Source organism: Perna viridis, chromosome 1, assembly GCF_037379345.1.
Source record: "Perna viridis isolate PV_CMFRI_1.1 ecotype Kerala chromosome 1, ASM3737934v1, whole genome shotgun sequence".
NCBI classification, from domain to species: domain Eukaryota; kingdom Metazoa; phylum Mollusca; class Bivalvia; order Mytilida; family Mytilidae; genus Perna; species Perna viridis.
The window spans coordinates 64895751-64960769 of NC_142445.1; the positions used below are offsets into that span (position 1 = coordinate 64895751).

Consider the following 65019-nt stretch of genomic DNA (forward strand, 5'->3'; position numbering starts at 1 on the left):
CAATCAAACACATTACTGGCCATGACAGTCATGTTAAATTTCTGATCGAATAAAAATCACAAACTCTGATGTGGATCACTTGAGAAACATTCCTGCAGTTTGGTTCAGAAAAGCTCTGTAGTTTCAGTGTAGAAGATGAAAATGTGAAAAAGTTTACATATGGCAGGTCAGGTGAACTCAAAAACATGTATAGGCAACTTTCAAAAATGAATGTCTGATCCAGTTCACAAAGTACTCACTGTATTGAATTCCAAGTTTCAATGCAATCTCTTGTTCCACTATGCTGTTCAATTTTTTCCCAAGTTTCCTGCCGTAAAACCTCTTCACATGAATTTACTTTTTTTATATCACAAAACCTAAACGGCCATCTAGCAGCTGATATTTCTGAAGGAGAAACATTGGACCTACAAAGAAAATTTGGAACATTTACTCTGTATTTACATGATTTATAAATATGAACATGTTTATAATGCTAATTCACATTCTAGTAATATTTTATTGTAAAAATACTTTCATTTGTGGATACCAATTTTCGTGGATGTGGGAAGACACAAAATCTCATGGATTCTTAAATTCAAAGTTTTGATGTTTTCAGTATACACATCAAATCTCCTTTTTGTTGGAAACAAAATTTCATGGTCAGGCCTACCCGCAAAAACTACAAAATATGGTACGAACATTAGTACTTTCACAGTATGCTCATTGAATACTTCCTGCTTTTTCATCATAACTTTTGAAGGTCATGAATACCATTGTCATTTAGATGTATGTACATCTACTACATATACTCTTCTTTCAATTTTGGTTGTGTAAATCTTTTAATTCGATATCAAATGTTTTTCAAGTTGATGAAATGGTATGAAAGAAAAATTAATATCATCACAGTCTGGGCAACTATGCAGAACAATTAAGAAATGTACACTCCAACTGAGACAATGAGTTTTTCTTGATTGATAAAAATGACAGTTTTAGTAATATATATCACTTTGGTCACTTTTATCACAGAAATTGTGTTGGGGTTATAAAATAAAAGCACCACAATACCAGATTTTTCAAAATTATACCACTGCAGTACAGTGGTACTTTAAAGGCCTGGGGAGAATGCTGTACATAATGAAAACAAGAAATTGTAGATTTTTTTCCCTTTTCTTTCCTACCATCTTCAATTAGCTATAAAATGCAGCTGTAAAAAGATGCTAATATTGTCAAAAAATGAATAATTCAAAATACTTTGCATGCATAAACAATGTAGGGTAGCATTCATTACATTGTAATCAAAGTGCTGTCATCACTCGAGGTTTGATTCTCGTGAAAATTATAGCATGGACATTAAAACATTAAAGCAGTCAAATAAAAAATACAGTAACAGATTATTTATTATACAATGTACGCAAATCAAACTAATTTCTGCTTAAGAAAATAATTTCCTTGATAAACTTAAGATTTCCTAAATCTTGGCACTTTCATCTATTTGAATTTTACTTGGTTAAAATCACTGCTCTTCAGTTCCTGTCTATTAATGGTAAACTATTAATTTTGGAGAATTTGACTGATAAGTGTGTTAAATGGAACATGCTAAACACAGTTTATGCTTCTTGACACATTACTTCAAAAACTAATTTTTCTAAATGCAAGTTTATTATTTACTATCTTTCAAGTCCCTGAAATCTTCAGTTAATATGAAGACTACATCTCAATTCTATTTGCAGAAATAATAGAATACTATTGAGCTGAATAATTGCAAGAAACATATTTACTGGTTATAAAAGAGGTACTGAATGATCTTAAAGGAATTACATTTTGACTATATTTTTGTGTAGTGTTCAGAAATAGTAAGGAAGTTCCAGTAATCGACTGGCAACATAAGGTATTTTGATAAATATCCAAACTGATCTTTTAAATGTTCATGAAAATTAAATTGAAACAAAATAATTTCCTTTTCTTAACTAAATAATCGCAATTTATAATCAGGGAATTTGAATTTCCCACGCCTATGGGTGCCACCATGATTGGTTGAGCTGTGATGTCACGAAGTTGGTTTGTAAAGTGAAAGTAAATAGGTAATTGTAAAGGAAGTCCGAAGAAATCGCAAAATTGGGACTTTTCCCCTATAATTTCAACCCCAAAAGAACACAAGGAGAGACTGAGGCACAACATGTAATCAAATGTCAGACAACAATGACGAACAACAGGATTTGCAGCCAGAAGACTAGTATATCAGAGGAAAATCTAATGGCTACTTCCAAAGATTGTTGGTGTTGCCGGTCCAAAAACTTTTATATCATTTATGCAATCGAAAACTTGACAAGGCAACATGTAAAACAGGATCGTAGATATATTTACAGAATATTCTTTGTTTACAAATCATTTGAAGTACTTGTATCAATACCAAACTGACTTAGTGACGACACAAAGCAATCGGAAGCTATCAGTAAAAATCAATATAGTCTGCTTATGATCTTTCTTTAGATACATGTAGGAGAATTCTGCAAGATGCCTATCTACATATATTTTAAAAATTTCAAACTTTGCATAGCCTTGAGCATTTTATAAAAGCGCATTTTGCCTTCAAGATTATTTATTTTTGTTTACATGGGTATGATTTATCATGAGAGCCTCACTCAATAATGCAAAGGTGGTCTTTCCCTTTCATTTGGAGCACAGACCACAAAATATATACCGGTAAATGCAAATTGGAGTTAATGGATAAGTTAAGTTGAGTTTTGAAAAGTTTTAATTTGTTTAGACAGTCTTTGTTATTGATTGATTGTTGGGAGTTTTATGCTGTATTTCATTCTTCGTTAAATCCAGCTATTGGATTATTTTCTAGTTTTACTCTATGCATCATCGTAATATTGACTTAAAATGTATTACAGGCTAAAACTACTTAGAAAACCCAGGCATCATGGTCATTTTGTTTTTTTCATATCTACTTGAAAAAAAGTTGTGACAAGGCTGTTGTAGCATACTTGTATGTCTGTGTGTCTGGTCATCTGTAACCATCTAGAAGGCAGCACAGCAGCCCCAGTCTTCTTCAAATCAATGTCAGACTTGGAACATTACTTCCCTTTGAGAAGAGGATGAACCCAATTGAATTTCAATGTCAGGGGTCAAAGGTCAAGGTGACTTAGTCTAAGTAAGATCAGTAATAGATATGAAAATATAAATCAGAGACTCCAAGGAGCCTGAATCAGTCATCTGGATATAAGCATAATTTGCCAATATTGCTAACAGGTTTGCTATTCAATTACAATGTAATGAGGTACTTTTGTAAAGGGTCTGCCATATATCATTCCTATAAAGTTGAAAAGATTTGGCTTTGTGGTTTCAGAGAATAAATGTTTAATCTTGACCACAGTACAGATGAAAATAAGTGAAACATCATGGAGCAAAAAGAAAACAGCATGGCTGGTCAAGAAGAATAAAGTCTGATTGACCCATATTTTGATTTACCACTGATTCTAAAACATTTTATCTCAAGGAAAGAGCAGATGCTGACATTGTTATTGGCAGTTTGATTCAAAACATTTCAAGCAAGCTTCAAATTAACTCTCTTTCTTTCAATTTTATTTGAGTTATATTCACTTTTTATGATAAAAATCAATTAAAATTATACATTTTGTAGTCGCATTATAATTGTTATTTTTGCTAAAATAACAATAAACTTGCGAATCTCTGTATGTCTAGTTGAAAATGTAATTTTTACATATCAGAGCTGTCAAGGGTCTTTATGCCTTTGGAGTGAGATGAGAGTTTGGGTGGACTGTCAAGGGTTTTTATGCCTTTGCAGTGAGATTAGAGTTTGGGTGGACTGTCAAGGGTCTTTATGCCTTTGGAGTGAGATGAGAGTTTGAGTGGACTGTCAAGGGTCTTTATGCCTTTGGAGTGAGATGAGAGTTTGAGTGGACTGTCAAGGGTCTTTATGCCTTTGGAGTGAGATGAGAGTTTGGGTGGACTGTCAATGGTCTTTATGCCTTTGGTGTGAGATGAGAGTTTGGGTGAACTGTCAATGGTCTTATGCCTTTGGAGTGAGATGAGAGTTTGGGTGGACTGTCAAGAGCTATAGATTTTTTCTTTTTCAAAATATTTTAATGCATTTTCTGTGACCTTCACTTAAATTGTCCCTCTCCATGATACTTTTGGAGCTGGTTTTGATATAAAATAACAAGTAACAGTTGTGAAATAATATTCAAAGCAAGTTGTTACGGGCTCCAATTCTGGTTTCAAACAAGGAAGATAACTTTTTTTCAAATTAAAAAAAAAGTAAATGAAAAAACTTTTATTTACATTCAAATTCATTTCTACTATTTGATCACATGTTTCATTCTTTCCATTTATATCAGTTGAAGGGGAGTAAGTATTCATGAACATGAAATTTTACAGTTCAGCAAGTAATTTAGGGCCTAAATAAGTCAAAAGTAGAATATGCCATATAGTTTTGTGAGTACAGAACGAAGGAAACTTGGGCAACTCTTGCTTTTCATTAAATGCATACCATGAGGTGCAGTATATGAGGAAATGTAACAAATTATTTGAAATATTCAAGAATGTTGATACTGAATTTCCATATTGTCACTATTTGAAAGCAATAGTATTTCTTTTAACTATTGCAAACAAAACTTTGGGGAAAATACTGAATTGTTAAAATAACAGGAAATGTGAAGAGTGCAGGGGAGGTTACTCATTTTGTAGAAACAATGTAATCTTAAAATTTGTTTACACACGTGGTTCTACAAATTTAAGACATGTTAAAATGACAGTATTGTCAAATTGATTGTGTAGTAGAAATTAATTTTGAGAAAATGATTTGATGTTCATAAAATAGTGGTATATCCAATCTGGATTCATTTTCCAATTGTCAAATCCTGATCAGCTGATTGCTCCGTGTTTAGACAGCAATTAACACCTTTTTTCCCGATTAATGACTCTTTTAATTGAAGAAATGAGATTGAAATACCAAATAGTGATTTGAGTTTTTTTTATTTTAGGTAATTTTAACAAAATTGGGTTTTGTGTCAAATTTGACCTAAAAATCGTGTTAAGTAAACGACAAAAATGGTGACGTAGTTTCGTGGTTTTGAGCTTGAGACTGTTAAAATTCTAACTGGGGTACATTTTTACGACCGAAAAGGCTATTTGGCGTGTTGGAAAAGGGGCATGGCATCCTGAAAAAAGGCATGGGGTTCTGAGAGTTTTACTTTGTGCAGTGACGAATCCAGTAGGGGAGCAGGAGGTTGGCACGGTGCCGCACCCCTTTTTTATTTAAAAAAATTGTCATTTTATGTGAAAAAAATTGACAAAAATGGCAAATAATGGCATAACATTCCCTTTTTCTGAGGAACCTCGCCCAGCACCCCTATTTTTCAAAGTTCTAGATCCGATCATGAAAAGCCCCAGTCAATTACCATTTATATATTCTGAAAGACAAATTTATTAATTTCTATCAGATGATGAAAAATTTATTTTACAGAATTGTCACAAGAACACAACCTTGACCGGTGTCATATAATATAAATTCTAGCCCGTAAACGGTTCCGGTGGGAACTTGTACTCAAGAATAGAGGTTCTACTTCACTATAATTCTGGTCCCCCCGTATACGTCAGGTTCCATACCAAGAAAGGTTCCCCCCCCCCCATACGCGAAGTTTGAAAAATGGAAGACTTCTGTAACCGGTGGTATTTTAGGCAAAACCACAAACACCAGTCGTCTAGGGTTCTAAATAATATGTTTTATTAAGTTGACATAAGCAATAGTAAAAATACCCTCGCATGAAGTGCAAAGGTTATTGCCTGGTCCAATGAATGGTTTCTTCAGATCATTTTCTTCGTCAACATCAAAATGTGGATACAGTACATAGGTATAAATCTTAGATATAAAGTAAATCAGTTCAGGAATTGACCAAAGGTAACAATAGATTCTAGATGTCAAAGGTTCATTCGGGTGGACAAAGTAAATAAGGTGTCCATTATGTCTGACCAATTTTCCAGTTTTGCCTTATAACAAAAAGATTTCCCTCCAAAATCCAAGCAGCCAATCAGAAGTAAGAAAATCAGATTGCAATAGAAGGTAATGGTAATAGATGGCTGTAATTAGTAAACATAGGTATATTAAAAACAGTGGTCACTGACCCGTGACTATAGGTATATTAAACCTGTAGTCACTGAACCATGACTTTATTGACAAACTGCAGTGTAAACAAAATCATCTTTATAAAAAAACTCAATCAATAAATAACCATTGCAATCAATATCATTCATGAACAAAATAACTGTTGCACTCTGAAAATATAAATAAAATTATGTAATTAATTATATACCTAAAAATACACTCTACCACATACTCCCCCCACCCGGAAAATGACGTCTTATCATTTGCTATCAGGTGAGTTAGAGTTGGGAATTTTTAGAATCTCCAGTATGGCTCTTCCTGCTTCCTGCTGCAGCCCTGAAAATAAATCAGATTTAGCTAAATCAGTTATACATTTCACCTTCTTCATCCAATCAGTTCTGGTGTCACTGTGCACTGTGCATCGTACTCTTCAGATGTAAACCAAGCTGGTGGTCTGCGCTGTCTGTTTCATCGACGAACAGGAACAGGGGTTTCTTCTTCAGACTCGTCATCAGATGGCTCTTCATGGTGACTCTGATCTTCATTTCCTAGCGTGCTTTCCTGTGAACCATCTTCATCTTGTCTTAAAGTAAGACAATCCTTGATTAATCACAGATTTGTTTCTATTTGGTAAGATTGAACATTGTTTGTCCCTTTTTGCAGATTTTGTTTCACTTTGAGACAATTCTGCAATTTGTGGTTATAATTTGTATACAGGTATTTGACCTTTAGTTTATTACTGGATTTGATCATCTTCATTAAACATCACCATGGCAACAGGACTAAAAAAAGATACCACCGACCTACCAACAGTTCCAGAAGAAACACCTGAAGAATTTGAGACCTTGTTAAAGACCATGAAGATTAATCCAAAGGCAGACAACCCACAGGAGTTAAAGAAGTGGATGAAAGATTATTTGGCATTAGAAGGAAAACTTGAAGTTAAACCTGAGTCTCAATTACCAGAACCAATTTTTAAACCGAAGTTGAACCCGCTGACCTTACCTACTGGATATAACATCAAGCCATCCACACCGCCGTCTACGAGTTACCCCCAGCCACCAAAGTTATCCGTATTTTATGGATCTGAGAAGAAGGGTGAAGTCTCGTATGAACTTTGGAGACCCCACGTACGATGCCTGTTGAAGAACAAGATTTACAACCAAGATATGGTCCACAACAACATTACAGAGTCGTTAAGAGGAGAAGCGGGAAGAGTTGTAATGAGACGTGGTGTAAATGCTACCATTCCACAGATACTAGCCAAACTTGACAGCATTTACAGAGATGTGGACAAGAAAGAACAACTGCTGTATGAATTTCACAGTGCCCGCCAAAGAGATGGAGAAGATATTACAAGTTGGAGTTGTCGTTTAGAAGACATAATAGGGAAAGCACAAGAACTCGGACTGGTTGAGCCACATGAGGTTGAACGAATGCTCCACTCGATGCTATGGACAGGACTACGTCAAGATTTAAGAGACATAAGTGGCCATAAGTACGACACAATCAAAGAATTTGACAGACTTAGAGTAACCTTACGACAAATAGAGAAAGACCACATGCCACCAAAAGATACAGGTAAGTCGAAGCCCAACACAGCCAAGGCTGCTGCAACACCATCCGAGAGATCAGAAATAGAAGAACTGAAAGGGATAGTCCAACAGCTAGTGCAGAAAGTTGAGCACTGCCAACAAGGTCCAGACATGAGGAATTATAGAGGCTACTATAGAGGAAATAGACGAGGAGGTTCAAGATGGGAATCTCGCCTGCCAAGACAGAACTGGCAACAGCGACAACAACCGAATACCCAAACTCAACAGCAACCATCGACAACCCAAGATAACCAACAACAATCACCATCTGACCAACAGCAGGAAACATACGAACTTCAGTGTTACAGATGTGGACAGTATTGCCATCTACAAATAAGATGTTGAGTAAGAAGTGACCATCTGAGGAAGAATTTAAACTTGAGGAAGCCTACTACAATGGGCCGGTTTTAGGCTTAAGCAAAAGAACATGACATGGTCCCAGTATCAAGAAATGCTTAGTACGTACCACACCAACAGGATTATTTGGACAACCAACAGAGACAACAGTATTGTTAGAAGATAAAGAAGTTCCATCACTCCTTGATACTGGTTCCATAGTTTCAACCTTATGCGAGTCGTACTACAAGAAACATCTCTCAGAGTCAACACCGCTTAGAAAGATTGAATCGATATTGGATATATGTTGTATATTAATTGATCAAATAGTTTTCAAAGATATATCTATATCAATCATTGATTAGGCACTCTCCTTAAAATGAATTATATAATAAGAATTTCGACACTCCTCTCGCTTAACTACTGTGAACATATCTTAAGACCGACCACTTTTTTCACTAAAAAAATATAAATACATTTGTTATAAAATTTATAGCATTTACTTTTATATCTGCTTTCCAAATAATTCAAGACATTTGGTAAAAATAGTAATTGAAAGGTAAAATGTAAGCATACATAGTTACCGGAACCGCTAACAGGCCGCAATGTTCTCTATATGAGTACGGTGTCGGCAAAATTTTTACTTTGATCTGAAGTTGTACAAATTTCAAAAAGCTCGGTCAAAAACAATTTATATATTCGAAAAAAAAAACATTCAAATTTTCTATTAGCATTGGTGAGAAGTCATTATCCTGACGGGAAGGGTACAATTTTTACTCTGATTATTCACTATTCAAAAACTCAAACCTGTAGTCAGAAATTTCGGTTTATTAAATACAAAAAAAATTCTTTGGCATCTACTGATATAAGTCAGATTTTATATAAATTTCGGTGAACCTAAAAACGATAGATAATAGATAATCTGTCCATGTATGAGATACGCAAAATGAATTAATGAATTGAATTTCTTATTATGTAAGTAAATCCTTGTTCGAGACAAATAGAATAACCCTCAATTCAACCGGGCTTGGGACCGGCATAAGGCGTTTTATTGTTTTATTTTTGTATCTCTTTTTAAACGAAATTGTTATTGACCGGGACTTTTATAAATTTGTGAAAATTGAGATCGAAGTCAATATTTTGGCGACGCAATACTCTGAATTGGCGCCCTTCATTGTGGTTTTCACAAATGAATCTGTAAGATAAACTTTTGCCACCCGAGACGAGTGAATAAAATGTACATTTCCAGTTGTTTGCATACTATTTGACCAAGAGACACAACTATCAATGGGAATACCAAATATTCCTTAAAATCCTAAAAAAATAACTAAGGATTGCGTTATTTTTTGGTATCATTAAATAACACTATAACAATTAAGTTGAAAAAGATGTCACTTTCCATATATATCGCAACCTTCATTTCGTTCATTATAAAGCTACGACAACGTAGCTTCGAGGATATAATTTTACCTTCTTTGTGGATAAAAACCGAATATATCCCCAAAAATCTTTCGTAACGCGGTGTTAACCAATCAAACGCTCGATATGAATGACCTTCAGTACCTTAGTCGAGAGCGTTTTCATGTCTGGATACTTTTAAAAGTAAGTGAAACCTTATATGATGATCACGGTAGCAATTTAAAACAATGGAATGGAATGTATATACTCCCGCAGAACCCTTGCTCTGTGTTGTAAAGCAATATTCAGAAGAGAGCTCAAGTAAGTTAAAGGGGTATAAAAAGCTGACTTTTATATTTTTTTATAATTGCGTTTAAATAACTTAGCTGAATGTGATTTTAGTGTAAATAATTTACCTTTAAGAGTAGTTGACTAGTTTTCAATGTTATACATCTGTGTACTATTTACATGTTAGTCAACATTTTCCTATAAAATGAAATAATGGGACCCCACGATATACCTGCCCATCTCATTGGAAGCGGATAAAACAATTCTGCGGAGGGCTTTTTAAGTTTTCACTCTGTGTAAATATCTTTTAAAAAATTGAGTATTTATATTAATATTTATTGTATATATTTTATAATATTATATCTTCTAATATTTCGTGTGATATACGATTTAAAGAGAGATACTAGATTTATTAAATATAAATCTAACTATAGTCCCTCGGACACCTGCATATTAGAACATCTTATTATTCCAAATTTACACGTTCAGTTGTTAAGGGTAGTTTCTCAGTCCGCATCAAGACAGATGAGTCTTAAGCAATTTTAAAAAGAGTGTTTATCATTTCTTACAATCAAATTGGTGGTTATGTGTGTTTCATTTCTTTTTATTTCATCAATTTAAAAAAATAATTTGAATATTAAATTAACAATAAAGTGTTCAACAAACAGCGCAAATGCTGTTTAGATTGTTAATCATTGTAAGTCATCGATCACCTGTATGTTAGACTAACCCAAAATTGCTGTCACGTAATGATTTGAGGCTGTTCTCTGTTGTAAATACATGTCCATAGACACTTATTTCGTGTGTTAACTACGTGTAATATAAGTATTAGTTGGTTGCTCAAGTTTTCAGATCCAAAAGGAGCAAGTTTTGTATTGATTTTTTGCGATATCATCTCAACCATTAGGGCCAAAAGCAAGTATTTCATAGAATTTAACTATATACAATTAACTCAAGTAAAAGCAAATGAATGTCTCCGATATTGTTCTCCGTTTTTCTTCACCACTAAAGTTTTGAATCTTTAAGGAATGATGGGTGAAAGACGGCCAGAAACCAACATTTCCTGAAGTTCCAGCTACAAGTACATGTAAATTTTTCTTTTTTTTTATATTGCACTGCAAGGTGCATTTTGGGGTTTGTGATTCGATCTGATTAAAAACTAGGGGTCAAAAAACAAACATTTTTCTGATGTCTGGATAATAATTTGATTAAAACAGAACTGATGTCTTTAAAATTGTACCACAATGTACCTTTTATCAATAGGAAAGTTCAGACTGATTTGAACCCAATGAGGGCCAAAAAGGGTCATATTGATTCTTGTGAAATTCTTTTTCTCCGAAGAAAAGTTCAAATTGTTTTGAACCAAATAAGGTCAAAAAAAGGCCACATTGATTCTGGTGAAATTCCCATCCTGTGTCAATTCAATCAAAATTCAAAGCTATGTCAACCTTGAATAGTATGTATATACTTGTCCCGCAGCAGCCCCCACTTTTTCAAGGTTCGACCCTGCAGTCATATGCAGCTGTGATAGAGGACTTATTTTACTGGGTTGTGGAATTTGACATTTTTAAGTCGCTAATATTGTTAGCGATTTCTTGCACTCGTAATTTTAGTACTTTATATTCGCATATGATTTGCATAATTATATAATACTACTCCACGTTATGCTGCAGATCTGTGTCGTGTTTACCGCCATAGTGTCATAGTTCCAGCTTCATACGAAATAAAAATGTACCTCTTAAATAGCATACACGTGTGTTCGTCGTGTGTGTCTTGCTTGTATGAGAACGGGAAGTTTACATAATATGATCAGTTAGCATTGAACATCACCCATTTTCCGATTCAGACACAGGTGCTCGTTACAAGACTATATAGGTCATATACATGTACATTAGCAGGGCCCGACATTGCCAGTTGTTTAATCTGGTTCCTTATCTGGTTTCCTGGTCAATATCATAAGCTACCCAAAGATCGCTAAACTGCACCTCTTTTAAAAAATATCATACACATGTCTATGCGTGTTTTTGCTTGTATGAGAACGGAAAGTTTACATTAAAAGATGAAATGATCAGTTAGCATTAAATTTATGTAATATTACCCGTTCAAATACAAGGGCTCGTTACAATTGACTTTATGTCATATGCATAACGGTTACGAAAGAGTATGCAATCATATCAAGGGAACCAATATTCCAGCGGAAGTCACCCGATTTTAAAGCATATCGCATTCGCATCAATTCGGATGTTGGAAGTAAGCCAAAATCAGTAGTAGAGAATATTTGATTATTAGCGACTTTGAGGACTTCATTGTTTGATTTATTTTTAGAGTACAAAGATTTATAACCGTATGACATATTATCAATAAATTAAATTGAAGTACATTTTGAACTAAATTTAACCATACAATCCCAATTATATTTTTAATTATATATCATGTATTACTTTCAAAATATTTGTAGTAATATTAAAACATGTAGTCCAATTGGCACCGAGTGTATGGGGAAATTATAACACTAAACTGTCCTACAATCTCAACAAAAAACTACAACATATATAAACTGACATTGATTTGTGGACCCATTGATAGTCCCAACGTTAAAACATTAATTTGTTATAAAACAATATACCATCTTACACTAATTGTATTATTTATTTTGCAATCTCGGAAGAGCCTATACTGACGCAATACACATGTAATTTGTTGCTTGAAATAAATCTAAATTGCTTGCTAGAAGTTTCTAACCATTCTTTCTCCTTAAGATACAAAATGTCAGGAAAATGGTACCAACTTCATTGCTTTGATTTTTGCACAATAATGTAAGTAACGTTCTAATACATGTAACTTAATGTAATATAACAACTATGCAGCTTCCTTTCAGAGTTGTTGGATTTAAAAACTTCAGTTCAGAAATATTCAATGCATCTGACAGATTTCCCTTTCCTATTTCGTCTACCCCAGTTTTCAGTGGAGTCCGAGTTGCTCATTTCCTTTTGTTATTTTGTATGTATTTATTTTAGTTACTTTATGTTCTTTGTGGTGTATGTCTGTTTTCCATGCCAGGTCTTTGTCCCTGCATGGATTACATTCAACTGATTACCGCTATAACCTTGATTACTCTTCCATTACGGAGAGGAGTTCCGATATCTTAATTTGACTCCTACACCACTAAATGGAATTTACTGAAACTTTCATAGAATCTTTTGTTTCTGAAATGGGATATTTTGCATTTGAATTTGGGTTACATAATCAGGGTGGTAACCCATTTAAAAGAAGTATTGGAGTGCCCCAGCCCCCAAAGCATCAATTGGCATTAAATATCATAGTATTGTGTTTTCTAGCAAATGCAACCACACTCAAGACAAAACGAATTTGCTCTTCGGCAATACCAGTCTATGTCCATACTTTTTCCTTGGATAATACCAGTCTACGTCCATACTTATTCCTTGGGTAATACCAGTCTGTGTTCACACTTATTCCTTGGGTAATACCAGTCTACGTCCATACTTATTCCTTGGGCAATACCAGTCTACGTCCATACTTATTCCTTGGGTAATACCAGTCTACGTCCATACTTATTCCTTGGGCAATACCAGTCTACGTCCATACTTATTCCTTGGGTAATACCAGTCTGTGTTCACACTTATTCCTTGGGCAATACCAGTCTACGTCCATACTTACTCCTTGGGTAATACCAGTCTGTGTTCATACTTATTCCTTGGGCAATACCAGTCTACGTCCATACTTATTCCTTGGGTAATACCAGTATGTGTTCACATTTATTCCTTGGGCAATACCAGTCTACGTCCATACTTACTCCTTGGGTAATACCAGTCTGTGTTCATACTTATTCTTTGGGCAATACCAGTCTACGTCCATACTTATTCCTTGGGCAATACCAGTCTACGTCCATACTTATTCCTTGGGCAATACCAGTCTGTGTTCATACTTATTCCTTGGGCAATACCAGTCTACGTCCATACTTATTCCTTGGGTAATACCAGTCTACGTCTATACTTATTCCTTAGGTAATACCAGTCTGTGTTCACACTTGTATTTAAAAAAAGAAACTGCAAAACAATAAAAAGATGGTTTTATGCATGTTAAAACTTACCATTTGCACAATTGCTAGGTTCCTCGTCTGCCTAAAAACACTCATTTCGATTATTGCAAAACCATACATCATAATTACACTGACAACTGTCTCAATATCTTTACATTCTTACAGGCATGTTCTATCTACATTTGATAAAAAAAATATACTAAACAAATTGAATTCTCAAGAAGTTCTAAAGTTCTTTAATTGGGTTAACTTCCCACTATACCCCTTTCCCAATGTTCAACATCCCACTGTCCATTTTCCTATATCCAATTGTCCCGTTCACCACTTCCCATTTCTAACAAAGGGTGGTAATAAAATTACTGAATGTTAAACTCAGATAATAGTCAAAAGGTGATGGGATGAGAACGTTAGCAGGATATATTGTGCACGAAAAAAGATTCAATCTCCACTGGCGGACAATATATAGAAAAAGTTTGTCAAAATTTACTCGTGTTATAAATTTGTGAGTTAATCACTGGTATATCTGTTCACTCAAGTATTTTATTATATTGTTTTCGTGGAATCCATAACATATGGGTTTACAATTTGTCCACCGTCACTAAAAACAGAACATAGGGGTCAAACAGTAGTTTTTCGCAGGTTTGTGAATTGAGGGAAGGGTCCGATTTTACAAATCCATTAGTTCTTGAAAAACAGTGTTTAATCCTTATAATTCTAAAGACAATACTAAGCCTAAACTATCGGAATTATATTAGTAGTGTTTGTCTTGTAGGCTTTCATTCAGTGGAAGTGACACCCGAAATTGACCTTGCAAATCAACCGGCTACGTGACATGGTTGACAATTTTAATGTTCAAAGTATTTACGGGCTACTGATAACTGTATTCTTTCAAAACGTGTTGTTTTGAATATACAATGATTTATAAAGTGAGATCTTGATAGTATTGCTAGAAATCTACACTTCTATGTTGACATGTACACGTCGTATATTGGTAGCAAGTGTTTGGTATTCCTCATATAACCAAGTTCGGTTAAAGTATAATCATTGAACATCAATCCAATAATCATTGCTTTAAAATATATATATCGTTTTTGCAATGACTGGAAACTTGAAATAAACTCTAATAAAACAAAAATTATTGTTTTCTCAGAGGGTGAAATAGACCCTAAAACAATGAGATTCTATTTTGGAAATGCAGAATTAGATATAGTAAAAGAATACAAATATCTTGGAATAATTATAAAAAGCAACGGATCTTTAGGATCAGCTTGATAACGCTTAGCAAACAGAGCACGCAAAGCTTTTTATGCTCTAAAATCTTAACTATCATTAAATAAAAAAATTTCACCTAAGATTTGGCTGAAACTTTATAACAGTATTATTTTACCAATAATCACACATGGGTCAGAAATATGGATAAGTGGTTTTCATACCAACCTAGAAAATCTAGACATCTTACCATTTGAAAAAGTTCATTGACAAACCATGATCCTGAAACATATTCTAGGTGTCCATAGTAAAGCTTCAAATATAGGTGTTCATACTGAATTGGGTATATATCCAGTCTCTTTTAAGGCATATTATCGTATGTTTAAATATTGCAACAAATTGTTAGACATTAAGAAAAAGGTGATGGTGGCAACTCCCTTCTGAGACCTGCTTTTTTAGAAAATAAAAGTGTAAAATCATCTATGTGCAAGACTGTTGAATTTCTGAAAAGAAAACTTGGATCAACATCCCAGAATACATCAGAAAAAGAAATAAAGACAAAACTTGATATAAATAAAATTAGAATACATTTTGAAAATATTGAAGATAAGAAACAAAGAAAACTTTACTTTCATAGCACCATCTATAATATAAGTAATTTTGATATACAAAATTACCTCAAATTTTCTTTTCCTAGAGTTTTAAGAGCAGAACTAGCAAAAATCAGAATAAGAGCTCAGTCTTCTGGACTGGTCGTTATAATAAGACACCAAATGACATACGTTTCTGCAAATATTGAAAAACAGAAGTTGAAAATAAAATTCATTTTATTTTGAAATGTCCTCAATATGATACACTTAAAGGAGGAAGTTTTTTAACATTTTTGAATCAGTTACTGCAGATCTAAAACTGACAAGGGAACTGTCTAATCTCACCAGGGAACTGTCTAATCCAAACAACCATACTACTAATAAATCAACTGGCAAATTTATAAAAGAAGCAAATGATATTAGAAAAAAATGTACAGGACAGTACAGGCATTTTAAATCTTTGTTTGAAACTTTCATGCAATGACTTTTGTATTCTTATGTTACCAATTGTGTTTACTTGAATGTGTTTTATATCTTCTATGTATTGTATGTTTGTTTTTTATGATATATGCCAAAATATGGCAACATCATCAATAAAGAAATTGAATTTGAATAAATTGCCTTGTACAGAATTTTTGGTAGATTTTGAAAATACACTTGCATCATTTTTGTTTGATGTTTTTTCATTGTGCAACACATGGCATCATTATGGACAGGTCAGAATTCGTTAGACCATTTTTTAAATGTAGGTTACATGGCTTTTAGAGTAGTGTGATTAAGTGTTGTGGAACTTTCTTTACGTGTACATTGGACAAAGGTCACAAACTCTTATCAGATGATTGCATACTACATGTATAACAGCTTTAAAATAATACAGAAAAAAAAATACTTTATTTTATTATTTCAATTGACTTTCGCCTTTGAATTGATTAACAATGGTTGTTTTTCATCACTGACTGATTCTTTGCTTGTGTTTGTATGTTCCTGTTCCTCATCAGTTTCTTGTTTAATTGTTTTGTCCATTGCAGGATGAATTCTTCTTTTGTTTAAAATACCTCCCTGAAATGATAATATATTTGTTATTAAATGCATTTAACATTTTGTTTCACCTAATTTCATACAGAATGTAACTTTTAAGTATATAAAAACGACTGTGCAAAAAGCCTGATATGAATAATACCGGTACCAAAGGCTACTTGGTATTGTCGTTTTGTTACAATATTTGTCATTTTTAAGTAAATCATTTCCATTATAGAAACAATATTATTGCAATAAAAATTTACAATATACATGCACTAAAAAATTCCACTCAATAGAAGAATTATATCTGACAGCAAATAAAATGCTTAATGCCATATGTCCCATCCCATAAATTTAACTACAAGTCAAATTTGAAATCAACTCAATAAGTAGTTGCAGAGATTAAGGAGATGGAATTCTGACGGACTGGTGGAGTGGACAGATACGGTGATTCCAATATACAAGTCACTTGTTGAATGAAGGGTGAGGAGGTAAATTATCCAGAGTTGCAGAAATGTTGTTGGCTCATAGGGTTTGGAATTCAATCTTTAATTTTTTCAGGGTGTGTTCAACCAACAAACCATACACCATTTATTTTGCCAGTTTCTGTCAAAAACATGTATTTACAATTTTCTGATTACAAAAAAAAATTAAATTAAATATAAATATAACAATACCTACAATACATAAGAGAAGCTCAGGTAGATAAAGAAATTAATCAATTTTGTTTTATCTTGATACATACTCTCTTAGAATCACTAATGTTAACAAAAATAGCCCCAGTAAAACAAGCTACTGATGTTGCCAAGAGAAATATCATCATGTATTTCCATCTATTCAACCTCTCCTCATCAGAAAGACTGAAAATAAAAATCACTGTGTAAAAAATAGTCCTGAGCTGTGAACTTTCAAGTAGTACATTTGTATTTAAGTAACATGCAATGGGTGGCACATCATTTTTCTCAATATGGTCTTTTTGCCTCAAATATATTCAATATATCTAGGAAGCAACTGAAAAGCTATCTAAACTCATCCTGAAGCATCTGTGATGTAGACATAATTATTTCAACTGCTTATATAAGGAAAAAGTGGACAAATTTTCCCGCCATTTTCCGTAGTGCATTTCAACTAAATATGAACTTGCAATGTTTTAAAAAGGCAAACTTTACATACACTTCGATGGTTATTTCTGGAGGTTATGAGGTATAAATACTTGAATAATGCAAAAAAATCTCTGCATTTTTTTTTATCTTCATGTGCCACACCTTATACAAATTTTGCCTTATTCTTAGACAAAGATGTACTGAAGTCTATTGTATATGAAGATTTTGAGGTGTATATTTATGTCAATTGTGGATTTGACACTTCCAATTTTTCAAATGGAACACAACTGTCTCCATTGCAATGCAACTGTCAAAAAATATATGAAGAGAACAATTAAAAACCCATAATTTTTTTCTTGAAACTCAATTTAATTTCACAATAACATCATAGATATATTGTAAATATAAATGAATTATACCTGTTATTTTTTCCAAGAATTTCTCCTACTGTTAAGTTAGCTAAGCCAACTCCAAGCATCTGGATTGAGTTATTAATACCCATGGCTGTCCCCAACACAGATAGCTCTACAACCACTGGTATAGCAGGCCATATAACTGCCTAGACAGAAAATGATAATGCTAGAGTAACACCTCACAAAAAGGAAGTGACAACCACTGGTACAGCAGGCCATATCTCTGCCTAGACAGAAAATGATAATGCTAGAGTAACACCTCACAAAAAGGAAGTGACAACCACTGGTACAGCAGGCCATATAACTGCCTAGACAGAAAATGATAATGCTAGAGTAACACCTCACAAAAAGGAAGTGACAACCACTGGTACAGCAGGCCATATAACTGCCTAGACAGAAAATGATAATGCTAGAGTAACACCTCACAAAAAGGAAGTGACAACCACTGGTACAGCAGGCCATATCTCTGTCTAGACAGAAAATGGTAATGCTAGAGTAACACCTCACAAAAAGGAAGTGACAACCACTGGTACAGCAGGCCATATAACTGCCTAGACAGAAAATGGTAATGCTAGAGTAACACCTCACAAAAAGGAAGTGACAACCACTGGTACAGCAGGCCATATCTCTGTCTAGACAGAAAATGGTAATGCTAGAGTAACACCTCACAAAAAGGAAGTGACAACCACTGGTACAGCAGGCCATATCTCTGCCTAGACAGAAAATGATAATGCTAGAGTAACACCTCACAAAAAGGAAGTGACAACCACTGGTACAGCAGGCCATATAACTGCCTAGACAGAAAATGATAATGCTAGAGTAACACCTCACAAAAAGGAAGTGACAACCACTGGTACAGCAGGCCATATAACTGCCTAGACAGAAAATGATAATGCTAGAGTAACACCTCACAAAAAGGAAGTGACAACCACTGGTACAGCAGGCCATATCTCTGCCTAGACAGAAAATGGTAATGCTAGAGTAACACCTCACAAAAAGGAAGTGACAACCACTGGTACAGCAGGCCATATCTCTGCCTAGACAGAAAATGATAATGCTAGAGTAACACCTCACAAAAAGGAAGTGACAACCACTGGTACAGCAGGCCATATCTCTGTCTAGACAGAAAATGGTAATGCTAGAGTAACACCTCACAAAAAGGAAGTGACAACCACTGGTACAGCAGGCCATATCTCTGTCTAGACAGAAAATGGTAATGCTAGAGTAACACCTCACAAAAAAAGGAAGTAACAAATACTGGTATAGCATGCCATAGCACTGCCTTATTAAACAATGTATATATAGGGGAATTTGGAAGTTGGTTCAAAACAAGTATTAACACACTAATTAGTTTGGAAACAAAAGTGTAAAATTTCTTAACTTTAAGACATTATTTTTGGTCATTTTCTTACACTAGCAATTGAATATGTGACTCCAAGCCAGACCATGGCAATCAATGGATAGATATCAGTAAATGCCAAGACTATGTAAACAGGTATCATCATAAAGGAACAAACAAGCATCATGATCCCTCTCTTTCCTATCTTGTCCTGAAAGGAAAAAAGAACAGTATTCACTAATTGTATGTCTTCACTACTTATATGCTAAAATAAATTAGAGTAGTAGACAAGGAATTTATGTCAACCACATCATTGATCATATAAGTAAATTTACTTAATTTAATTATTATACAGATAGCAGTGATTTACTAAATGTTCCCAGTGTAATAAATTTTAATAATTCACACTGTGAAATTAATTCGATAATTTCACTCTCGGATTTACTCCTGCCAAAACATCATAAACTTTGATATCAATCTGCCAATCACAGAATTTAAAATTCATGTTGAAAATATCGATAAATTATGAAGACAATGTATATAATAAATAGGATAATCAATTGGTTATCGTGAATAACTAAAATATGACCACTCGTGCCAATACCTTAAATTGTTAAGTAGCACTCCAGCTAAGAATCATGCAAAATGTGATACAAGGTTGGAAAGCCTACATATTTTTATTTTTGATATTTTGTTTAAAATACTTTAGTAAACAGAAATTAAAATTTGGTTTTTCATATAAAACATGCTCATAGCAGATAAATATTATATAGAATGCACTGTAGGTTTCAAAATTAAGGGAGATTACTCTGTAAATGACACTCAAATACAATAGAATCTACTGGATTTTCAATGTAATAATCCTCTGAGAGCAGACAGATTGAAATGAATAATTACGCAATTCACAATATACACCCATAAAACAACTTAATTACAAAAATAAAAATATATAGCCTTTTTTGGGGTGTATCACATTTTTCAGATTTTGCATGATTCTTACAAAGACAACTACTTAAGTACAGTATATGTGAACTGTCTAAAAGGAATCTCAAACAAGACATGGAGTGTTATATAAAGTCATTGAATAAATATGCTGCAAATGAGACAGGGGTGTTATATAAAGTCACTAAATGAGATAACTGATTTGTTTACACAGGTTTCAAGTGAATTGATATTGATATTGAAAATAAAGGATGTCTGACGATGTCTGAGGATGTCTTTTTTAGATTTGGTTACTTGTTAATTAGGGTTCAATTGAGGCAAGATTCATTCTACATGTTTTACTGTATCAATACTATGAATGACAATAAACTGGGCAGAAACAAGTAGATAAGGGGGCAATTTGATTTTTATGGGGGATAGGATCAAATTTTCTATTCTGCCTTTTTATTTTTCTATTATGGCCTGGCCTGGTTTTTTTATTTTATAGAAAATTGCAATCTTGCCTTTTTATTTCAAGTTTAATCCTCCCTCCCCATAAAAATCAGTTCAATGAAACATATGGCATTCATCAACAATATTGTCTTGGTCATTTTTTTTAAATGAAGCTTCATTGACATATATCTAAATGATTTTTGGTATAATCCACAGAATTGTTTTGCAGTTTTGTAAGCTTTTTTTAATGTTTTCGTTTCTCAAACAGCTGATCTCTTACAATAACAAGCCCAATAATAGGCACCAAGATGATTGACAGGTCATAAACCACACCCACAATAATAGAGGATATCCTGGGACTGTATCCGTACTTCTGGTGTATAAACAAGCTGAAAAACAGAAATATATACACATGAAATTAATAAGTGCTTACATGGTTTATTATAGTCTTAACAAATCAATTAAGGCCAGTCCCACATGTCTACTTTTACAGGGTTAGTAGTTACAGTATATAACCAACCATTGTTGGTTGTGAAACCCTAACCTTGGGATATCTGACTGAAAACATCCAACAGGATATTTCCTACTAGTGGCTGGGATGCTATGTTGATGCTATGGTCCAGACCCTACATTTGTCTGGGAGCACTTTTTAACTCTAACCTTCCAAAAGGTACATCAACTGAAATCAAAAGGCTGACTAAAAATTGAATGATGGACCAATCACAGATATATCACCCCAATATATCACCATCCTCAGGGTATTTCCAATGCATCTGGGATATACCCACCTCTGGATTAGAAAAAGTTTTTTTTTCAAATTCACATGCAAAAATGTATTCAGTATGTTATAACACACAGTACTTACCTAAAGTTGAGGTAGTGACACCAATAATACCCCCTGGTACAGGCACTATGTGTGCCTGTATGAAATTGAAGTCTTAATTAGCAGAGATAGGAGCATGATCAAATAAGAAAACTTTAATCATATTACATAGGAAAAAGATACTGTGAGCAAGCTCTCAAAGAGAATACTCCTGTTTCAAATGCTGTTGAATATAAAATCCTTAAGTTGGATTATCTCCCTTTTGAGTGATATTTCTTCATGCACATCTACATATAATGCCCAACCTTCCTATAAAATTTCAGCTCTTGAGCAGTTTAGGAGTAGTTGAATTTGAAAGAAATTAGGACAGACGGACAGCCAGACAGGGTGATTTCTATATATCCATCCAAACTTTGTTTGCATGGGGTATAATATTACATGTTAAATTCATGATAAGCTTTATCATAGGTATTTTAATATGTTGTCTTCATTGCATATGTAGATCATTCCTGTTTCCTGTTTACATGTTTTGGCCATGAACTTGATTTGGATGTCCCTGATTTGTGCTTGATGCTTCTGTATTTTTTAATTTTTTTTTGCTAATATTTTATAAACAATAGTTTGAATCTTATTAAGTTGCATCCAAATATTTTTCCTGTCCATACATAAAAAACAGAAAAAAGAACATTTCAACCTGTTCTGACATAAAATAAAGTTTTCACTTGCCTAAAGACAAAACCTTAGGTTTTTTTTACAAAAGAAAAATCATGTCAATGAAAGTAACACATTTTATGGGTGACATTATTTCACAAGAAGTGATTATTTCATTGGCTGTTATGTACTGGCAGTCTAACATTACAATGACTGGGGCAGGAATAAGTCATTCATGGCAGTTTTCAAAAAAAAAATTCCATGAGGAAAAAAATAGGTTTGTATTTTTGTGCACAATGATGATCTGGGAGATTTACCACAAGTGTGCTACATTCTACTCTACTGTGCTCCTCTATAGAAAAGACAGAAGCTTGAAAGGAAGTATACTTCTTTTGCAAAACTCATCTAGGTATTATTTAATTGTCAAGCTGGATGTAATGCAGATAGGGTATTCTTTTCCTAACCTGGCATCAGCCACAAATGGTAGTAAAGAAACATAATAGAACATGACTGTAACTACCAGGCACCAGTATGTTAGTGAGAAATGTCTCATGTCAGATAATTTCTATGAAGAAAAAATGCATTTTGATTTGTATCATGTTCAAAGTCAAATATGACTCCTAAATAGATCAAAGGTTGATTTTCTTGTAAAAAAAAACATTGTACAGTGTAATGTAAATTATATTAGTTTCACAGTTTTCTATTTTTGAAGGATTCAGTCAAAAGAATATATTTGCAGATTTCAACAATTACAGAAATGGTTGCATGACTATTTTTGTATGTAAAACTATTAGAAACTATTTTCATTTCATTTTTTTGGCTCATGAAGATGATTAGTACAAGGCAAAAAAAAGGAACATTTAATCTGTATATTGCCAAACTAAATTCTGTTAAAGTAGTATATATTTGTCAATCTAAACTATCTAATGGTTTAACTTTAGAAAGTTTTACTTCCTCGTTAATTAAATTTGTTTCACCACAACTTGTACCTCAAGTCCTAAAGAATAAACAGTTAACTTTATGAATGGAAAAAAAATAGAGTGAAAGTTGAAGACAAACTTACAAACTTCTTGGACACATTCTTTGTAGCCTTTTGTTCTCCCAGTTGTCTAACACCATAAAGGTCCATTATACAGACCACTATGGCTGACAGAAAGGCTACAGCACATAGAATACCACCTGAAATTGGAAATAGGATATTACTGTAGATATAATTAACAGCAAAACAGCTCTATCATAAAACATCATTGTTGCTTTGAGCTTTCCCTCTATTTTTCCATTTTGATTTTTATTCCACATAAAAAACATCAAAGTCAGTTATTATCTTAGACACAAAGTAATCTGTTTCAATCTTTTATCAGTTGTATGTTGTTGTTTTGTCTTCATTTTTCTTTTGTGCACTTTATGTACTTATTTCTCAATTATCAAATTTATAATCCTATCTGACTTAAGTGAGTATGTTTCTGCCGCAAAGATTTACCCACATTTTTTTTTTTGGACAGAGAGGATTTCCCTTTCTTCATGAAATATAAGTACATACCATTCCATAAAGCTACCATCAACCCATAATTATTGGCAAAACTCTCTGTGAGAAAAAAGTTGAGTACACTGGCAACTCTGGACATGGCTGTTTTGCAGGCAAAAGAAAATGCCAACTCTTTATCTTTGAACCAATATGCTGTGACAGTGCTCTGAACAACTATGAATTAAAATAAATACTTTCCTACAAAAATATATGCAAGAGAATATCTTTTATCTTTTCTAATAAGGGGAGGTATATAAACAATAACATGGATCTTGCATGTTTTGATGTTGTAAGAATGAACAGAAAAGCGGCCAGACATTTTTAACACTGAAAACAACTAAAATGCTTTAATTTCAATAAAACAAAGTTTGAATTGCAAGAAAAACGCATAAGATAGCTCTTGACGGGTTGATTTATGTTTTGTACAAAATTTTGAACATGCCCAGTGAATTTTGGTAGTGAATTACGTTACTTCTGAACACCCATGTTGAATAACAATAGTTTCATCATACAATTATTCAAAACTGTGCTTCAAATGATACCATTCGACAGATGAACAATAAATTCATAACATGCAACAAATATTTGTTCAAAAACTGTCATCTTTTTTAAGATACTCTATATTTTATAACATCTAATAAAAAAAAATAATGAAACAAAATGAAATTGAAAAAAAGTTATCTTTATTATTCTTTAGAAACATAATTAGCAAAAGATAAAGTCCAATTAAGCAATATATTTCCATTCATACATCTTTTAGGTGATACATAGAAAACAATTGTGCATTCAAATCCAATTGGAATGTTTAAACAGGAATAACCAACTTTGTAACGTAATTCACTTATAACAGTGTAATATATATTCCATGGCTTTCTCATGCTTTAATAGGAGCACATAACAAAATTGGAAGATTTAACACGAAAAACAACTAATTGCAATATGTTGGCAAGTAATATTTGAAAAAAAATACAATATCTGTTAAGTTTGTCATTTTTATATACACCACATGAAGAAATATCGAAGTCTTCAGTGGCATGTAATGAAGTGATACAGGTACAATTGGTTCGATCAATTGTTTAACATATTATAACAAATATTTCTGGTATACTTTCAAAACATAAGATGTTTGAATCAACGAGTAATCTTCTCCCAGAAATTATTATAATGTCTAAATTAAATGTAACGTAATTCACAGAAACAACTTTTCGCTGGTATTGTATAGTCACTTGAAAAAAGTAATCAAAGGAACCAAGATTCTAGCAGAAATTAAAAGAATGAAATCTAGGGGCAAAGACCAGACACGGAAAACAGACCAACACAACAAAGAATATAAAGTAACTAAGATAATACATACAAAGTAACAAAAGTAATTGAGCAACTCAGGCTCCACTAAAAACTGGGAGCATAGATCAGGTGCACCGGTAGGGTAAGTGTCCTATGCTTTTCCAGAAACATCCGTCGAGCTGCTCATAAAAATCAAATCCGGGGTAGATGAAAGAGGAAAAGAAAACTGATATGTTGAACAAATCAGTTTTCATGGTGCAGATGGATACATCATAATGAACCACAAGTTCATGATGACGACCATAAAACTTCTGTAGTGATGATTTCAATCTTGTAGCAACAAACACCTGTTCCAGAAGCCTAATTGCAAGAAGTCTAGCATGATACAAAACGTTTGCGTAGTTACGGCATGCTCTGGCATAACATTTGAGTTGTGATATGAAAATTCCATACACAGGCTGAAGGGATGTTGCCAGGGATGAAATGAAAGTTGACAATTCTGAATGAAAAGTCATCACGTTTCTCGTAAAGTTTGGTCAATAGTTTTCATTTACCATCGATCTCTACCTGTAGGTCAAAATATGAGGCTGACTTCACAGTGTCTGTGGTATCCTTCATCTCAAGTTCTTTGGGGAAGATGCGATGTATCAAATCCCTGAAACTAGGATTGTTTAAAGATAATACTTCATCCATATAGCTGAGAAATTGAAATTGATCGTTGGTATATCCTTAAAGGTGCATTTTCAAATATTTTATTGTAGTTATGCTTGAGTTCAATATATATTCCTTGTTTCCAAGTGATCTGAATAAACAAAACAAAAAATAATTTATCTATGTCAGTTCACGAAGAAGCGCATATATCTTTTTGTTATTACTTAAATTCTTGCAATGATTAGTTTTTGAATGGCTTTTGTTTTTCAGAAGTTATTCCTATCTTCGTTTAGCATTAATTCAATGTTTCTCAAGACAAGTTGTCATGTAAAACCATTTTCTGTAATCAAAATATACAGTTTATGAACCGGTGAATTACGCTACAATGTTGTGAATTACGTTACACCATAATATATACCAATGCTTAATTTATATATCATACATAGTAATATACCATTGTCATAGCATCTTACCAATACATGTATTCTTCGTTTCTAAATTAAATTAATCTGAAAATCAATAATATCTAAATAATTGCACTTAACAGAAATTAAGGACACTTACAACTAGAGGGAATGTTTACCCCAGGAACGCCTAAAAATTCTTCCAGTGTCATAACTTCCCTTCTAAAGATGTCCGTATGATAGGCGATGTCACCGATAATAATTTACAGTTAATTTGTTTCGAGAACAGTGTTTTTTATCCATTTAAAAGAAATTACCGTAACGTAATTCACTGTAATGTATATTCATGGATTAGTACTTGACCAAGAATGTGAAAAAATATATAGCACCTGAAAAATCTGTTTAAGAGTCATTTATGACTTACATTGATGTGTGTTTAAATAAGAATATGGAAAGTTTGCTACCACAATTAACAGATGCAAGAGGCACCATACCGCAATTCACAACTAAATGCACATTTGGGAAAAAAGATAAAAATCATGTATTTTTTTCAATAAAAACATTATCCTTTACCTGTGAATCATTCATTTTTATCTTGTTTATAATTTTATGGTATTTTTTCCTCACATAGACTTACCCTATGTGTCAGTTACATTTGCACTACAGCTTCAGGAAAATTGTAACGTAATTCACTGTGTTTCATTGGACATCCGTATTTTGTGGAAATTTTTTTAAAATCGTTTTCCATGTAAAAATAACAGTTAAAATTATGTTTTCTAGCCATTTTTCTCCCTGGAAAACTTATTGAGCGTTCTTCATTTGGAATATTTTATATTTTTCTATGCATTTCTTTAGGGGAACCCTAATTTGTGACATAGGGTTTTTGTTGATTGAGTCTTGGATATTTATCGTTTTTGTTAAGTGTACCAGATCAATGTCCAGTAAACTATGTTTTTACAATCAGGCATAACCCTGATAGCAATTTGAACCCAAAGCCATATCAGGAAATAGCTTTTTGTCTTTGAAAATAGCTTAGGACTACGAAAATTGGCTTTGGCACACTTTAACTGAATTTGAGTGTAGCACTAAATTACATGTACACGAAAAAATATTTCTAAAAACACGTTAGTATTCTTTCATAAAATAATTAGTTTAAATGTTTCAACATACTACATGTATTAGATAAACTTTATATATAAGGATTTGAGACAGAAAGTCAGATGGTAACTTACAATTTGTAAAACAAATTTTAGTATATTATTTCAAGAAAAAAATTTATTTTAGAAATTGATAGTATCATTAACACTATCAATAGAAATATTAGTCCATAAAATGTAGATATGTACTCAAAACTAACTATCTGTACTATAACTATCTGTACTATAACTAATATCACAATTTTATAACAGTTCCAATCAATTTTTATCATTATCTCCAAGTTACTTTTTTAAAATCATTTTTTTTTTGGAGGGGGATAATTTCTAATGAAGCCTACTAAATCTAAAATACTTCTGAACAATTAACAAACCAGTAAGCGATCCTCCACCTGAGCCAAATATAAGTCTCCCTACCAACATCAAAGGGAACATAGCAGATGTGTCTTTCAACATGGCACCAACAGCAAAAAGGGATGTTCCAAGAAAACACAGGAAAGAAAACAACAATACACCAACTGAAAAAAATATTGGAAGAGATTAATTTGTCTGTGTTAAAATTTACTTGACTCTGGTTTTTATGCAGCATTACAGAAAAAAATATTTTGTGTGACTATAAATATAAAGTACAAGTATACACATATATCAGTATATTGCTCGTTTAACTATTTATCTAATTTTCTCTCTTTAAAATAAATACAAAAAATATCAAGCAACTAAGTACATTGTATAAGGCACATCTTACATTAAACAATAACAATTTTCTTTGACAAAGAAATCTTACAACAAATGTAGTATTAATTGTAGTATAATATAATGAAAAGATGATTGTCTCCCCTTGATGGATAAAATGAACTGTTATATCAAAGTATTTGTCCTGGACATTACCTCTGTTTCCAAGTTTGTCTATTAAGACTCCAGCACCAATTACCACCACAGCATTCCTGGAAACAAGTACCAAACAAATGCACTTTTATAGCCAAATCCTTTAACAGAATGACAACAAAATTTAATTTTGTGGTATTGTCCATTTCTGAAATTATTACTTGTGCTTTGTTTATTTTGAATTTGATCCTGGGGATTGTGAGGAACTGATAGTTTGATCCTGAGGATTGTGAGGATCTGATAATTTGATCCTGAGGATTGTGAGGAACAGTGTCAATTTCTGTAATTATTACATATGTCAATCAACAGCTACCAGGCTCATGATATTAGTAGTTAAAGTAAGTGTGCTTGGCTTAGTTTGAATTTGACCCTGAGGATTGTGAGGATCTCAAAATTTTCCCCTCATTATTGTGAGGGACCGATAATTTGACCCTGAGGATTTTTAAGAACATATAATTTGACTGAGGATTTTGAGGAACATTAGATTTGACCCTGAGGGTTGTGAGGAACTAATAACTTAACTATGAGGATTGTGAAGTACTGATAATTTGACTGGGAAGAATGTGAGGATCTGATAATTTGACTCTGAAGATTTTGAGAAAGAGATAATTTGACTCTGAGGATTGTGAGGACCTGACCTGACAATTAAAGTCAGAGGATCATGAGGAACTTATTTGACTACAAGATTGTGTGGAACTGATAATTTTACCCCAAGGACCACGAGGAACTTATTTGACTCTGAGGATTGTGAGGAACTGATAATTTGACCCAGAGGATCATGCACGAGGAACTGATAATTTGACTCCGAGGATTGTGAAGATCTAATAATTTGACTCTGAGGATTGTGAGGTACTGACAATTCAAGTCATAAGATCATGAGGAACTTTTTTGACTCTGAAGATTGTGAGGAACTGATAATTTGTCCCTAAGGATCATGCATGAGGAACTGTTAATTTGACTCTGAGGATTGTGAGGAACTGATCATTTGACTATGAAGATTGTGAGGAACTTAAAATTGACTCTGAGGATCAGGAAGGACTGATAATTTGACTCTGAGGATTTTGAGGAACTGAACTGACAATTCAAGTCAGAGGACCATGAGGAACTTATTTGACTATGAGGAATGTGTGGAACTAGTAATTTGACCCCAAGGACCACGAGGAACTTATTTGACTCTGAGAATTGTGAGGAACAGATAATTTGACCCTGAGGATCATGCATGAGGAACTGATAATTTGACTATGAGAATTGTGAGGAACTGATAGTTTGGCTTTTTTTTTTCACATGATAATAAACAGCTTGTCTTCCTTCTCTCCAGATTTAGTATTTGAATAAAATCCTATTTGTGGGTATCTAAAACTTTCAATAAATAATATGGATCAAAACAGGCCTTAACAAATAGATATCTTTGACTTAACTTGCTGACTATTAGTTTGCCACTTTGTGACTCTCCTTAAACCTTACATTTTTGTTAAAATTTGCTATTTGAAGTATAAAAATGTATATTCTCAATTGATATTTGGATTTTTTGTTTGTTGCAGTTGTTTTTCTTTTTTTGTAATGTATTTGTCGTTATTTATGACTTCCATGACATGTTTACATTCTTACAATACTCCATCTTGTACTCACGTCCAAGCATATATAGCATACAGAATATTAAACTGCCTAGATGATAATCCCAAGCAGCCTTCACATTGTACACAGGATTCATTGTATCTTGTTGTGTTAACTGTGCAGTTAGTTATCTAGAAAGTAATTTTCAAAAAGGATATTGTACATGAACAAGAAGATTCTTGCAGAAAACTTAACTTATTAATTACATGTACATGTACCAAGTATGTGTTATTCAGTTTCCATTATACACCATGATGGCACATGTATATCTATACACCGTGAAGGTACATGTGTATCTATACACCGTGAAGGTACGTATATATATACACCCTGAAGGTACATGTATATCTATACACCATGAAGGTAAGTGTATATCTATACACCCTGAAGGTACCTGTACATCTAAACACCGTGAAAGTATGTGTATATCTATACACCATGAAGGTAAGTGTATATCAATACATTGTGAAGGTACGTGTATATCTATACACCCTGAAGGTACCTGTATATCTATACACCGTGAAGGTATGTGTATATCTATACATTGTGAAGGTACGTGTATATCTATACACCGTGAAGGTATGTGTATATCTATACACCCTGAAGGTACGTGTATATCTATACACTGTGAAGGTACGTGTATATCTATTTAACGTATAGGTACATGTATATCTATACACTGAAGGTACATGTATATCTATACACCGTAGAAATACCTGTATATCTATACATTGTGAAGGTACGTGTATATCTATACACCGTGAAGGTACGTGTATATCTATACGTTGTGAAGGTACGTGTATATCTATACACCCTGTAGGTACGTGTACATCTATATACCTTGAAGGTCCGTGTACATCTATACACTGTGAAGGTAAGAGTATATCTATACACCGTGAAGGTACGTGTATATCTATACACCATGGAGGTAAGTGTATATCTATACACAGTGAAGGTAAGTGTATATCTATACACCGTGAAGGTGCATGTATATCTATACACCGTGAAGGTACCTGTATATCTATACAAGGTGAAGGAGCATGTATATCTATACATTGTGAAGGTACGTGTATATCTATACACCGTGAAGGTACATGTATATCTATACACCATGAAGGTACATGTATATCTATACACTGTGAAGGTACGTGTATATCTATACAAGGTGAAGGTACATGTATATCTATACATTGTGAAGGTACATGTATATCTATTCATTGTGAAGGTACGTGTATAAATATACACCGTGAAGGTATGTGTACATCTATACAATGTGAAGGTACGTGTATATCTATACACCGTGAAGGTACCTGTATATCTATATACCGTGAAGGTACGTGTTTATCTATACACTGTGAAGGTAAGAGTATATCTATACACCGTGAAGGTACGTTTATATCTATACACGGTGGAGGTAAGTGTATATCTATACACAGTGAAGGTAAGTGTATATCTATACACCGTGAAGGTACATGTATCTCTATACACCGTGAAGGTACGTGTATATCTATACACCATGATAGTACATGTATATCTATTCATTGGTACTAATTTTCATGGTTTGTCAAAATTCATTTGTTCGTGGATTTTTTATTAAGTTGATTAAGTTTTGTTTATACACTGGGTATATATTCTGAATTTGTGACTGAACAAAACTATGAAAACCATAAAAATTGGAACCCTATGTACATTTGTTTTTCAACAGTATTCCAATGTAATAGGTTAAATTGAAACTTTGCTTTTCTTATATTTCTTTTTGTTGGAAAATGCCTGAAATATTAAAATATTTTTGTCTAAATGAAAATGAAATAAAAATGTGAGAAGAGCTGATAAACATATGCATTAATAGTCCAACATGAAATGTAAAATTTACTTAGAAAACTTTGACAAAATAATGGAATGGAAAAAATGAGACAATTAAGCATCCTATCTGAGTAAAGAAAAAAAAGTCAACTTACTCCTTCAAGTCTGTGTTGCAATACTCCTGGCAGGTCAAAACTAAAGTACATTCCAAAAGTCAAGAGACAAGTAAAAAACAAAAGCACAAATCGAAATGAACCTATAAAATAATAATAGAAAACTAATATATGTATATGCAAATTTCAATTGTTCATAAAACATTAAGACAGCAAATCACTGGTAGTTTTTTTCAGCCACACATACAAAAATATCAGAAAGTTATGACCATTTCCATGATTTTTAATGTATACAATCTTTATAAATGGTTTTAAAAGCCTTTTTATGAAAGTATTAATATTTACTTTATTTCTCCATGTACATTTGTACTTACATGTACAGAATGTTCAACCTTTTGATTGTTCCTTTGTTGTTACAGTTCCAGACAATAGCGAAACAGAACAAAAAATTACAAGACCCAACAACAATTCCTAAAATGTTTGCCAGATACTTTAAAACAATATGGAAGACTGACACAAAATTTGCTCATCGCATTAAGTCTGGCACATCCAGAAGACTAAACTTGTCTGTCTTAATTTATATTTTTTTTTACTTTATTTACTTACAATCTGTTGCCTGCATTTTTAATTCTGAAAGAAGAAAAAATAAATGCTACTTATGGAATGGTGGTATAATGGAAAAGACAGGTAGTTTACATGGGAAAATCTGTATGTACAGGAGTGAGTGAGTTTCACTTGGCAATCTGCTTTGAGAGTTATAATAAAAATCTTTAATGATTATTAATATTAAGTATTCAATAATGAAATCATGTTTTATATGATAAAAAAACTTTACTTTCAAATCATTAAAGAAAAAATTTTGCATAAAACACAATTATTGAGATAAACAATATCCTTGAAAAGCAATTTACAACAGGGCAGATTATTGGATGTAATATTCTGCAGAAATGTAACAGAATTGTCATCAATTTTTACAAAATAAAAATTTGGTGACCTCAATTCAATCAATAGTATGAAGTCAGATAAGTATTCATATCAGAAACTTATGAAAAAACTGGCTACTGAGAGAAAAAAAATAACTTTGTTAAAGGAACTACCATTCGATTTTTATGGGAGGGTGCTAGGATCAAATTTGAAATAAAAAGACAGGATGAAAATTTTCAAGAAATAAAATGCCAGAACAGACCATAAGAAAACAAGAGGCTCGCAGGAGCCTGAATCACTCAGCTGGTCGAATTTTGCCTTTCAAGGGTAATAAATTTACAAAAGAAGTGACCTACAATTTAGACTCAAGAAGACTTGGTAGGACTTATCATAAGGATCATTTCAGCAATTGAAAGTTTCCTTCTATCTATCATAGTTTTCAAGATATTAGCTGAAAACTGTAAAAAACAAAAAACAAAAACCAAAAAAAACTGTCATTTTTTCCCTTTAAAGGGCAATGACTCTTATAAGGAGTTGTCTGACAACATTTATGCCTGAAGGTTTTGGAGATATATACGAAAAACTTCTGTCTAACCTTTATGTTCTATTTTTAGTAACGGCGGCCATGTTTTTCGACAAATCAAAAATCCCCTCATCAGTTCTATGCAGGATATCCCAAGAAACATTCGAACCGAGTTTTGTTTCAATTGGTCCAATAAGTTCAGAGGAGAAGAGTTTTGAAACATTGTTAACGACGACAGACACCAAGAGATGGTAGGTGAGCTAAAAAGGAAGGATCTATTATTATCCTAATATTCAAATAAATCCTTGCAAATAAAAAAAAATCATCAGGGATAACTTTTTATATGGATATTGATATGTCCAAACCGGTATATCAGTATCAAATGTCGAATGTCCAAAAAAAGCAGTGGCTATTTTGCCGGATCTGGTAAAATAGCCTGGGAGACTATTTTGCTGGATCTGGCAAAATAGCGTCTGAAGCTATTTTGCCAGACCTCATTAAAATATTGATTAATGATGATATGCTGTTAATATATTATATATTGTTTAAAATTGTTTATACAAACTTCATACTGACTGTATGTATAAGGTATATTGAGTACAATTCAATTTCTTTATATGATTTTAAAAGAAGTATAACATTTTTAAGCTGAAATCGAATCATCCTATATAAATAATATAAATCTGTAAATTAAACTTGTGACAAAAATATGCAGATAATCTAGAAAATAGCAATAAAGTGCAGTATATGCTTAGAATGGCAGCATTTTTCTTGCACACCTACATGTATTAAACAAATGCCCAAAGTGCAATATACTGATTCTGTATCAACTGCAAACGAAGTATTCTTTTAAGCTATGTAAAATGTTAACTTATAACATTTTTAACTCCAGTTCTATTTTGATATAAAGATATTTGTATTGAATTTAAACATTTGGAATTCTTATTGTATTTTAATATTTGTGTAAAACTTTATTCATTTTTATTCCCAACTTTGACAGCCCTGTGATGGAATGGGGTACCCTTTGTATGTTACATGCTGGGGTCGTCAGTCATAATATGGTAAATTGACCATAGGAAGCTACATTGTTTGACCCTACCCACTTCTTATTTCTAGTGGCAATCAAAATTTGTCGACCACATTATCCTTGTATCCCATCCCTTTTTCATTTCATCATAATTTAAGGTTCATTTTATTATCCATTTTATGTTCATTGCCTGGATATTGCGGAAATATTGCTGCTCGGGCGTTTAACCCCAACAATCAATCATTCAATTTTAATTTCAATGTATTAAAAATTTATATTTTTATGACAATAGACAATAGACAATTTTATTTGCACAAACACAATTACAGTAAATGGTTATGGCATGAACAAAAAGAGAACAATGTAATATACATTACATATAAACTAAATTTATGACCATGGTGCAACAGTGGTGTAAATCTGATCAAAACAAATTAATCTTTAATTTTAATGTTATATATTAATATAATTTCTGTTAAATTAAATTGACCTTCGATTCCAACATTCACTCATGAATTTAATAGTTATTTTTAGTATTTCTATAGAGCTATATGTAAAGAAATCTGCGTCAATTTTAAAATATTACAATTTCTATTTTACTTTAATTTATGTGTAAAATTTTAGAAATTTTTTATACAAAATTTCAATGTATTTAACCATTTTTTATGACAGAAAATCTTAAAATTTCTAATGATTAGAATTCCTATTACACTTTAATTTATGTGTAAATTTTTTAATACTTACCATTCAAAATTTTATGAACTGTTTATAAAAATTCATTCTACATCACATCTCTAGTTTTATAACCTCTTTTTATTTTTTTGAAGTTTTGTATGTATGAAGTCTTGTATTTTTGTTAAATTTTGATGGCAAAATAACATTATATAGCTTAAATAACTTAATGATATGAAATAATTAAATATTACTGGATCCGGCAAAATAATGTCAGAGCCTATTTTGTTGGATCTGCAACATAGCCACGGCTTCCAAAAAAGGATATGAGTTAGATTAAATAATAAATTGGATTTACTTTTTTTTTCTGAAGTCTTTCTAGTTCCATTTTCTAAATAGTGAGGCACCGATATTGAGCATATTAATAATTGAACAATTGAAACCTGAGAATAATTAGAACATTCACGGGCGGTGGTTATTCTGAAGACCAAAAAAAATCGCTGGGTAAAGAAATCTTCACACAGCTGAATTCTCAACGTGCTAAATTTTGACCTTTGGGCTTTCGGGCATTGACTGTAGAGTTGTCCCCCATGATATTGTTTCCGGCTTTGGCAGGTCGACAAGTATTTTTTTTTACAGATTGACACAATTACACTGTTCAGGTATCTGTTTCATGAGAGTAAACAATTCAGATATATTTTTTCTTATGCTATGATCACTTAAATGACCTGCAAGTGGGTTCGCTTACCCATGATATTTGCGAAACACAAGTGCAACAGGCTGCCATTTATGAATGTTAACATTTCTAAATCGTAGTTCGCAAGTTAGGTCAGCATTGAGAAAGTGACATGGAGATAGTGTTTCAGTTGGTTATATTGACATCAAATGTGTTTGTACATCGTGCATGGTAGGGTTTTAGTTTATATTAATAAATCAAATTGACTTACTGCCGGAAATCATCAATGCAAATCTTGTACAGAAATTTTGGAACTAAATATCCTAATTTAATATGTCTATAAGTAACATAATTGTGTTCATTTTGAGTGCTTATTGGATGTCTTGTTTTGAAGATCTCGTGCCCAGGCAGTGGGGTGTATTTTGATAGACAGTGAGTTGTATTTGGCTATTTCAATTTGTATAAATGTTTTCTGGTTGGGAAAACATTTTATTCTTTAGGATAAATGCACCAATTTCCTCAACTTCGTATTTATTGGAAAATCAGCTCATGAAACAAAAGGGTATGGATGGTACTATGTAACTTTTCTAGGTGGATTTGGGTCTATCTTCCAATCACCTCGCTACATAAGTGCCAGTGATGTAAATAAGGGTTGAATAAGTATGGAATGCCACTCCTGCTTTATATGCTAATGATTTCAATATCTGCTTATACTAGGACATTATCTGCTTTTACATTTGTACTTTGACAATACATGTGTTTATGCAAATACTTAAACATTACAATGTATATGCATATACTTTGACATTATATGCTTTTACTTGAACATTATATGCAAATGCTTTGACAATATATGCTTATACATTTGTACTTTGGCATTACATGTGTATATGAAAATACTTTGACATTATATGCTTATACTTTGACACAATAAGCTTATATTTTGATATTGTTGCTCATAAAAAGTTAAGTTCGGGATAGACAAAAGAGGAAAGGAAAACTATGACATGTTGAACAAATCAGTTGTCGTGGTGCTGATGGATGCACCTTAATGATCCACAAGTTCATGAAGACGACCACAAAACTTCTGTAGTGATCACTTTTATCTTGTAGCCACATAACTCTGTTCCACCAACCTAACAGTGATTGTAAGAAGTCTAGCATGGTACAAAAAATATGTGTAGTTATTGCTATGATATGAAAACTCCATACACAGGTGCTGAAGTGAAGTTGGCACAGATGAAAGGAAAGTCATTAAATTTTTCATATAGTTTGGTAAAAAGTTTTCCTTTACTGTCAATCTCTAAGTGTAGGTCAGGATATATTTTCAAAGATAATTTCTGTTGGGGGTGGGACAGACTGTTCCCTTGAAATAATGAGTTTACCTATTTACATCTATTACACATTTGTAGATGTATACAACAAATGTATCTATTGACAACAGTGATTTCAATCATGTTTTTGTTTTTTCTTTTCAGAAATATTTATATAGTTTATATGTTATGTGTATGAGCTGAATTCTTTGAAGCAAGATGTATGACACTCCAGTCAGCCTTCAAGGCTGTTGTGTTGATTTTATATGTGATAACTTGGAAGCTCTTTGTGATGTCAATCCTATTGATTCTTCTCTTCCGAAGATGACATTCAAAGACCCAGATGTGTACTTTCATGGGGAGTTATCAGAACAGCTTCTAACGAAACTATGTGATAAAGGAAAACTGACTGATGACACACTATGCTTGTTTAATCCCAGTACAACATGTTTAAAGCGGGTCTCCATCCATGATTCTCAGTTAAGTACTAAAGGTTTGAGGACTTTGCGTTCTCACAGAATAACAGATTTAGAGATCAAGGGACTGAGAACTGTGACTGTCAATGATGTTATTGGTTGTCTTGGAGAATGGACTCTGTCAAATCTTAAATCGCTCAATGTTACACACAGTACATTCATGAGTAGTACAAACTTTATAGTAGTAATTTCATTGACAAAGCTTCAGAACTTACAAAGTCTTAATGTGAGTCATACTGAGTTCAATAATCATGGTTTGGAGATTATTACAACAGACCTACCATGTCTAGAACACCTTGACATTTCAAGCACACGGGTGACAGATATCTCTGCAGTTCGGAAGTGCAAAGATAGATTAAAATCCTTGTCAATCTACAACATTCGCCCTGTAAATGAGGATGAAGTTATTCCTATATTGTTTGAGATGAAGCAGTTAGTTCACTTAGATATATCTGAAGACCCTTCTGTCCAGCCACTGCTAAATTTACAAAATGGACGATTTAAGATCAAGGCATTGTTCTCTGATCCTGGATGTTTGCCTTGTTTGACTTCAGTTGACATATCAGGAAAAGAAGGTGCAAATCAGGAGATGATCAGGTACATGTATATACTTGCAAATTTAAAGCTAAGCATACATGTATGCATGCACAATGTAGGATGCACATTTGTGGCACAGGTTATACATGTAAGTGTATATTGTAAGTTTCTTAATCCTCAGTGATGGGGAACATACATGTATTTAATGGGCCTTATTTTCAGCATTTGATTTTACACTATATTGACTGTAAAATTCAACATGACAAAATTAATTCATATTTACTACATGGCCTATGCTTTAGTATGATTCATTGTGTATGTACACATGTACATTTACATTTATAAATGTACATACTATAATTCCATTATGTTGTTTTTTTTAGTTTTTAATTTCTGTAGTTTTTTTATTATTATAAAGTATGAAAAATGCATAAGAATCTTTGATAGTCAAAGTAAAGCAAAATAATATGAGGAAGGCAATGGTCCTAAGTGTGAGCGAATTCCAAATTGAAAGTACACTTGTAACAGGTTCCCTTTTCAACAAATTAGACTTCATGCCATGTATCATTTTGCCAAGTCTTTTAAGAATTTTTCATTAGTAATAAGTGGGAGATTGCAAAGGGCTTTCCAAATATTTGTAAATTCATCAGAAGAATGGTTCCGGGTTCTGTGTAGATTGCAGGATTTTTATTAAGATCCTTCCAACTGGAAGTAGCTTTTTTTAATATATAGACATCTTTTATACATTTTGTCTAGCTTTTTTTAAGCTTAAATGTATCTCTATGTAGTGTTTTGCTTTGAAGAAAATTTCTCAAGTGTCAGTATGATGAATTTTTAAACAAATTTCTGCACATTTAAGAGCGAGCTTTGATGGCTAATAATTTGTGTAAAAGGACATTATAATATACTTGTATCAGGCTTACATTTAATTAGCACATGTATCAATAAAAAATGAAATGGCATAAAAGCAAAAAATTTCTTCTTAGTTGTACGTACATGTTCATACATGTAGCTGCATGATCAGTATCTTTGTTGTTATAACAGATACATGTACATTTGTACATGTAAATTCATGATTTTACATAATTTGACTTCGTAGTAAGCCAGTAGATGAGCTATATAAATTAACCATAATACATTGATTATTTTTTTGAAAATTTAGGGCAACCCATACTTTGTAGAAATGCTACATGTTCATAAATTTACAGTAATATATTTATCATATTTTAGAGAATTTATGGCGACACATACTTTGCGATTCCTTGGTGCTGCATTAACTCCATACTGTGATTATGAAATGTTTGCTGATGAGAAGAAAACTGAAATAATTGTAAGTTTGAGGAGAGGAAATATAAGTTGAATTTGTTAGGAGGTCATGTCTCCTTCATAAAGTAAGTCTAAATAAGAATTAATTAGTAGATCCTCATCCCTTGTTGCCTTTAAAAAATTGACAAAAATAAAAAAAATTGTGGCGAGAACTTCAAATTCAGGAATTTTTTTCATGTCACTTTCTAGTATTGTGATACTATAACACACAAATCTTTCATATATTGGTTACTTAACAATGTGTCTTCCCTGAAACCATTGTGGCTTTGGATTTAGAAGATATTTATACTTCAAACGGCTAAAATTAGGCTATCAAATATATAGTAAGAAATAAAAAATAAAACCCTCCCACCTGCCCCACATTTTTTAGAAGGTTGGATGAGAATCTACCGTTTAAGTTTTGCCTAAGACATTGACAGAGAAATTTTATTGTAAGTGGAATATATTTGTACATGTAACATAAACTCGCCATCTGTTAACAATTTTTCAAAATTTTTCTTCTCTGAAACTATTGAGAGGAATTATATGAAACTTTGCACAGATGTTCCTTAGGTTATCTTACACAAAAGCTTTGTTTAGATTTTTGATCTGTCAAAAAACATGGCCCCCATTACTAAAAATAGAACATAGGGGTCAGACTGCAGTTTTTCGCACAATCTTCAAAACCGTTAGGTTAAGCCAAATTCTGACATGGGGGTAAAAATGTTCAGCATGATGAGATCTATATATGTTCAAATTTTCATTTTAATCTGTGGAGCCATATAGGAGTTATTGCCCTTTTTCGACGTTTCTTTTTTTTTTTGCTATTTTTAATGTTATTTCTTTCAAAAATCTTCTCCTCTGACCCTACTTGACCAATTGGAAAGTATCTTGCACCGTATCTTGATCCGTCTAAAAACATGGCAGCCATTACTAAAAATAGAACATAGGGGTCAGACTAGATTTTTGATTATATATCTCCAAACCATTGGATTTAGCCAAATTCTGACTTAGGATAAAAGTGTTCAGCATGATGAGATCTATCTGTGTTTTTCATTTTCATTTTTATCTTTTAACCATGTATTGATCCTTATGATGAGTCCTACCAAAGTTTTCTTAGGTTAAAATTATTAGTAAACTTCTTGTTAAATTTATTGCCATTGAAAGACAAAATTTAACCAGGTGAGCAGTTCAGGCTCCTGGGAGCCTCTTGTTATTCACTTCCTTAAGTTTTAGGAGTACTCCTTATTCTATACTTCCTGCTTGATTATGGTGTCCATCTGTCCACCCAACTATCCATTCATACATCACCAATTCTTATCCACAACTCCTCTGAAACCACTGAATGGAATTTGATGAACTTTCACAGATTCTTAATTACACGATGCAATTTTGCCCCTCCTATTTTGTGTTACAAATCACTAAAGGGGGTTCCTATATGGATTCTGGGGAGAGAAGCAGGGAGTATAACTAAGTGGGCTTTACTCAATATTTTTCTATTTTAATGTGTCTTTTTGCTTCTACAGTCTGTCCATGTTATTAAGCTAAATGGTTCCTGGATTTGTGGAAGGACTTCTTTATAGTCAAGATATGTTTAAGAAGACAAGATGGCTCCTGGGTACCCCTGAAAATTTCCTGAATTATATCAATGAGTTTTCAATCGATCTCGCATGCACTCAACTCTCATTTAAGTTATAAAGTAATTTTGGGTTTTGAATATACATGTAATGTTAATTCAGCTTCATAGTCATTTTCCAACAATGTTACCATTATATGTTTCACATGTTTATACTTTCACTTTGTTAGAGAAAATAATTCTGAAATAAGATGGTTTATATGTTTACAGGTAACTGGCGAAGCTAATGAGAAACAGATATTAGAAGCTTTAAGAAGATATGTCTTGAGGGCTGTCTATGTTCAAAAATCTCTCTATACACTATTCAGATTGACACAAGCAATGACCATGCCACGGGAAGATATTATTAGGGTATGTAAAAAATTGGCAATGTGCATTGAATCCATATTAACCAAAGATGTGAATGATATCAGGAGAAATTATGTGAAACCATGTTTTGTAATATCTTTATCTCTTGCCTCCCTCTCTCCCAATATGGTATTGCTAAAAAATAAAATTATATATTTAAGGATTGCTTTCAATTGTTGGTTGGATTATGGGATTCACAATTTCAAAAACACCAGAAAACAAAAACAAAATAATAATAAATCTTTTTTATATGAAATCAACAATTTTTTTAATGCAGATCAACACTGTCATCTGTCAGTCAATTGTGTCATATGTAATTTACATGCATGTTTTTAGTTTATTGGGATGTAGTTAGGGGGTATGGGTAAGATACAAGTTATGTTTAATATACAAACTGGACAATGTTGCTCAATAATGCTGTGCTATTCTAAAAAATGAAAATATTTACATATACATGAACTTTTTAAAGGTAAAATCACAGAAATACACAACTGTGTGCATTAATTTCTGCTTGTTATAACATGAATATAAAGATTAAAAACAAGGCATGTTTGAATGCTGAATCAGGATACATGGCATATATATGTATGAGTAATATGACTGATTATTTTGTTTGCAGCTGGTGTTACCTGCAATGAATGGACATCCGAAGCAGTTAGGTGTACAGATGGCAGCTACTGCTTGTCTTTATAACCTTTCTAAGGGAGAGGTTGGGCAGAAAGTTCATCCTGCTTGTTTAAAACACATAGTCAATTCTACACTATCTGCTATGGAAAACTTTCCACATCATCAACAGGTATTATTATTAAAGTAGAAGAGTTTTTAGATGCAGCTTTTAATAGAATAATACAGGGAGTAGTTCATGCATGTACAGAAAACCACTTCTAGAAACAAAATTACAGACACCATGACCAGACTTAGCTTGTCATTCAACAATTGTACTTTTGCAAGTTGTATAGATTGTGTATGAAATTGGCATTTGTAAGTATTTTTCTTGATTGGTTGATTTATGTGGGTGATGAATGTATCATGGTTTTCTCCAAAACACATATATTTATACTGAAAGGACTATTGTTATGTAAATATATGGCATATGTAGCCCAAAAATTCATCATTATTAATAGGTGGGTTTTTCAATGCCATGTCTCTACCACTGGCAGTTTGTGAATTTTATATACAGTAGATTGGTACTTCAGTACTTTATTTATTGTTTGGCACCCTGTAAAGCATATGCTTCACAATATTTCTTTTAAGGAGTTAACAACAGTGTACTAAAAAAGTTAGGCATTGGTAGTTACATAACAAAAACTTAAAATGGTTTAAATTCCTTAGTTGCATAATGTTTTGTGTTGTTCTTAGTAGATTTGATCAAATAAAGACCTGAAATACTCCTTTTAGATTTTATACAACCAGTAGTTGAAAAAAAAATGATAATATTGCAGTCATTAGAATATTGAAAAAAATGTACTAGAAAGACGATTGTCAAACTACATTCAAAATATAGAGGACCCCAGTCAAAAGAAAAAATTATATTTATTCAGATGAAATGATTTGATAAAAATCGTTCTGACATAAAACATTTTTTTCTCTTATTTTTCAGTTACAGAAAAATGCATTATTAACTTTGTGTAGTGACAGAATATTACAAGATGTGGTAAGATTCTAAATGAATTATGTAGACTGCTTTGATTTTCTTGGTCAGTTTTTTTTTTTTTTTTAGTTTTGTGAGAATATATGAACTAATTTAAAAAAAAATTCTGCTCTGAAACTTCTTGACCTATTACAACCAGACTGGGTATGAATGTTCTTTGGGGTTTCCTGCCCAGAACTGATATGGTGATTTTTGATGTGTTTTAAATCATGACAGATGCTAACAGAACATTAAAAATGAATAAATATCAAAGCTTGTTTTGTAAGCATCAAATTGAAGGTCCTCCATTGGACATTAGGTAATAGATATTGATTTAGTTGTCAGAATTATCTGTAAACACTTGTTACATTTTTGAATGTCAGAATTATCTGTAAACACTTGTTACATTTTTGAATGTCAGAATTATCTGTAAACACTTGTTACATTTTTGAATGTCAGAATTATCTGTAAACACTTACATTTTTGAATAGGAACTTTATAAACCTTTGAAACCTAGGTTTAATTCTGATTTTTCTATTGTAGACATTTGACAGATATAGATGTGCCAGACTTGTAATGGAATGTTTGTGTCAATTTGATGAGACATCAATGAATAGAATGTCTGTAGCTATATGTTCCATACTGGCTGCCAAGGTATCATTTAGCTATACTCAGGCTAGTTTTACTTAGAGAGTTTTTATTTGACAGAGTACAATGGCATTACAACCACCAGCCTGATCAAATATTTGATATACCATTTTATAAACTTATAAGAAAAAAGGCTCCTGTGTCTGTTTCAATTACCTTCCATTAATTTTTTTATCTCATCACTTAGTTGTTTTTTAATGCAAGTCGTTATTCAGTAAAATCAAAATTAGTCCAAAATGGTTCTTCTGTTACTCCATGTAGAATCTTAATCATTCCATTCTGTTTTCTGCTAAGGTGACCATTTTTGAAATCCTCAGGTTTTTTTTTCATTTAATAATGATTTCAAAATCACGAAAGCTAAAATTTAATTGGATGATCTGAAGGGTGAAGGAATGATGTTAGATCCTACATGCTGCAACTGCATGGAAATACCAGTATATCCAATATTAACAAATAAGTTATGATTGTAGTTGCAGTCTGTGATTAAAATGATCTTAGATTCCTTTCCAGGAAGAATTTTTACTGAAATAATGATTATCTCTCTTCTTATTCTATGTTCTCTATAGTCTTTAATGTATCATGCCGTCTTTTCCAGATATCTACAGAACAAACATCAATGTTAGGTGCTAAGGCAAGATACATGAAGAAAATGCTTGAACTTGTTAAACAGAAAGTAGAAAACAAAGTGATTGATATAACACTGAAGTTTACCCTGAGTGCTTTATGGAATCTAACAGGTATTGCTAATGTCTTTTGTTATGGCAAAATTGTAAAAAAAAATTACACTCTCTAACATAATGGTGCTATATTTTGTACTTTCATTTAAAATCTGTTCAATTGTATAAAATATAGGGATATATCTAATTTCATTTTAAAAACAAATTTCCAGATTTCACGTTGTAACATACAAGTAATTTGAATTATTTTGTTTTCATTCTTGGTTCTAGTTTTAGATTATTTATTTTTAAGATGGCATACTGTGTGCCTTTAATGATAGTATGCCATGCATCAGAAAATTTTCATTAATATACTCATACTTTAAGAGTGGATATGATATTGGAATGACCTTGTCAATCCATCATTCTGTCCTTCCAAACGCACAATTATCTGGACCCCCAATTGCTGGGTTGATTTCAAATTTAGGGTGTGGCTTTATATAGATAGTGCATACATTTTAAGTGATTTTAGTTGCTGTTTGATGTAAACTTCCTGTTTTGTTAGACAGCCATATTTCACTATATGGAATTAGAAAATTTCTGTTAGAAAAAATGTGGCTGAATTTATATAGATAAAATATACATTGTAGACAATTTTTGTTGTTGTATGATACCAGCTCTGTATTGTATGCCTAGCATGTCAACATGTGTAACTTATCATTGTTATGTTTGTAGATGAATCACCACCAACCTGTTGTGTGTTTCTAAAGGAAGGGGGTTTGGACTTATTCATGGAAACCCTGCAGGTTTGTCTTATTTATGCTCAAAATAAATTATTCTGTTTTTATGCTGCCTATCGTGGGAGTAAAATAAGGTTCAACTGATAGTTTAATGGTTGTCTTATCGTACACATAACCTGATGTTTGGTCAATTACATGATATGAAACAAATATTTTCAAAACATTGAATATAATGTGAATGAAAATCTACACCTGCCAATAATTTAATCAACATACTTAATATTCAAATTTCTTATCTATCTGTATCAATCTGTAGATTGTTAGTGAAATGGAGACAGACACTAGAACTCAAGTGGAGACCAAAATATTAGGATTGTTGGTAAGAACAGTCAAATTATGATACTTTTAGAATCTGTCAATATGAATCTACCTGCAGGGTAATAAGTTTAACATTTTTGGGATAGTAAATTCCACAATAAAACTCAGAATATTTTATGTATTAGATTTTTTTCTCTTGGTTACACATTGAATGAATTGTAAAAAGCCATCCTTACCAATGTTTTAGTATACTTCGCACTATAAATCAGAAACACTGCCACCAATTCTTATAAACTTAGATTATTTTTTTTATTCCTTTGATGATCTCCCATTTGATTCTTTAGATGATGCCCCTTTTGATTTTCCATTTTTGGAGTTAAATGACTTGATAGGAAAATTGGGAAATTCTCTGTTGTCAGACAATGACTCAAAATCATCTAATGTAATGTCCAAAACCTTAATTAATTTTAATTTATATTGGTGTAAGCTCCCTTTTGATTTTTGTATATTTCAGAATTTTTTATTAAGAGGTATGAGACTTCATTCATAAAAAAGGGGGTATTTTGCCATTTTTGAACTAAAACTCAAAAAGTCCTTTCACGCATTTTCATGAATCTTTTGGAAATACCTTATTTTTATCATAAGCTCCCTTTAAGTTGCTTTCAATTTATGATTTTTTCATTTTAAAGTTATGAGACTTTATCAATAAAACTTTAATGAAAAATAATTTTCTTTTAATGTTAGCCTCCTTTTGATTTTTATACATTTTGGATAATAAATTTTTAAGTCATTAGAATGTTGTTGGACAAAAATGGAGCCATTTCCAGTTTTTAAACATTATTCAAAATCACTTCCACCAATTGCCATGACATTGTGAATCATTAAGGTCTTTCCCCACAGGGGGAGGACCTTACTGTAATTCTTTTGATCATTATTATTTTTTTTCTCCTGTAAATTCTTAAAATTAATTTGGCATGGATAGTATGTGACACATTGTAACAACATTTCAAACTATGCATCTAAATCACTAGGACTATCTGTTACGGACTGGCGGGGAAATGACGTTAACACACCTTGAGTTATCTCCCCTAACACAGATTTGTCATTCTTGCATCTGCAGGAATACTTATATAGATAGAGATAAAGTGAAAAGTGCATAATGTTCGTCTTGTACTTGGCCAACAAAAATGTCCCATCGGTCAAAGCAATCAAACTATTCCATATGAGTTATCTAACTTTAATCAAAATCACTTTCTGCCAATGTTTTTATTTTGAAAATTATAAGGTGTAGAAACATAATACTTTCACGATTCATCCTAGGTAACATATGGTGTTTTCAAAATCAGCGAATTCCAGTTAAAAGGACAATATTCCTTTGTGATGTCTCATGTTTTTGCATTCAAGGACTCTATAAACTGTGTTTTTCTAGAATACTTGAAGGAAAAAGTCCATTGACATTAGGGACTATATTCGAATACAACGAATTTGCATGGTGCGTTGATTATTTTTGGTCAAATTTAATTACCTCCGTCTTATTTTTTTCTATAATAAGGGAAAACATCGGCAATACTTTGATTAATTGATTTTTCTATGTAATTGACTACAGATGTATTCTATTGTACGGCAAATATGCTTCATGGGGTGTTTGTTACTTTGTTATTTATCATTTCCTGCCCTAGAATTTTATCTTACTACAACATTTTTATGTATAGTGATTAATGCTATGTTATATATTCAGTGCAAAAGTATATGAAATGAATTTACACGTTCGCTTACTGGTGCAAAGTTCTTTTTTTTAGTAATCGTTATGACAGAAAATCGGAAAAATTCTACACTTTTGTAAAGTTCCAAAAATGTGAAAAGTTATGGTAGGAAAATATATTCTCTTACTTTAGACTCTAATATCTACCGCTTAGCAGGATGAGGATCATTTAATTTAAAACTTTTTCTTCTGCTGAAGTGCCTACTGTTAATGTCCTGATACTTTTTTTGTTATCTCCCTTCTCTTTGTCAATGTTTACAGAAAATAGTATCATATGTTTTCTTTAATGTATCATTTCGATAAATACAATTAATTAAAAATATTCTAGCAATAAAGATCATTTAGTAAAATGACAATTCTTCGAAAAATTATCAATATTTCTCAAATTTTCCATATCTTGGCACTTCACTATTAAAAATGTATGGATGTGAATACTACTTAGTTGATATCATAGCATCCTGATACTGCATTAATATTCTAACTGAAATAATGAACTTTGAATAAGGGGATTATTGTCTGCCTTACTCAGATTGAAGATTATGTTTCGTACTCACTTTGTCAATAGAAAGGTCCATATGCTGAACGTTTCTCTTCCTCTTGCACATTCAAGTGTTTTATCATTATTATATTTAAAACCTAACTCTAATTCAGATTTGTGAAATAAAGTAGAGAAAAGTTTTCCAATCTCCCCCTCTCCCTTAGAATTCGTGTTTAAATGATTTGGACAATTTGATATCAATGTCTTATTAAAGCGAAGAAAATAAATATATTTTTAAGATATTCTAATTCTAATAGGGCATACTGTAGACTTTGAGGAAGCTATAGAGAATATCAGTATTTCTGATGGACTCATGCGTTGAGTACAGTACCATTATTTTTTTCATATTACGCGTATACAAAATTTTATTCTGAATGCTTCACGAATGTTCCTTATCCATGTTATTACATGTTACTTGTATTTGATCGCATTGGTGCAAAATAAACTCATAACTCAGGCTACAGGGACAATATTCTCACGAAACTACATATAGCCCCTTACTAACAACTTAGTTTCATTTACTTAAGTCCTTACAATATCAGTTGTATAAAGATAAAACTTTTTATAATGTTGGAATAAGCACAAATGTTTGGGTTTCCATCAATGTATTGTCAAAGATCAGAAATCCACATTGAAAGATAATTCTACTTTCCTTGAATTTAACATTATACAATTGATCTTGAACTTGATGATCGAAACTGTAAATTCTACTTTTCTTATATTCTGTAATACACTTGATTTTGAACTTGATAATCAGAACTGTATTTTTTTCATCGTAATTTGAATTATCTTAAAATCTATTGTAGACTAAATGAAACTTTCAGTGCTTCAACTCAATACAATATGAGTGCATGTTCTACTGGGTGGTTTTACGAAAATCTAGGGAAAGACCTTAGTAATTGTTTTGCAACAATTGTCCTTTAATTTTTTTTAATATTCTTTTAAATAAAGATGTAAGGATGTAATTTTGATTACACATATATTGGTCAATAAAAGACTATTACAATCTACGTTGTTCAAGATTTGATAGAAAAAGTCTTATCTCTGTGGTATATTTTGTAGAATAACATAGCAGAGGTGAAAAATTTGAGAGAGGCTCTGATGAGGGATGACTTTATGATGTTAGGGAGGAGACTAATGCATGCTGAGAAAATAGATGTGGGTTACTTTGCAGCAGGAATAATAGCACACTTAGCTAGTGATGGTCCACAGGCATGGCTCGTAGGAACACCAGAACGAGAGGAGCTACTGACTGAATTGGTAAAGATCAGTAGCATCCAGTAAATGATAACCTTGACTCAACACATCAAAATTTCTATTTCTAAAGATAAACTCAATTTTATGAACTCTGCTTTAAAGAATAACGCAGATTTCAAGTTTGGCAACAAAATTACTTGTACATGTATGATGTACTTTACATAAATTATGACCTTGGTCATTTAAGACAAAAATGCTTTGATGAGTTTTGTGATATGACATCCTGCTTCAGTATTTCAAGATTCAATGATTTACTGTGATATGACATCCTGCTTCAGTATTTCAAGATTCAATGATTTACTGTGATATGACATCCTGCTTCAGTATTTCAAGATTCAATGATTTACTGTTGAATTAACTATGATTACAAATTATAAAAACATCACAATAGTTTATAAGTTTAGAGTACTTGAGTATCTTTAATCTTGTGATATTAAAATTTAATTTGAACCTTTTTTGTGAGGATATTGACTCATAAAATGTGTTTATTTTCAGGGTGAAGTTGTCTTAAAATGGGAACAGCCAAAAGGTGAAATGGTTGCATACAGGTATGAATTAGTAGGACAAAATCTAAATACATGTGCAGTGTACTAAACATCAATTTTATGGTGAAGACTGAACAAAAATTATTGTTTTAATTGAGAGGAGAGTATGAGAAACCAATAATTACTAAGAATGGTAAGAAATCAATAGTAGAATTTGTTATATTGTTTGGTAGAGAATTTTTACATTGAGTTCCAAGTCATTGTGGAACATTTCTCTTTCAGATCATTCAAGCCATTTTTCCCATTACTGACATGTAAGAAGGCACCAACAGTACAACTGTGGGCAGTATGGGCAATACAACATGTCTGTACTAAGAATGGTAAGATTAATACAGTAATACCTGTCTAAACCAAACAGCCAGGGGACTGTAGGTTTTGTACAGTTTAGACAGGTGTTCAGTGTCACTTCAATGCAGAAATGAGAAATACAAAATTCTGCTTTGGTGTTATTTATGAGTTATTGCCATTAGATGGATCAAAGTTGAAATATCAACAAATGCATATTATTATTAAAAAAATCATGTATTATTATATAAACAGAATGGATAAAGTTATTCATGAAACATATTTAATGTTCACTTTTCCCAAAGAAGAACTCAATAATTCTCTGATGTTTGACCTGTTTTTGTTTCACAATTGTGTCCTTTGCAACAAAATCATTTGCTTTATTTTATTCAAGTAACAGTCATCTTTCACAAGAGCAAAGTTTTTCACAAGTTTCAAAGTTTCAAGCCACTGTTGTTGATTGTAATTGGCACGTGTCACATTCATCTTGGAGTCCACGTCAGTTTCAGTCATTCACATGGTACTCATTTAAAATTTCGGATTCCCATTCAGATTCATAAGTTGTATTCAGTTGGTAAATTATCATTTACATATAAATCAAAATCAAGTCAGATATTCTGGACACGTAACTTCTACTGTTTGAGAATATCATTGAGAGGAAAGTCATCATCCTTGTCATCACTTATTTTCTCCTCCATCGGGCATCCACAGGGAAGCCAGCATTATGAAACGGGCATCCACAGGGAAGCCAGCATTATGAAACGGGCATCCACAGGGAAGCCAGCATTATGAAACGGGCATCCACAGGGGAGCCAGCATTATGAAACGGGCATCCACAGGGGAGCCAGCATTATGAAATGGGCATCCACAGGGGAGCCAGCATTATGAAAACTGGATTCAATGGTTGATGTTTTTGATTCATTCCACACTTTTTCAATCCAGTAAATTGCTTAAGATGGATTTTTTTTGCATAATTCAGTGGCTGAACAGCTGCTGTCAGTCTAAATAACAAAGTGTTTCTTTAACATTTACAATAGCAAGCTTTGAATGCTGGAATGATACCTAAGTCCATAGGCTGAAGTTTAAAGGTGCAGTTTGCTGATAGAAATTTTATTTCAACACTGCTCAACTTCATTTGTTGTAGCATTATCAACAAAATCACATCTGGCGGTTAATATTTTTGTCCCTGTCCACAAAAATGTCATTTGTTATCCATGCTTTCTTGTTAGCTATTCATGTCACTTGTTAGGACATTCAAATTATGGAAGCACCTCGGTTGTTTAGCCTTGCCAATAATTAAAGCTTTAAGCTTTTCTCTGCTCGCGCTACAACATAACACAACTATAATTCTTTCATTCTTTCCTTTGTAATTTTCGCACCTTTACATACATTTTATCCAGTAGCTCACAATAGAACAATTCAGTTTCATTGGCGTTGAGTGTTTCGGGCCTTTCATAATCTTTCACAACATTGACTTGAAATCATTCACAACATCCATATCAACATTGGAGCTTTATTCACAAACTTTAAAAAATCCTATTTCATATTTCAACCACCAATTTTTGAACCATCCATTAGAACCTTTAAAACCTCCTAAATTCAATCCAGCTGCAAGCAAATGTTCTTCCCTCTAGCACCTTTTAACGATCGAAATAAAAGTTCCTTTAATTCCAAATATTTTCCAGATGAAAAACATCCATAATTTTCTTCGTATTGTGTACGATAGTCATCCCTACGTTTCAATATGTCACTAACAGTAGCTCTTCCGATACAAAATTGTTCTGTTAAATCATTTTGGGAAATTTTTGGCACTTTTTCAGATTCTGTTATTAACTTTATCCTTTAATGAAAGTTCTTTACGTGAACATTTTGGTGAGGGTATTACATTTCTACTTTCTTCTAGCTTCTTTCTCTTTGGAGTTTCCGTTAAGAAATACCAGGTGAATTAGATATTGAAATCAGTTCATCACATTTAGAAAATTTAAAACATTTCAAGGTCTCTTATTACTATTTACCAGTGAATAGATATACATATAATCCACCCAAGCATAAATAACTGTTTCTGTTATTGACACTTGGATTATAGTTAATACACACCAGTTGATTACAGCCCTTCATAGGTGTCAAAGATCAATCAATGAAGTGATTTATTTTTTACTGTTGTGGTTCAAATTGTACAGGTATAAAATTCATATTAATTTAGGGAGAGGATATAGAATTATTTAGGAATTCAGTATTGACAGGATTTGGTTTAGTCTGGTAAAATTACTACAGTTTAAGTAGGAAATTCTATGGGTCTTTGAAATTAAGTCGGTATAGAGTGAAATTCTGTTTTATCAGGGTTCCATTTAGACAGATTTCACTGTATCTGCTTAAAATTTTGGATGCTACTTGTAATTATTTAAAATTCAGTAATACTGTATCATGGCATACATATATTTAAATGCCTTTGAAATTTGTATGAAAAGAATGATTTCCTTACAACCTTACAAATTATTATCAGAATGAGTTTTGAAACCCTGGAATACTCTTTGTGCAGCTTAATTTATTGAGAATATAGTTGTCCTCCCAGTCATTCATACTTTTAGTTCCCTAATGGTATTTAAAGAGCTTTGCAACCAAGACTGTTCAGTCTTTAACAAAATAAAGTTAGGTCAAGTTTGATTTAATATGGTAAAGATTGCATTTATTATTTCCTTCAATGTGAAATGGCATAAATCTGTGATCTCCTAATTAGTTTTCTTTTTATTTGATTAACAATATATGTTTCCATGGTAAATGAAAATGTCGATATTGATTTTGTAACTGTCAGTGACAGAGGAATATTGAATTTGTTACCTTACACCCTCATGATTATGTTCTCTTAAAAATCTTTTGATAAAATGAAAAATATGCCTTTATCAGTATATTTTTCTTAAAGATCAAATTAACTACATTTTCTGATATTGTCATTTTAGGAGAACGTTATTGTCCCATGTTAGAAGATGAAGGAGGGGCAGATTTGTTGAGAAGAATGATTGTTGACCCTGACTCCAATAAACATGTTGTACAGATTTCTAAAGATATACTAAAAATTGGCAGGGAAAATAAAGCACAGTCTCTGAAAAAGAAGGAAAGCCAAAGATAACAACAGGTTGTCTTAGGAAACTAATCATTGTCACCCATTTTATTTAAAACTGTGAATCAGATATTAACAGTTATGAAATGTTTGGTATTCAGTAAAACTTAATGAGAAATATCTTTGCTGTAAAATTGTGGTTCAACACATACATGTACAAAAGTTTTATCTGATATATATTTTTCTTGGTCGCAATGTGAATGTTTATTCATCAGCATTTCAATACATGTACAACTTTTTTTGTAAAAATAATCTTAAGATTTCCAGTAATGCATTGTGTTTACTTTTTTTTCTAATTTGGAAAATCTGGTAAGTTTATAATGTGAGTTCTTAACAAGATTACTTGTTGATATTTATTTCATGGATGTAAAAGCATGTCAGAACATTTAGAAGATCAGATACTGTCCTTGTTGTACCAATGTACATGTAATCTGGCTTTAATACATATAATTTACTTCCTTGTACATGTAGTTGTGTTGTTATGTTTTCTTTTTGACGAGGAGATGATGTGGGGGTTAGTGGTGAAGTTAGGAGGTACAAGCCATATAACTGAAATAGTTAATCAAATATTTATACCAAAGTCCCTTCTGATATAGTCAGTATATGTAACATGAATTGACAATCAGTTCAAAATACAATGTGCAACAGTAAGCAATACAGTACTTTTGTTGAGATAGGGAACAGTCATATTCCTTAAGTCTGTTTAGACAATTGTGATTCGGATATCGTTAATCGAAAATTATGTAGCATTTTATATGTCGGTATTAGATTGGATTTATCATCCTATCCATATCAGTTGTTTTTTTCTGGAATTGATTTGAATCTACAGAGTACTGTATTATATAATTAAAATGTCATTTCTCTTTCATGTACATGTTTATTACCCTATTTTCATCTTTGTTCACAACACATAATATTTATCAATGCATTTTACGACAAAGATAAACTGTTATGTATTCCATCTTCCTGACTGCATATTATATAACACAGATATATGTATCATTGACCTTTTAAAACAGGTATAGAGTGAAGTCATTAATTCAACATTCCCAATTTTAACATGCAAGAAGTGTGTCTTAAACTAAATTACATGTCAGACATTTAGTCCTGGTATTCTAATTTGTATGTTTTCATTTATCAGGTTTTTTTCCTTATGAATAATAAACTATGCTCCTGGTGATCCTTATCTGAACTACATGTAATGACATTATTAAACATTTGTAATTTTTAAAGTATGTTGTCTTCCAAGACAAATTTTTTACTTTAGCAGTATCTGGACAAGGAATAGAGTGTAAATGAGACATCAGATACGATCATACAATTTGTGGTGGGTTATCATTCTATTTAAACAAGAAATGGATCTATGCTTATACATGTATAAATATCATTTTAAGAAGCAACATCTCACATTTTGCATCAACACTTCCATACCTGGGAACCAATGTTCGATTTCACAAAGTTTTAAGTGTAAAATTGATTGTAAGCTATGACATTTTAATAGAAGTTAGTTTTGTGATGTCATATTAACTTATCAATTTTACAGATACAACTTTTTTAGAAATCAACGACCGTTTGGTAATGACATTTTACTTACTTCATCTCTGACATTGAATCCTTTTATTCTTATTTTTATGATTTCATTGAATATAGAATTACATGTATATATTATTTTACTTTTAAGGCATAAGAATTCAAGATGAAAAAATTAAAATTTGTAAAAGCTATCACATGTACCACATAACAGTCTTCGAAATTTGTGGTAGACCGATGGACATGTTCAAAGTTTATTAAAGATACATCATTTTATTCACATTTTTGTTATGGAACAATACCAAACTGTTCTTAGAGTGCAGGTATTGGGTTGTTAATTTGCTCCAAATCCAAGGCAATAAAAATACAGAGATTTCAGAACATGGTAAGTTTGAACTGGTTTGTTCAGGGTTAAGGTTAGACATGTTTCTGTATTGTTGTTATTCAGGGTAAAATATATATGATTTGTATTACATATGTACATGCTGTCTGTAACCTCTATATTTGACTACACTCTGTCAAGATTCCAGATTCATTGATGTAATGAGTTCAAAAGTGGTGTTTTTTTTCACAATCGTATGTATTGTATGTGCATTCAGTTCTATTAATGCTGAAAATCTGTGATGAATTAAGTGTTGTATTTATTTACTTCTGTCATGTTGATATGCTCCCAGTGATTTCGGCCACTGGTACCTGTATTGATCAGTAATTCTTACTGTCTTATCAACATGTTAAAACAACATTATAATCACTTGTAGCAGGTGAATTAGAAGTCAACAATACTGGAACTAGATACTTTTTAAGATACAAGTAGGATTATTGCATGAATATTGTCCCAAGTAGTACTTTATATTGCAAGAACCTGCAATATATCAACTACTAGATTATATAATCAGGAATATTTATACAGAAATCGTTTTATAAATCTGTGTTTGAAACACTCTATTTAACGTTGACATCATGATGTATGAAGCTTTATTTGCACAAGTGACAAACTGGATAACTAGTATTGCATGCTGACATTAGGTTGCTTTCTGTGGTAAATATAATGACAGTAAACAATAAATATGTAATAATATAGAATCTGCCAAAGTGTGTATATATTAAAGCAATTGTGACTACTGTTAAAATGAGTGTTGTCTCTTTGTCAAGAACAACCTATATTTAATGAATTTCATTTTGGCAACTTGTAAACTTTAAAGGATAAGTTGGTTTTTTATTCAGAATTTTCCATTTGACCAGTATTTTCAATTACAAATGGAATTTGTTGTGAATAACAAACTCTGCAATGTTTTCATTTATTGATCAAATAACTTTAAACAAGAGATTTTTTAATGTAATTAATTCATTGGTTTGATATTTGATGTTCATAATTTTTTTATTATTATCAGTAGTGCTACTTTAAAAGATCCCATTTTGTTTACTTGGTAGTTGGATGATTTTTTCTTTTTCTGACACATCATGTACTAAAGAATTAGGCCTATGTTCTTTCATGTTCATTTATTATCTGGAGTTTTCATGGTTTAGCCATTTTGTTGGGTTTGATTTGGTTGTCTACACCTTGATAATGACATGTACAATACTTGTATTCTCCACATGTAGTTGCAATTTAAATTTAATAGTGTTTGACATATGGGATCTATGATAAGGAAAATCATTGTTATTTTTTTCATGTTATATTGTAATTGTTTTTTTCATTTATCATTGTTTTGTCATGTAAAAAGTTGTTAAATTATAGTCATTAATAAAAAAAACTTGGAAAAAAAACATATTCTCTTGAATTTATTAACCTGAGCATGCAATTTCAATTTCAAATAATTCTATTTGAACTTATTTGAAAAGTTTTATAGAGGTATGAAACATTATTGCAAAATGGAGTAAAAAGGTGTAAATTCTGCCAAATTGGGGAAAACACTTGATGTCATTAAATATTTCTTTGGCTACATGCCAAAGTAAACTTTTCAGTAAATTACACAGGTCTGGAAACTGAAACATGATCCATGTATAATCTCAATATTATTATCTCAATCCTTTGTTTTTAAGAGAATGAAAGAACTTAGCATATCCCAATCCCATCTCCTCATAGACACACAATGAAATAGGTGTATGTTTAGGGTTGAAGATTTTCATGAATGATATTTAATGGTTGGAGATGTTTCAGAAGTGCATTTCAAATTAAATTCAAAGGGGAATAACTTTAACAAAATATTTCCTGGTGGTATGTACAACTACATACTGTGTCCTTACTACTTATTAAGTTTCTTGAAATTATATTCAGTAGTTTGTCAAAAGTTGCACTGATATGCAGCTTCAATATTTTACTTCAGGTAACTATGTTAAAAGGGCATAACTGCAATAAAATTTGAGGGATCCAAATTTGCCGAAAATTTGCCCACTACATATTGTGTCCTTACTACATAAAAAGTTTCGAGAAATTCTCTTCAGTAGCTTGTGGGGAGTTGTAATGACAAAAATAGCGTAACACACTAAAACACTGAGATGTATAGTTTATGAATCACTTTGTACCTCAAAGACAGTAAATGATAGAGTAAATTTGGAAGCATAATTCTTTAAGCTCTTGTAAAGGCATGGATTTGCATAAGGAATTTAATAAAAAAAAATTAATTGCCCCTAAAATAAAAGGTCAATTTTGTTTTCTAGAGGGGAGGTGGGGTGGTCGGTCCCCTTTGGCCTCTAATAACTCAAAAACCGTAAGAGATATTTAAAATCAAATTGAAAAAATGTAGCAAGGAATCTAATAAAAAAAAAGTTCCAAACTTGCACCAAAAATTTTATGAAGTCGAATTTTTTTTGTGCGGGGTACCCTTTAGTCTCATATAACTCAAAAAACAATAAGAGATACCAAAAATATGATTAAACTATGCAGGAAGGATTTTTCATTGGAAATCTAATAAAAAATTTACAATCAGGCCAGAAATAAAAAAGGTTATTTTTAGAGTTTGAACCCACTTTGGACGACCATAATAGACTGACAATGCTAATGCTATTTAAATTGGTGTTAAATATTCGTATAGCAGAATTTTCTAAGAAACAAATTTCAAAAGAACTACCACATGAAAACGAAAGACTACGATGTCATTACATAATACCGCCGCTTATTTGTTTGATGCGTCCGTTTGTCCATTACTCGTCTTTTTTAGACCTATCAGTTTTACTTGCCTAAATTTAAAAAGCCAAAATAGCAAATGAGTTAGATTGTACATGATATGGGGAAAGTGATTGTTATGAGGGCCCGGGTGGCTAAAACCAAATAGTAGTTTCTATGAACATTGAATGAGTGTACAGTGGTTTCAGAGGATATATGTGACCACAAATATACTGTGGTGGGTGGATGCATCAACACAGACAGTTACTATCCTCTATCTCATTGTGGTGGGAGGGAAAAATAACCCTTGTCACTATTTTTAAATAATAAAAATGTAAAAAAGAAATATCTCCCATCCTAATTCTCTGGCCATTTTTCACAAAAACTAACGATGATAAGGCAGTTTATTTTTTATCGAAAGGTTTCTTTTTCAGGAAAAATGTTTTGAGTTCCTCAAAGTTCATTGTAGTATGCACAACTACATATGGTATCCTTTTTCCTCCTAAGTTTAATAAAATTCTGTTGTGTAACTTCGAGAGGAGTTCACTAATCAACTGTGTGTTTGACAGATGGACAGGACCGTGAGTACTCCTACAACGTAAAAGGTTGGAATTCCGTTCCTCCATACCTCATAGGATGGCATGCACCAAGTCAGAAAATAGCTTTCTAGACAACCTCTAGCATTGCTGGAGTAGACCGTGAGAAACAATGTTTCCCCATCAAAGCATGCCAATTAAGTGAGGGAAGAAATGCAAAAAAAAAACACTTCTTCAACCAGTAAGGTTAATCCCAACCTCCTTTTTGTGGTATGAAACCTATGTTACCATTTCGGTGTAATCCAAAACATTCAATGTTTATACGCGAGTTATTGTAAAAAAATGCTTCGCAGAGCACAGCTGGATACGACCGAAAAGGTCTTACCTTGTATAGCTTGAGAAGTATAGATAGACAATTCCAATTGATCAAATGCTTAAATATTTGATAAAATACCCCCTTTGGGTCTCAATTATTAAAAGGTAAGAATCATAACTCTTTAAATCTAGAAAACCTTCTTTTGTGGTACGGAATTTTAAGTTTCTGAGAGTCGCAACTCAACTGAAACTAGAAAAACGTTTGGCCCTTATTACCTTCATGGTAATCACCCCAAAGTCAATCCTAGTCGGAATTTGGGTGGTATAAAGCTTGCAATACATATTTGAGTTAATACATGCATATTTAGTTGTATAAAATGCTTGCTATTGGTCCCTTTTTTCTGAACAGAAAGGCTTTATCCCAAACAATTTATATTAAAAGCTTTCTCTTTCAGGAAGGAATACGCATTTACTCTTGCTGTTGTTTAAAATGAAAAAAAAAAACACTTGTTTTGACGCCTTTAGTTCTTTATTCCACAAAAGTTCAGGTCATTTATCTCAGATCAATATTTAATGTATATAACATTATGGTATGATTTTAAGTACGTGGGCTGAGATAACCCCCGGTGCAGCTCCCCCCCCCCCACCCCGTTCCTCGACCAACATATGATTTTCAGCTACCCTTATACCTCACATTTACGAATCTTTTTGTCGCCAAAAAATAAACTGTTATTGTATTATTTGTATTTTTTTGATACTTTTTATACCTAGTTGAGGCAAAAATCTATTTTTTTACGTTTTTTTTAAGTTTTTAAAGCTTTACAATGGTACCAAGAAAGTTGCAATAACACTTAGGATTTTGGAGTAAAATAAAAAAAAATGCACCACTACCGCACCGAAAAATCGCTAAAATTGATATATTTTTCCATGTCAAAACCCCTAGAGTATTTATGCTTGTGTAAAAAACAGCCTATTTGGTGTTTTCTTTTTAGTATTATCACAATTGATACTTCTGATGACTTGTGGCGATTTTCGTAGTCAGAATTTATTCATAAAAGCAAAAAATATTATTTCAAAAATCACATAAATTTGACTCTACAATTTATTGCTAAACTAAAACGTATAAAATTTGGTATCATTCGATAGATAATTAAAGTTTCTACATAAATAAACCCTAAAAACTAATTTTCAAGAAAGAATTTTCGAAAAATAGTAACAATATTATCTCTACCCCCTAGAAAACTGGCCTGTTTCAAACAGAATCCTCATTCACTGCATACCGACACTGTAAAACTCATAATTTAGGCATTCATGATTAATATAATGATGTACCATGTACCAGACATATTTGATCAATTCAGACGTTTAGATTTTCTTTTTCTGACGCAGTCGGTATAGTTTCGCTTTTTACCCGTTGATCTTAAAGACGCTCTTCCATGGAAATGCAAGTCACTTGAACGCATTTATGTTTCCCGATTGGTCAAATACCGATAACTTAGAGGCGTTCGAAAAAAAACTGTACAGAAAATTGATATTGCGTGCTATGTGTTATTTCCTGAATGAAATGCGGAAAGTTATAAGTAAAAAGGACAAATTTTACTGCGTCGGCTATCTTTTTTTAAAGATAGCACTTGTTTGGGTTTACAATTACTGTAAAATCATAAGAAGGGAATTTTCAGAATTCGATCTGTATGATCCGTTACTTTTTTTTTATCTGAATACTGAATACCGAGAAATAAATATTTGAACTTTGCCAACCCCACCCATGAAAAGAATACCTCAACAAGAGCCCAAATTAGAAATTTTAGCATATATCCAGGCGTACATTTTTCAGTTTCAGTGTGATAATAATAACAATAATAAGTTTTTCATAAAAAGAGGGGATTTTTTGGACTTTCATATTTCCTTCCATATTCTTTTGAAAATTGTAGCATGAACAAAATTTCAAATATTACGTGATGTAAAATAAAACTGTATCATACATTTGCATTTATCATATCATTTAGGGCTGTTTCCCCCCTAATATGTATAAATTGAAGGTCAATCCATACTACTGTACCAATTTAACACAAACTTACAAATTTTGTTTTATTTCACCATTTTCAAACTTTTAAACCTGTCCAAAGTTAATTTGCATTTACATTCAAAAACTATACATAGTATTTATCCTACACTGTAAATAAACTTAAATAAGACAAATTTAAGCCTAAAATAATTTCCTCGATGAACATAAGATTTTCAGTCATAGTTTTCCCGTCCTTTTTCGTCTACCTTGGACTTGACATTTTATGAGCAACTACCGATGCACCTGGTCCATGCTCCCAGTTTTTAGTGGAGCCCGGGTTGCTCATTTACTTTTGTTACTTTGAACATGGGTGTATTCTTTTAGTGACTTTATATTCTTTGTATTATTAGTCTGTTTTCAATGTCGGGTCCTTGTCCGTGGATTATACTCTTTTCATATCTGCTCTAATCTTGATCTCTTGATTACTCTTTCAAAAATAGACTTTTGAATTTTCCCGCCAATTTTTCTTGGTTAAAATCACTGCTCCTCACTTCCTGTTTATCAATGGTAAAATATTAATGATAGGATGGAGAATACGACTGATAAGTGTGGTGGAATATGCTTAACACATTAAATGATACTGGACACATTACTGCAAGAACTGAATTCCCTAAACGCAAATTTATTACAAATATCTTTCAAGGCCACATAAGAGTCCCTCAAACTTTTAGTTGATTTGACAACTAGATATTAATTTTATTTGCAGAAATAATAGAATATTATTTAGCTGAATAATTGCAAGAAACGTATTTGCTGTTTTATAACAGAGGTATTGAATGATATAAAAGAAATCACATTTGGACTATATTTTTGTGTGATCAGAAATAGTTGGAAAGTTCCTGTGATAGACAGGCAACATGAGGTATTTTAAAGCTGAAGGATCAATAACCCCCAAAATGTCATGTTTCCTGCTACCCTACCTACCTTTTTGTGCATCCACTAAACATGTTATGACCGTTTTGGCTCAAGCCTAGATTGGTTTCCAAATAACTCAATGTAAACATATTTGAATAAAAAGCTTTCAGAAGCGCAGCGCAATACGATCCCCGTGTTCGAACTCTGAACAGTTGGGGCATGTGTGGACACAAAATCAGTTTTCGACATACTTAAGCATTGGGACTTATAATTCACTTTACTCACTATGGACACAACAACTGGTTTGGACACAATATAGCACTTAACTTGTTAATCAATTTAAAAAATTAAAAATCAGACCAAAAAATGAAGAGTCGATATTTTTTTGGGAGGGGGGCCCTTCGTCAGACTTAAAATATCCGAAATCCCATTGAACACTGTAGGCAGAGATTTTCATAAGGAATCTAATAAAGAAAAATATTAAAAAAATCGGACAAAAAATTAACTAAAAGCTCAAGAGAGCCTTAATTGCTCATCTGATCAAAAATAGTCTTTTTAGCTTTCTTAGCTGGACTCAATGTCATTTTAGTTATCCACCGACTTACATATTATAGAATGAATCTCTCATTGTCATTTTAGTTATCCACCGACTTACATATTATAGAATGAATCTCTCATTGTCATTTTTTGACACTTCAAAGGTAACAACTCAAAACACCGAGCAACAGACCTTTATGAAAATTTTGGCATAGGTCTGTCCCACTATCCCCCGTGAAATTTAGCTAAACCCATTGGTTTTCCAGTAATTTCAACAAATCCCCAATTTTAGTAGTGTTGGCCATGTTTTTCAACAGATAAAAAATGTTAAGGATATCCTAACAAACATTCATGCCATGTTTGGTTACAATCTATCCTACAAGTCGCCTCAGATGAGATTTTTAAAGTTGGAAATTGTAAAATTAAGGAAAAAATCCATTTCAGGACCTATAACTCATTCATATGTCTACAGACCTTTCTGAAAATTTCAGTATAGGTCCATCTCATGCTGAACAATTTTACTCCCAGATAGATTTGGCAAAACTCTTTTGTTTGAAGTTATTGGCATAATTCTGCAATCTGATCCCTCTGGTCTAGACTTAGAAAAGGTGGTCATGTATTTTAGCGAGATAGAAAATCCCCAATGCAGAGGTTGTTAAAGATGTTCTGCATAACATTCATGCTAAGTTAGTTACAATCCATCCATTAGTTTCAAAGTAGATTTTCAAAGTTGGAAATGTGAAATTTGGAAAAAAAAGGGTATCTGCAACTGATTGGAAAATGCAGGCACGGATTTTCACAAGGTATAAAACAAACAAAATTAGAAATAGTAAAAAACATAAAACAACAATAAGTTATTGTCTGGACAATTTCAAGTATCATTCATACAGAAAATCATGTGCAAATCAGTTTTTTGTTAAAGAATTCAATTGAGACTAAGTGGCCTTACATAATTTACAAACTTTGTCCTGTGGTATTGAGACAATCTTAATGTATTTCATTGTTTACCAATATATGTATACATGTTTCTAAGACATACATAGACCATGTTGAAATACTTTTAATTGCAATAAAGAATGCAATTATGTTCCTGAAACTTTGCTAAATGCTTTTTACTACTATTTGCTGCACATAAGCATGTTCCCTTTCTTTATAAAACATCACTGCTACATCTTGCAAGCCTACCATGAATTTATAACAAATTACCTGATTTTAAAAGAAATTTTCACATTTAGCTGGATCATAGCATATTTGAATTCAAAGAAATGACTATCTGATCAGGGAGAATTGTCGACCCCTGGTGGCAATGGTCGTGTTTTTTTGCGGGGTCTTGAAAATTTGTTAATTGGATTTGTTTTAAGACACTATGGAGTAAGATTCAATTTAAATATGTTGACAAAACAACATGCTGCAGGAATACATACTTTTATCTGGTGTTTTGCACCAGGTTTTGACGTGTATATGATTATTGTGTGTTGATCTGCTGTGATCTCTTGTGTTGGACTGATTAGATTTCACGTCCATAATGGGCGATGTAAACAGAGACCTATCTATTCACTTCTCAACGAAGTTTTTTAATGGCTTAAACCATACAGAGGTACTTAACGCAATTGAATCTGTGGTTCCTAGACAAAATATTAATGCTATACAGCTAACAGAGAGAAATTGTGTTGTTTCTTTAAACGAGAAAAGTCAAAAGGATATACTAATGTCCGTCGGACTTAAAATTCGAGACAGGTCGGTCAGTTTTGTTAATGTAGATAGCCAGTTAACGAATGTTACAATTAAAGACATTCCCTACGAACTTAGTGACATATTCGTTACAACTAACATGACTAGATATGGGCAGGTTGTTGAAGGTTATGTTAAGCGAGGCTATACCAAAGACACTAACATTGAAAATGGTACGAGATATTTACAATTCCTCAATTGTGCACCTGTTCTGCCTAACATAGTGCTATTTGGTAAGCATGAAGTCAGGCTTTTTGCTGACAATAACAGAACCGCTTGTAAATTCTGTAATGGCACTAACCACCCCTCTTTTAAGTGTAAAGACAAACCCATTAGACAGCGTGAGTGCTATAATTGTCATCAGCTAGGTCATATAGAGAAAGACTGTTTCGAAGAGGTTGTCTGCAATTATTGCCAGTTGTCTGGTCACATTAAACGTGATTGTGTAAAGTCTCAGGATGATGAAACAAGACGAGAAATGGGGGAATATGCTGCCGAAATTATTGAAGGTAGGCGAGGCATGGCCCAGACGCGACAGGACGATGATGAGTCAATTGCCGAACTTAATTCTAGATTCGAAACATCAAATGGTAAAACTGTGCTTTTGGGTGCCTCAAATTGTAAACGACTGGGTGATTTCAGTCCTGACGTTTTAAACGCTTCAGTATCAGGTGCATCGTTTGAGAAAATTGATGAATTGCTTGAACATGTGACCCCTTTGGTTGAAGAAACCAACTGTTGTGTTGAGAATGTCATAGTGTGTCTTGGCACCAATGATATCACCCGAAACAGGAATGATCCAGATGAGGTGAATTTAAGTGTGACACGTGCCCTTGGCTGTATTAAGACAAAATTTCCTGAAACTCGAGTAGGCCTGTGTACAGTACTTCCCCATAAAGGCAAAGGTCAACACATTATAAAACTTAATGACACAACCAAAGCTGTTAACAGCTTTCTTACTAAGCTTAGTAAAAGAGACAAATCTGTATCTTTAATTGATATATACAGTGTTTTCATTAACAATGGTTATACACCTAGGTCTTTATATGATGTTAATGATCCCAGTGGTGTACACATTAGTGGTAAAGGTGTAGACAAAATTTTTGATCAAATGACTTCTTTTTTGTCAAACTCTCAGTCACAGACTGAAGCAATTGTACACACACCAGCCATGCGTACTAAACGCAATCTTAGCGCCACCACTACTCCGTCGTCTGCTGAAAAGCAAGGTAAACAGCAAAAGCATAGCTAGGCCAAACTCCGTAACAGGAGTGATTTGTCAAGCAGTAAAAATTTAACTGAAAATCTGAACTTTGTATGCTTAAATGTTTGTGGATTGAGGTCTAAATTATTGTTACCTGAATTTCAGGAACTAATTATCAAGAATGACGTACTGATATTTTTGGAATCTAAGACTGATAATTTTGATGTACTTGAAATGCCTGAAGGGTATAGTTATTTCGCAAAACACAGATCGAAATGTGATAAGAAATCTGGTGGTATAATTATTTGCTACAAGAAAAATTTTGAACATTTTTTCAAATTTCCAAATTCTAGTTCTGAATTTGTACAGTGGCTTATTATTGACCAAAAATTATTTGATTTTGATAAAAGTCTGCTTATTGGGTGTATGTATTTACCACCAGAAAATACAAGGTATACAAGTAAT

At 32.4% G+C, this 65019-nt stretch overlaps 3 protein-coding genes across 4 annotated transcripts in view; 1 reads left to right on the top strand and 2 right to left on the bottom strand.

Moving 5' to 3' along the window:
• Window positions 1–6881, bottom strand: part of LOC148629858 (uncharacterized) — an 18538-nt gene extending 11657 nt beyond the window's left edge. The window contains exons 1-4 of the mRNA XM_088577588.1: window positions 6850–6881; window positions 6590–6692; window positions 5978–6084; window positions 240–404 (exon numbers count right to left, since the gene is read on the bottom strand). Of these exons, the coding sequence (XP_088433714.1) occupies window positions 240–404; window positions 5978–6084; window positions 6590–6692; window positions 6850–6881 (407 nt within the window). The remainder of the gene's footprint in view (window positions 1–239; window positions 405–5977; window positions 6085–6589; window positions 6693–6849) is intronic.
• Window positions 6882–16459: 9578 nt separating this feature from the next.
• On the bottom strand, window positions 16460–35446 carry LOC148629859 (lysosomal dipeptide transporter MFSD1-like). 2 transcript variants are annotated; one of them, XM_088558549.1, is made up of 14 exons: window positions 35331–35446; window positions 32348–32371; window positions 31784–31884; window positions 29841–29956; window positions 28215–28270; window positions 27701–27844; window positions 23849–24007; window positions 23372–23487; window positions 22773–22873; window positions 21115–21223; window positions 19534–19671; window positions 18128–18267; window positions 17351–17465; window positions 16460–16644 (listed from the first exon to the last, which is right to left on the bottom strand). In XM_088558549.1, the coding sequence occupies exons 2-14, from the start codon at window positions 32361–32363 to the stop codon at window positions 16489–16491; spliced, it is 1467 nt and encodes a 488-aa protein (XP_088414675.1). In that variant the 5' UTR covers window positions 32364–32371; window positions 35331–35446; the 3' UTR covers window positions 16460–16488. The 2 variants fall into 2 exon arrangements, with proteins under 2 accessions (XP_088414675.1, XP_088414687.1); XM_088558561.1 differs by having other exon boundaries at window positions 35246–35440.
• Window positions 35447–35467: 21 nt separating this feature from the next.
• Window positions 35468–55972, top strand: LOC148629860 (protein zyg-11 homolog B-like). The gene is made up of 14 exons (XM_088558572.1): window positions 35468–35549; window positions 37042–37949; window positions 39120–39219; window positions 41041–41181; window positions 41798–41974; window positions 42779–42832; window positions 43352–43462; window positions 44052–44193; window positions 44848–44918; window positions 45169–45231; window positions 48533–48730; window positions 49223–49275; window positions 49495–49592; window positions 52515–55972. Exons 2-14 carry the CDS (start codon window positions 37096–37098, stop codon window positions 52682–52684), a joined length of 2232 nt encoding a protein of 743 aa, XP_088414698.1. The 5' UTR covers window positions 35468–35549; window positions 37042–37095; the 3' UTR covers window positions 52685–55972.
• Window positions 55973–65019: the final 9047 nt, after the last annotated feature.

Coding starts and splice junctions, on each gene's coding strand:
- LOC148629859 (XM_088558549.1), bottom strand. Junction 29,957..31,783: donor TGCAACACAGACTTGAAGGA/GTAAGTTGACTT, acceptor ATTACTTTCTAG/ATAACTAACTGCACAGTTAA. Junction 23,488..23,848: donor GATGGTAGCTTTATGGAATG/GTATGTACTTAT, acceptor TTCCAATTTCAG/GTGGTATTCTATGTGCTGTA.
- LOC148629860 (XM_088558572.1), top strand. CDS start 37,096: ATGTATGACACTCCAGTCAGCCTTCAAGGCTGTTGTGTTGATTTTATA. Junction 43,463..44,051: donor GTTCCATACTGGCTGCCAAG/GTATCATTTAGC, acceptor CGTCTTTTCCAG/ATATCTACAGAACAAACATC. Junction 44,194..44,847: donor TGCTTTATGGAATCTAACAG/GTATTGCTAATG, acceptor TTATGTTTGTAG/ATGAATCACCACCAACCTGT.